Below are 72,089 nucleotides of genomic sequence, written 5' to 3'. Positions count from 1 at the left end.
CTGGTCTTGCACATTTTTTTTTCTTTCAAATAATGAAAAAAAAGCTTTCAAACTGACTTTCAGCAACAACTGCCTTATGTCCTGTAATTTTTTTTTTTTTTTTTTTTTTTTTTTATTTTAGCTCCTTGGTAAAAAACTGTTCCTCTCTGTCTTGCCTAGCAGATCTCCCAGTGTTTTGTGGGTTCCAGCTGTCCCCACTCAGCTTTCTGCTGACGGGCACACATGAGCAGGAATGTGCCTACATGATACGTCTTCATCCAATTCTTCCATTTTCCTGATTAAGGCACCCCAATGCAGGGATGAGAGCAATCCAGTTTCTTGTTTTTATTGTTATGGGCAAGCTCACAATCTAAAGTGTCATTCGGCAGATACTGTAAGTGTTCCTTTACATCATGTTAAATATAAATTTTGCTTGAAGTGTATATGCAGTATAATGTTTACAATAATTAATGCACATGTTATGACACTGTTTGTATATAAAAATCTGTGATATACTTACCACTAATTGATAAATATTTGATTGATCACTTACAGACCGCTATACAAAGGTAGCCCCTGAAGAAGGAATTCTGAGTTGTGTCTCTGAAACGCGTCGGGCATTTACCTTCAACACAGCGGTATCTGTTTTTTACCCCATGACACCATGATTTGTATACAGCTTGCTACTTGTTTTTAATATACAACTTTTGTATTTATGTCTTTCAATAAATTTATTTAATTGTATACAGTGTTTCAAGTTATATATATTCAGTGCCTTTAAAGTCCCACCCCCAGGGGAAAAATCTTCTTTCGAATTTCTGATTACGGGATGTGGCACACTCTGGGGTGATTTCACACGGGCATACTATATGTATGTCCTGTAATCACTCAAAACTAAAAGTTACAATCTCAAAAAGTATTATTGTGAAAAAAAAAAAAAAAACAAGTTCATAGAAAAAAAAGAAATAATTTGAGAGGTTTACTAAAACTGGTGTACACAGAATCTGGTGGAGCCGTGCATAGTAACCAATTGGATTCTAGGTTTAAGCTCCTGTTCACACTGAATTCAACTTTGAAATAGTGCGACCTCACTTGAAATTGCACAATTTCAAAGCTACATGTCAGTGTGACTTCAGGTGCGGCTTGGCTGACATCTGTGTGACTTTATGCACAGACGTCTATGCAAGTTACACCTGAAAATACTAAAAATAGTGCAGGAACTTCTTTTTCAAATGGGTGTGGCACCGCAATGTCGGCGTTGCACCGATTTTAACAGTTCCATTGGCAACGATAGGATGCATCTTGTCATGCGATTTGGGCTTGATTGGTTACTGTGCACAGCTGTACCATATTCTGTGTGCACCAGTTTTAGTAAACCTCCCTCAATCTTTTGGCAATGAAGGAACTAGCTATCAATCTGTTGTTGCAGACAGATATAGAACCTTAAAACGATTTTTGTGTGTACAGATTTGTGCATACAGGTAAGGAACATCCTGTACCACAGCACTGCTATTCAAAGAACTCATGCATAATGTAAGGGGTTAGCTCGGTAGCGGGTGTGGGTGACCCCTTGGGTGGGTTCGTTACACAGAGAGACAGCCGAGGAGTGGTTGAAAACAACGGTCTATGGTTTATTCTTCCAATTTGCTGGAAACAAGTGCAAGCATCCAAACAGCATAAATCAAACAAACATAAAATAAACCCTGGCCACTTGGGGCATCTGCCTTCACAACACAGGAACCTACCTATGGTGTCTGTCCAAACCTACTGCTGGGCAGACACTGCTGGTCATACAGCAGAAAACCAATAGTCTATTTGTTTTCTTTTCACACAGAAAAAGTCAACACCACCTCACCTTCAGAAGTCTCTCAGCTCACTGCTCTCCTTAACGGACAAAGCCTCAGGATGCAGCAATCAGTAGTCATCCTCTGTATAACTTATAGAGGCCTTAATTGCCTCATTCTGAATAGCTGAAGCTTTCCAACGTCCTTAAACCTTTCTGGCTATCTCTGCAGCCGACACCTGATAGTAATTGGTGAATTGACTAAACAAGGCAGAAATGTATCTCCCGTCTGTGACAACACCCACAGATTTACTTGACTTCCTGTCACAATACTTTGTTAAGTTAGATCTCTAATATCTCATATACTGTATGCATTAAAAGCTCACATGGCTTCTAATAAAAAAATAAATAAAAAATATGTGCTGATGCACATTACCCAGGAATATTACATAGGTTTTTTTTTTTTTTTTCTCTCAAAAGAGCTATTTTAAAAAAAAATGTTAGCAGCAATGATTAGAAAATACATCCCATGATAAAAAAAAAAAAACACATTACACCAGTTATCATTTAGTTGCATGTAGAAGGGAACAAGCTATAAAAAAAATCAACTGCCTCCTTTAAAAAATTAGGGAATATGTTCTGTGAAAAACACATACAGCCTACTATGTCTACAGTACATGTAGACAGTGAAAGGCTGTGCAAAACAATCAACTTCAATCAGCAAATCATTATAAATATGCCCTATGAAAAAAGGAAACACATGCAGCCTGTTGTGTTATGTAAAGTGTAGACAGTTCATGTGGAGAGGCTGCAGGACCTGTATTAGCAGTATTAAAATGTAAACATCCTAGAAAGCTCTATGAACACTTTTGGAAACCATGGGTGGACCACTAGCTCCCTTCTGACTTCGATAAAACATCACTGTCCCCTTGACCCCTATACATATGTTGCTAGAGACCATCCAAGGAAGATCCCTAATCCTCTCTCCTACTTCACCTCCTGGGACCTATCCTTGTTTTCTTTGTCCCCCCTCTTCTCTTTGTTTCCCCACTTCATATTTCCTCATATTTCCTCCTACCTCCCGACTCCTTTTCCCTAGCCCCCCTCTTGCTTCTCCCTCCCTCATTCTTTTCTCCCTGTTCATCTTCAGATTGCTCAGCTCTAGCCAATCATAGACTACCCCAAACAGGGGCAGCCCATCCATATGATAGCATGAAGAAGATGATACCAACACATGTCACGCAAACTTCACTTCATTCATTCTCTCTAAAGGTAGTCTATGTTGTTCCCCCAAACTATCCAGCCCAATATCCCTACCTACACACCCACCCTCTGCCTCCTTCTATATATGACCAAGCTGAACAGTTGAGGTTAACCTTACTCCCATATTCAGTGTTATACTACAGTTATCACATGTTTATGATCTGTTATGGATGCTTTCCTTATCAAACTAATATGGGCTGCGTCCACATGGAACTGGCGTGGTATTATGTCCTTTTTAACTCCACAAGAGTTACTGTGCTTGTTTGTTACCCCCTTTTTTCTGTACTAATAACATTTTTTGAACAAGAATTAAAAAAATATATACAACATCCTAAAATCTCCCACCCACAAATTCCCCAAGATACACAATAATCTTTTACCCTCCTATACTTTCCCAATCCCAGCCAAGCACATTGCAAATTTGCAAACCCAGCCTTTTATAGTGTGGGGCTGTTACATAATACCACATCAGTTACTGGCCATTTTAACTAGTCTGACCTACAGTAAATTAAAAGGCCAGGAAGAGCACCATTGGTAGTTGGTTGCTATGACAGCAATGGACACATTGGTTCACAGTTTCCACAAACCACAAATGGATACCCATGCTCTGTCCAAACCTGGACCACATCCCTAATAAAAAGAAACATTAGGCCACCATAACATTAAATTAACCTGTTCCCGACCCGCTGCTGCCTTTTTAATGCGGCAATGTGGCTCTGCTGCGCGAATCGAGGTAGACCTACGTCGGTTGTGTGCAGGCAGCAAGGGGGTGAGCTTGCGCCGCCGCCTGCGCACTCCCGTCCCCACCCACGGGGAAGCCGATGCACGGGTCAGGCAGCTCTGCCTGCCACCCGCGATCGGGTGTCTCTCACCACAGCAGTGTGAATCCAGGCTCACAAAGGTAAGAAGACAGGTAAGAAAGAAGACACTATGTTTCTTCTGTTCTAAGAAGATTGGTGCCTATATATGATTAATATATTCCACCAGTGCTAGGGACATGCCATGTCATTTAGCAGGCATATTGATATAGCTGCTATATGCCACATATGGCAAGTTTGATTCCTTGTTAGCTGAATATGCAAACTATAGAACAAAATATCGCTCAGGTGTGGCATCTAATGGATTACTCACAGGTGCTGACCTTGGCTCCCTACCAAAGTGACATACAAATGAGAAGAAAACTGATCGCACACCGCAGTTGTAACCCAATAAAACGTCCTTCATTCTTCATACATGAGACAATTGCGCAGGATGGGTTACAGTTGACATATTACACACGTAGGAGTGCTTATTCATAACCAGGGTTGGGATGAACTCACACTCAGCTTGAACGTCAGGCTCAACCCTATTCTGCATATCAAATAAAAAGGGTTCCAGGTCGGTCTCTATACCTATTAGTTTGCAAGTGCATTTGTATTTGTTAGCCATGATGAGCTTTGTTGGAGTGTACAGTAATAATCAGTACTAATCCAATATCTTCAATGAAATTAGGCTTTTTGTAACAGAGCTATTTGTAACACATTGTTTTCAAATGCCTTCACCAACTGATAGCTAGTAAGTTTAAAGTATCTTCTGAAATCATCGGAGACATTGTTTTTTTTGTAAAAGAGTTAAGGAGGCACATTGATTTTTAATGCCTTCACCAATTGATAACTAGTGAGCTTAAAGGAGAAGTACAGCCAAACCTAGCTTGGCTCTTCTTTTCATGTGGATCACAGAAGTGCACTCGTTCTGCACTCCTGTGACCCTTTTTTCAGTAGATAGGGGACTGAAGCCACTGTCAGCTGATGTCACAGGGCCAGTCCAGGCTGTGGAAAGATCACAACAATATGGTCAGGATCTGCCCACAACCCTGGACCAGCACCAGTCTCTCAGAGAGCCACTGAGAGCCTCAGCCAGTCGCTCCCCACTGATTAACAGCTCTGCGATCCAGTGAGCGTGGGGGCAGTGCAGACAGCGGTGACTGACAGTCGCCAGGTCTCTGCTCATGTAGCTCTGAGAACCGAGTGATCAGCGGTGTTTGATCGCTCAGTTCTCAGTCTTAGAGCTAGTGGGGGACAGATACAGCATCAGACCGATGCTGCATCCACCTAGGTAAGTATGATTTTAAAAAAATGTAAACCCCATGCTTCTGTTTTAAATTATATTCTGAAATATTACAGTTCATTGATTAGGTTTATCCCTAGATCTTAAAAAAAATCAAATACTGTTATCACAAACATACATCTGATCTCTCATAGATAATCATTTGCCACAATTCACTACTGGATATCAAGGGACTGGGATTAAAAATGGGGTGAAACATTATTTTAACAATGTATTTAACAGTATTTAAAAAAATCTTTTTGACCCTTAAGTATTTAAACTTTTAAACAAAAAAAAAACAATATCTAAACTTTCTTAGTAACCTCTTTTGCATTTGGAAATCTCAAATGTAATGCAAAGATAAGCTGACACTTAACACCATATTGTGAAGCACAGAAGTTTTAACATTTGGCATAGGAAAAAAAAATATCACAGTAAAGATGCTTCTAAATGTGACATTTCTAATAACCTAAAATTATAGTAGTTTATAGTAATAGAGCATTACTTAAATTGCACACATATACACATGCATGCATGTATGCATAATAAGTGTATTTTATTCCTTTTGCCGATTATCTAACATAATATTCCACATAACACTTTGCATTGTTGCTAAAGTAAACTTTTCTAAAGCATCTATTTCTGCATTCACATGACCATTATTTTGCTAGAGCCTAGATAACAATACAAAAGATTCTACGTGTATGATGCTAGGACACAAAAAGAGATTAAGGTCTAAGACTTTGGTGAGTGCTTGTAAAGCAGAACATGCTGGACTAGGCACTAATGTCCCGTACACACGTTCTGATAATCGTACGATAAAACTCGCTTTCGACCTGATCGCGCGATAATCTGATCGTTAGTACACAGCTTTCGACAGCCGATCATGACATTTGGTCCAACAAAATCCAAAGGGACAAACAGGAAAACTTCTGTCGTACGATAGCCCCGCTAACGACAATCGTTTCATCAGTACACTATGCGTCCGCTAAAAATCGATCGACAAAGACCGCGCATGATCAGAAACACTAAAATAGCACAGAAAATTCCTGGCTGCCATTGTTTTTGTTTTGCACCATCTGATACGTAGGTAAGCGACCAGGAAGCTTTTCCCAAATCGTATGACAAAAATAATACGGTTTGTACGCATTGTTGAATTTGATGTTAGTATCATGCAACAAAATGCGAACGATAAGTCGTCCGATTATCTGAACCTGTGTACGGGGCATTAGCCTGCCAGTGTATCTTCATTTGATTGACACAACATTCTTAATATCTGCAGTTACTGAGTGGTAACAAGTAAAATGGCAGTTGATGTAGCTAGCAAAGGAAATCCATGTTCAAAAGGTAAAAACTAAAAAGTATAAAAAAAATCTCCAACAAAAAAATAACAAATTAAAACATAGTTCCAAGGTTATACTAAAAACCTAAATTTCATACATAGGCAAATTTGTTCAAACAATAAAATATAAAGCATTTAAATAATTGGGAGAAGAACCGAGAAGTGGCATGTGGATTAACAGGTATTTGTAAATGGATACAATGGAGACCTCTGCTTTTAATAAAACCAGTGCAAGTGATCTCATTCCTGGCATTGAGAGATTGTGATCAGTAAAATTAAATATGAGGCCCAGCCTTACCAGTGACATGTAAACATTTGTAGTTGTTTCTGTCCTATCCTATATGCAATAAGCCAAATTAGACTCCTTTCACACATACGATCCATTTGTCCGTTTTTCATCCATCCGTTGACGGATGAAAATCGGACATCAATGCATCTCTATGTAAAAACAAATGACAAAGAATGATCATCCGTTAACATCCATTTTCACCCGCTGCCGTCAATGTCCATTTTTTGGAATGGATGAATGCCCTATTTTTCATTCGTCAAAAAAACGGATCGGATGTAAACGGACAAACGGCCGTTTTTCATCTGTTTTTTTCATTGGTAGTGTATGTAAAAAAAAACGATGAAAAAACGGATGAAAAAATGGATGAAAAACGGATACCTTTTCACGTGACTGAACTGATGAACTGAACGGACCGTATGTGTGAAAGGGGCCTAAAGGTGTATCCTGTAAGCTCTACACAATCTGCTAAAGAGGTTGTCAAATCACTCACAGGTGCGGTCTCTTTTCTAGGCTAGAAATGATCAGCATCATCCATTCTTCTTGCACTTGGCTGTCAGGTACACACTACTTGTAATCCACTGGACTACAACTCTGGCAGTCACAGCCCACCTTCCTGCATGGTCCTAATTTACACAACCCTGCCTAAGGTGGGACATGACTCATGTCATGTCTTTTGAGATGTTTGCTATGTCAGGGTCCTGTGGTATACACAGGAAGACATGTATAGTGCCCAACCGGCCCCTCCCACCAGATTAAATGATACCCAGAAATTCCATCACTGAGTTTGAAAGAGGGTGCATCTCCAAAAGTATACATCATAAGTGAAAAATTATTTTAGCAGGTTGCTTGAGGGGTTAACAGGAAGACAATTGGGCTTTACCAAATACATAGAATTGCAAGGCTTTGCATTTGGCTTACCTTGCTTTGAATTTGACATTGACAACTGTGGTTTCTTGAGCGAATACAAAATTACTAATTTAGCTTTAGTTCAGATAACTAAAACCTCTCTCTTAAATATCTGTACAATGTAAGAATTACTAAACTTTGCTGGATAATATGCCTCGCCCCTTTTGTTTTTTGTTTTTTTTTCTCTATTGAGCTATTATGACAGTCTGTATCACACCATGCTCTTTCCTATTACATGCCTTTGTATCTGGCTCTAGCCTGTGTCTTTGCCCTTTACAGATGTGTTTCATCTTCTCTTGCATGTAACTATTAACCCATTTGAAGGGGACAGGGTGTGTCGATTAGGAGCTGGTCCTACTGCCTGTTAATTGTTAGTGGGGACTAAGAGCTGTCTTTGACAGCTCTGTCTCTCTGCTAGGAGTATGAAAAATGTGCACTATTAGCACAGAAGCATTGGCAACCCAGTGACACATATGTGTGGTGTGTGAGTGTAAAAAGCCCACACTTTTGCAGCATACCTTTAGTACATACAGTATGTGTTATGTGGTTGTAAAGGCTGAAGGTTTTTTACCCTTATGCATTCTATGCATGAAGGTAAAAAAACCTTCTGTGTGCTGCTCCCACCACAGCCCCCCAATATTCAACCTGAGCTCCCTCCCAATCCAGCGATGTGCACAAGAGCCTCAGCTGTCCCGGGACTCCCTCCCCTTATTGAGGATCATGAGACACCCAAAAAGCCAATGAGGAGAGAGCGGGGGGCAGGGCTGAACCTCAGCTCTATGTGTCTTATTGATGTATAGAGCAGAGCTTGGGAGCAAGCAGGCACCAGTGCCCCAATAGCAAGTGGCTTGCTATTGGGGGCCCTGGTCAAGGGGGAGGAGCCAGGAGTGTCGACAGTGGTTTCGAGAAGAGGAGGATCGGCACTGCTCTGTGCAAAACCCCTGTACAGATCAGATTAGTATAACATGTTTTTTATTTTATTTTTTTGTTTTGTTTAAAAGCTGAACCTTTAATACCATTTTAACTAGTTTAAATTAAGATGCAGAAATAAGAAACAACTGCACTAGTCCAGAAAGAAAAAAGCAGCAACTTCAAGTGTGACCGACACCCCAAAAAACAGAAATATAAATAAGTTACGCTAGAAAAATGAAACATATAATTTGAATTATATGGTAATCAAAAAAAATGTCCGTGTAAATGTCCAATACTTGGGAACGTGATGTAAGGTAACTGTGCAGGTACCGCTTACCAGAAACAAATTAAGTAAATGCCAAAGGTAACAACAATTCCAGATGCACACGGGAAGTTGACCATGGTGGACCTCACGGTTCCCACTTGGCCCGCCTCAGTATGATGATTGCATGTGGAATACAAAAATGCAAAAAGCCATAGCGTAAAACCAAAATAACAAAATAAAAGAGTAACACCCAAAGTGATTGAAAACACCAAAAATCCAAATGCTGGAGTATGGATCTAATGAGTAGACGTGAAAATAAGCAGGAAACTCAACCACCAATTGAACTCAGTAGATACTCCTTACCAGAGTGTAAGAAAAAATGTCCGAAATAGAAAAGCCAGACACCTCCCCCGATAGGGCTGCAGCTTACCGAAGTGACAAATATGAAGAGCATGAAAAATAGACAGGGGGTCCCGACCATGCACAACCAAAGTGGGTAACACCGATTCTGAATACCCTTACCGACTCCAGGTAAAATTGGGCAGGGTAGGTATACTCATACGACCAATCCTCTGTGACCTCCGCTAGGGACTCCGCTGGGGACTCAGGATGTAGGAGAGGGGCGTCAACCAAAAAACACAGAAGAGGACGCCATAGCATAAAATCCCACGGGTAATTTATTAAATAAAGGATAAAACACTTACAAACACCAGATTGTAAAAGCCAAAGGAGAGAGGTAACAGCCGCCGGCCGGACGGCTCCGCTCGCCCGTCCTTCGTGGACACTACATGAAGGTGACGTCAGCACGCCGTGACCTGATGCGTTTCAACCGTGAGGTCCACCGTGGTCAACTTCCCGTGTGCATCTGGAATTGTTGTTACCTTTGGCATTTACTTAGTTTGTTTCCGGTAAGCGGTACCTGCACAGTTACCTTACATCACGTTCCCAAGTATTGGACATTTACATGGACATTTTTACATTACCATATAATTCAAATTATATGTTTCATTTTTCTAGCGCAACTTATTTATATTACTTAAATTAAGATGCACATGCAAATAATAATTAAAACAGTAAAATTCACACAGCTAATTACCGTGTCATATAATTGTCTCAATATGGTGCTCTGAAAAGTTAAATAAAACGTTACATTTTTCGGTGCTACACTGGCCTGGAAACTGGACTAGCTGCATACCCTTTTCATAGCACAGCATTTCACATACCACAGTGCACAGCCACAGAATTGTGATGCCAATGCACCTTCAAAGCACCTGTGCTGCAGTGCATTACAACCCATGGTAATCAATTGTTGTGGTGCACTGCACTGGGGAAAAAATTGTGCAGGTAGAATATTTGATTTATTGTTGCACATTGGCAACGAATTCAAAAGTGGCCCTGTGCGGTCCTGCGTGGAACTGTGCTTTTTGGTTTTGACAGCCCATTTAATTTAAGAGGCTGCCAAATGTACCAGTGCATGGTAAAAGTAGTGCAAAACACTACTTTTTTCGATTGGCCTGCAAATGCCCTGCAATTGCCAAATGCATTTGGGGTGGCATTAACAATGATTTGCAACCCCCATGCATCTCACAAAGGCAGTGCACTCATGGACATGCATGGATTGTGCCTTTCGTTCAGCTGAGAACAGTCCCTCAAAGAAGCACATACCTGTATAATGTGTTTTAAACTTTGGATTATACCAGATATTTAATGCAGCATATTTACCATATGCTTCACAAATAAATAATAAATATGTAAAGAACAGTATTATTCATTGAAACGTTTATCTGAAAGTTTTACAACCTAGGACACAAGATAAGATTATGTTTTTTAAATGTTTTTTTAAGTTCAGGTTTATATTGCATTGTACAACTAGATATAATAAAAATAGGTATTGCTAGCCAAATGATGAGGCAGCTGTAATTATGTCTTACATTTATTAAAGAATAATTATATTTGCATTGTACTACAAGGAATTCAATGAATTCTACATTATATACATACTTTAACAAATGTAATTGCAAGCTCCACTTTTGAGTTTTACATATGAACATCAATATCAAGCAAACTGCAGATTATAAAAAAGTGAAAACTTTATTCCAGCACTTATTTATGGCAGTGCACACTCTGAGCAGCAAATCCAGCAAGTTAACCAAAAAAATGAAAATCACTGTGATATTCTTCTATGTTATCCTGGAACCACTGCAAATGTGCTAAAGGAAACATATGTATCTTATTCTAGAAATATGGTAAGCAAGTCCCACACGGGTGTTCCTTTAACAGGCTGTGGGTATTTAAGCTGTTAGTTTGGGCACTAGGGGAGTCTTAACCCTTGATTCAGACTAACAAGGATCAAAAGACCTTGAAAATGCATAGTTGAAAAAGGGTGCTCCAGAAATAACACAGGGACACAGTTAAGGATGGCCAGAATGGAGTATGTGGAGGACTGGGAAGAGCATACAGAGAAGAGAATGATGCTACTGACTTGTTTATGTTTCATTGGCCCTTAGTGGTGATCAGAAAGTGCAGTAGACTAAAACACAATACTGTTCCTAGAACAACAGGATACTGGCAACACAGTGATTTTTATTACAACATACAGGCCAGTGGTGCAGCTCTCTCAAAATAAAAAATAGTTTATCTAGCTGACATGCCAGTGTGTGAAAAAATTTAAAAGTCAACCTTTCCCCAGAGGGGAAAAAGAAGGTGGAATTCAGTACAACATAGCACAGTCAGGGAGGCAAAATTGCACAATGAGAGGGGCTCTAAACTTGAGCCTATGCACAGAGTTCATAGATCAGAAGTATGTAATGTGCAGAGTTAAGGGTTCAGCAGCACCACGTAATGTGTAGAGTGCAGAAAGAGTGTGTAAAGTACATGGTGAAGGGGTGAAGTGTATATAATGCACATGGAACAGGAGTATGCAGTGTTTGTAGTGGAGAAGTTGGGAAATGCACAAGAGTGCAGCGATAAGATTTTAATAATGTACACAATGCAGGGGTTAGAAGTCTACACAGCCCAGCATACAGAACCCCCTATGATTCATTTCACTACAATCACCTTATACATGTCACAGCACTACCAGCAATGTACACAAATACTGTATACACACACAAACTCGTTGTACACATATGACAGCACACAAACACTTAAGTCAAAATTGTAAATCATGGGGCCGTGTGCATTCTAGTTTAAAGGGCCCCCAAGAAAGTATATCAGAGCAGAAGCCTACTTGAGACTTTACAGTATTCACATCGTGCCCCAATAACAACAACTGTGCACTGCTCATGCTTCTATGTACAAGGGAAATAGCTGTTGTGCAGAAGTGGAAAGGCATATGCACAATAACTAAAGTACATCCCTAACACTGGGTTTGGCATCTATTGGTTTACAGTATATAAACTGATGCACTGTACAGCAAAATTTCTGAATAGTCCTCAAGCTTTCCTTTATTACCTGAGACCTGACTTGCTTATCTTTGCTCATGACCCAGATTTCTCTTTGGACTTTGCTACTGCCTTTGCCTTTCGCCTTTTGCCTTTTTTGTCATCTACCCAACTGTTACTGACCATGGCATGCATTTGCCTCCTGATTCTGCTACCATGTTGCCCAGTTGTTACCAACCTCAGCTTGTTTCCTGGATTGTGTCTTGCCTCCCAATTCTGTCCAGGTGTTACTGACCTTGCCTCATTTCTTGGACTCCATTCTTCCAGTCGTCTGTACCAGTACCAAAATGTTCCAATTCCAGATTTCAGTTCTACTCATCTGGCCACAACCCATATCCAGTCCAGTTTGCAAACTCTGGCACTTCTGTCACTCTGTCTCCCTAAGCTCTTCATCAGCTTACCATTATGAGTGTTGGGCTTGAGTCCCCTCAGCTACTGAGTTTCCACCAGGTATGTGATAACTATTTTATTGCCCTGATTTCTCTCTGTAGTCTTCTAGCAGAGTAGGAAAATCCATCTAGTCTATCATGGGGAACAAGAAACTTGCTACTGCCACCAGCTGGTGTACAGAAAAGGCCGGCAGCATCTAAGCATAGTCTATCCTGGTAGCAGTTCTGGGCCACCCACCTGAGCACTGTGTATGTCTCTTAAAAACTGGGTTGACTTCACTTTTTGCTTTTTGTGCTAAAACATTGCTTTCAAATAAGGTGAACTAAACTGAGAAAGCTACTATTTACCATGTCCTGTGAATGCACAGAAGATAAGTCGGGTTTGAATTGGAAATAGAACGTTTTGGGCTACCTTGTGTTACTTTGCATGTAACTTAAGCTTACCATACACTGATTAAAATGCGGCAGGTGAGCAGCTGTTGATCAGTGTATTCTTATAATGCAGGGTCCCACTGTCCCAGGGGGTTAGATTCCACTACCATCTTCATTTGTGTGGATGGAGGAATCTGTTTTTCATTCAGCCTGGCCTGAGACATTATATTTTGCTACACGTTCATTTGAAGAAACTCTTATTCAAGTTCTACAAAATGACTAGCACTTAAATTATTTCAATAAACATCTTGAAAAAACCCTGAGATGGAGGTATCTGGGGAATTCACAAAGTAAATTGACTTGAGCATTTCAAATGTGACAGCACCTGCACTGTTTTGAGACATGCTAACAAGTTGATATGTAATAAGTGTAAGTATTTTCTGGATAACCTATATAATCTGCACAAAATGCTTAGCAAATATTCTGCAGTAATGAATTGAAGAAATGTACACTATGAATAATCTTTGCTCATAAAATTAATACATTCCTTTCTTATCAAACAGTAGAGTAATCAGACTCAGAGTTTGCAAAATACTTTCTCTAGAACAGAAAATGAAATATTTGATTGACAAATATTGCATGTTAAACATATATGCCCAAAGTTCATGCTGACTTGTTAGAATTTCTGATTTTATGCTGATCTAAACAGGTTAATTTATAATATCATGTTTTACAAGAGAACTCCTGGTGTGGGAGGTCTCCTCAGGTTTTAAGTATAAAGGGTGAGTTTCCACCAGGGTTCAATAGCATTGCCTATGATTTCAAAGATGTAAAGTGCCAAGAGATTTAATCATCAGTTTTTTTAAATCTGTGTACAGACCTGTCTGAACTGATTGTGATTGAAGTCAAACCAACTGCATCTCTACTTGCTATCATCATAGCAACTGCTATCATTATACAAGCTAAGTAAAATACTTTATACCATCTATCTATTTGTGCTGAGCAATTTATCTAGTCAATTATAGCAAACATGAAGGCCCAATATTAACCACTTTACCACCGGAGGATTTTGCTGTCTTACGTCCCGGCCACTTTTTGCGATTCGGCACTGTGCGACTTTAACTGACAATTGCGCGGTCATGCAATGCCATACCCAAACAAAATTTATGTCCCTTTTCCCCACAAATAGAGCTTTCTTTTGGTGGTATTTGATCACCTGTGCAATTTTTACTTTTTGCGCTATAAACAAAAAAAGAGCGTAAATTTTGAAAAAATAACAATATTTTAAAAAATGTTTTATATGAAATCCCCCCCCCCCAAAAAAAAATATAAAAATCAAATTTTTTTAAAATTTTTGGCCAATTTGATTTCTGCTACCTATGTTTGGTAAAAAAAATCACAATAAGCGTATTTTGATTGGTTTGCGCAAAAGTTATTGCGTTTACTAACTAAGGGAAAGATTTCTGTCATTTTTGGTGTGTTTTTTTTAACGAGTAATGGCGGCAATCTGCATTTTTTTTTGCGGGACTGCGACATTGCGGCGGACAGATCGGACCCTTGACTGACATTTTTGACACTTTTGGGGGTACCAGTGACATTTCTATAGTAATCAGTGCTATAAATATGCACTGTTACTGTAAAAATGACACTGGCAGGGAAGGGGTTAATTTTATTGGAGAGGGAGGGGTTAATGTATGCCTGGTGCTTACTGACATGTGTGGGGGGAGGTGACTGAGTGACACAGGCACAGATCGCATGTTCAGCTATGCTGAACCCTGCAATCTGTCACTGTTTGTCACTTAGGAGATCCGCCCGCTCTGTTTACACAAGCGGGCGGATCTCCAGACTCGATTCCCCGGCGATCGGGGAAGAGTGGCGGCGATCGCCGCTGCTCCTCCCCTGGCCCGACTCCCGCTGTGACTGAACACAGCGGGAGCGAGCCTCCGGCGGCGGGCGAGCGCCGCCCAGAAGGGGTGGAGTCCAGCGATGTAGGTCTACGTCGCTGGATGGAATCGAGCCACTTTGCCGCAGTACAGTCAACGTGACTGGTTGGCAAGTGGTTAAACAAAAACGCATAATTCATAGCAAAGATTACCCTTCACTATGGTTTACCAAAAAAAAAAAGCCATGGGCACGCAGGCTGTACATTTTATATATTTTAGTGATGAATTTGCATTTTTGTGGACTATACTTTCAAATTATCAATACACAAAAGGAAGAATGTAATAAATCATTATTGTGAATGTTATAAAACATAAAACAATGTGTTAAAGCTATTATTATTGTGAAAATGATGTGTGGTTCTGAGCTCTTTCTGTTACTTTGGATCATTTTGACTATACCCACTACTATCTTTCCAGTAAATTCTGGAGTGTCAGGATTCCCTAAACTTCATGAGTCTTATTTTTTTTTTACCAATCATTTGGGTCTATCTAGTCATTTGCTCCAGAGTTATGTTTATGCTAGGTTATAATTTTTTATCAGTTCAGGCAAGGCATGATCATTCTGAGATAGTGGATTGGGCTGTACAGCTGTTACATAATAATGTTTATAATCCTTGATTTCTATAGAATTTTTGCGTGAATATGATGCATGGCTGTCAGCAGCAGCCATGCATCATATACTGTAAAAAGTGGTATTTCTGGGCGCCAGCAGCACTAGGAACAAATGATGTCACAGACATATCCCCCCCTCTCCTTTTAAGAAAATATGGCCGTATTTGGGCAATGAAATTGCCCAAATATAGCCATGGCCAAAGAAACATAGAAGAGTGGTGGTGAAAAAAAGATCAAGTAATCCATCTAGTCTGCCCATTTTTTTAATTTATACAGTTTATGTTTATGTTTTGTTTGTTGGTTTTGTTTCTGGAATTCTTACGTCAGTGTTTAGATCTATGTTTTCCCCCAAACATGTTGGAATCTACTTCCGTTTGATTGACTCAATACCTTTGTTGGAAGTCTACTCCAAACATCAAATATTTTTTTAGTAAAAATACTTTCTAAGATTAGTTTTGAACTTTCCTTCTCTAGTTTGATGTTTAAATATCTATGTTCTTGATCTTGGCTTCGTGTTGAAAATACCGCCCTCCTGAACCTTATTCACCCCCTTGATATGCTTGAAGGTGTCAATCATGTCTCCCCTTTCCCTTATTTTTTTCCAGACTGTATACATTTGGTTTCTAAAGTCTCTCCTGATATGCTTTGTCCCTCAGACCTTTGTGATCCTATTTGATTTTCCTATTGCATGACCCCACTGTTTGCTCATTTTGCAATCATCTGAAACAAGTATCCCACTGTATTTTTCCTCAGTAGTGCTGGCCAACACTGTACCCCCAACATTGCACCCTAGCAAGTGATTATTTTTTCCTAGACACAGTAATTTGCATTTATAAACATTATACTGTAGTTTCCACTACTTTGAGGACATTTCCAGCAGTGGCAAATCATGCTCCATGTTACAGACAATCCTATTATACACCTTTGTGTCATCAGTAAAAATACATACCTTATCCACAAACTTTTAGTCATACCCCTTACAAATAGATTAAACAGAGCAGAACATAATATAGAGCCTTGTGGTACATCACTAGTGTCTGGTCTTTGTTCCGAATTAATCCCATTTGATATCACACTCATATTTGGTCAATTACATCACTACTATCCCTGCCCCTTCCCTTATATAGCTGATGACAGGAAGTCTTTGGGTGGCAGGCATTGTGATTGACAACAGATTTGCAAAAAGGGGCATTTTTTGGGGATTTATTTTTTTTTAAATAAAGAACTTCTCAGATCTTTGGATATCTTTATTTCTAGGTCACAGCTTTTTTTGTGAATAAGTAAGGGTTCTATGTACCCCACACTCAATCACATAGGGAAGTCTGATATATGGGGGACCCTTATTAATAAAGAGGGCTTTCAGATTCCAAAAAAAAAAACCCCACCAGCAGATCCCAACAACTACCGGCAAAGTCATCCAAACTCTTAATCAACTCTGCCCCTAGCTGCTTCACTAACCTCATCTCAAAATATCACCCTAACCATTCTCATCACTCCTCCTGCTCATTAGCGTCCTCATTAATTTCTCTCATGCACACATCCAGGACATTTTCAGAGCATCTCCCATCCTCTAGAACTCCTGATCCTTGAAAGCACATCTCTTTCTTGAACAACTAATCTGCACATATTTACTACCTTTTGAATAACTTGCGCTTTCCTTTTAAATTATAAAAAAAAAAAATAAAAAAAAAACTGAATGTAGAAATGATAAAAAAAAATGAATGCAGAAATGGTGGAAGTGGAGAGCCCAAATAGGGAGGTCCTTCCGTCCGAGTCAGCGATGGAAAACACGCCTCACTCTTGCACCGCACGGCGCACATTGACATCAGGGGGCGGTATGACATTTTGGAGCATGCACAGTAGAGTTCCTTTGTCAGACTGAATCGGTCTGACGAAGGAGCTCTACTGTGCACGCTCTAAAATGTGTTATCACCCCCTGACGTCACTAGGCCCCGTGTGGTCCATGAGTAAGGCTTGATTTCCAGCCTCAGATGGAAGGACCTCCCTGTTTAGGCTCTCCACTTCCACCATCCCTCCTGCTGCTGGACAGCTGAAGGAGATGGAGCCACAGGGACAGGAACAGAACCCCAGTGATCCCCTGATATGCCTGCTATACACTACTATCCTGTAAGTGTTATGTTTTTGTGTGCAAATAAACGTTGTCAATGCTGCACTCAGAGGCACCTTATCCCCGTCTTATCCTATCAAACTAATATTTGCACAGGAAACTGAACCTATCCAGGGTCTGAAGTCAATAGGTCGGAAGTCAATGTGCTGGCATTAGTAGGTAGCGCAGTAGAACAACAACTTCCATCAGAAGATTCTGAGACCAGTACTCTACTACATGAAAGACAAATTGTCTAAAACAATCATAGATACACATCTACTAAAACAATCATAGATACACTACTACAGTGTTTAAAATAAACAGCAACACTTTATATGGAAATGTGGTTAATAAGCTTACTGCTCTTAACCTGTTTTTCTCTGCTGTAAAAAATCAGTTTCTAGGAATCTGTTTAATATTCAGCCTTCTCTAACTTCATACAAGAAAACATTGCAGTTATCAACTCACAACTTACTTTTGAAAATGCAGGTGGTATAATACATCTCCCTTGAACAATCTTTCTTTTCTGGCTTTGGAGTTATTGCAATGTGATGAAAATCTCCAAACATATGCACACTTTGATAAATCTGGCCTCTAGTAACAATTATGACTATTGGCAGTGGAATATGAAATCAGATACTTATATGTTCAAAATAATAATGGTATAAAATGTTTACTGAAAAGCCTCGTCTCCAGTCTGCCTGGAGTATAAAAGAACAAATACTAAGCATTTTATGCCAAATGCAGACAAAAAAATGGAAGCGCGCTCTTAAAGGATTTTGAAGATATCAGTTTACAAAATACCCAAATTTGGTATGCAAATCTATTTTAGAAAGTGATGTGGGGAAGTATGAAACTACTGTTCAATACATTACTTGAATATAAACAGCTGTGTTGATGTTTTCAAGTGTTATATCAAGTGTGGAACCTGCTGCACACGGAATTATCAGTATCATTACATTAAAGTGGAAATAAAGTAAAAAAAAAAAATACTTTAGATCTGCTGCTCAAGTTTGCTGTTATTATGAAAAAACAACAGCTAAAAGCCCTGAAATACTTATCTACCAATAGGGATGGGCTCTTTTCTGCCCACCAACCCTCTGCCACTTCTGATTCTTTATTGCAGCCAATGAGCAATACCAGGGGCGTAACTACAGGGGTTGCAGGGGTTGCAATTGCAACCGGGCCCAATGCTTCAGGGGGCCCAGCATTGGATAGGAGGGGTGGCAGGGGCAGCCTGTAGAGAAATCACTGTACTCCTTTTTCCTCCTGTAGCTGCAGAAAGAAAATGGAGGAGATTGGTTCCTCTTTATGCTGCCCCCTCCACTCCTCCTATCCAGTTCACTTGTGTTCTGCTGTCTCTGGGCCCCTGTGTGCTCCCCTGGTCCCCCCCCCCCCACAGTGATCCCTCCCCTCTCCTGCCGGCTGCTGCAGGGGATGTGTCACAATAGAGAACCAGGAAGGGGTCGGTAAATATGTAATTTACCAGCTCCTTGCTTCTCTAAATGGACAGGGTCATAGTCAGTGACATTGTAAAAAAATAAAATAAAATGATACAAAATAATACAATTAAAATACCAAAAAATAAAAACTACTGACACCAGTGGATGAACTTCCAGGATCACAAAGGTCACACTTGCGCCAGCCCTGGCATTCCACCACCGTGGGAAGGCCCCAAGATGGCAGGAAGGGGGCCCACTGCAAAACTTGTGAAAGGAACCCGCTGTGGGACCGTAATAAAGGGCCCCGCAAGGGGAGTAAAGGGCCCCAGGATCAGTGGGAAGAGCCCCGGGCTTGAAGGGAAGGGCCCCGGCCAGGGGTCCAGGGGGGGGGCCCTTCATGGTTTCTTGCACCGGGGCCCTGAAGTTTCTAGTTACGCCTCTGAGCAATACTGTTCTATCAGTCAATGTGAAGATTATTTGATGTAAAAAAAAGCAATGATTGGACAAATTTGGAAAATATTTCATGTTTCTCACTGTTATTTTTTTTATTTTGCATTAAAAGAGCTAGTCAGCATGGTTAAACCATAATGCTAAGCCATTAATTTGACTCCAAAGACAGATGTAGGGCAAACAAAAGTGTATCTCTATTAGCATTCTTAGAGGGTCTTGCTCCAATAGTGGCTGTGGGGCAAACGGAAGCACATTCTGGTGCATTTTGTCACCAGGGTACCCTCCAGGGGACTTTCCTCCAATGGCAGCTGTGGGGCAAACAAAAGCATATCTGATGTGTTCCACCACAGAGAGGCTTACCTAATTGCAGAAGGTATCAGGAACATATGCTATCTCTAATTTAGTCTTTAATCCACGAATGGATACGTACATTACAGTAAGATGCAAGTGGCTGCTACTTTCGAAACATAGAAAAATGACGGTAAAAAAAAAAAAAAGACCAAGTGGTCCATCAAGTCTGTCTCATTTTTTTTCTGGTTTATTTGCATTGCTTTTTCATCGCTAGACTGCATAGCGCCCGCTTTTTTACTGAGGCCCGCTAGACTGCATAGACCCTACTTTTTCACTGAGGCCCGCTAGACTGCATAGAGCCCACTTTTTCACTGAGGCCCGCTAGACTGCATAGAGCCCACTTTTTCACTGAGGCCCGCTAGACTGCATAGAGCCCACTTTTTCACTGAGGCCCGCTAGACTGCATAGAGCCCACTTTTTCACTGAGGCCCGCTAGACTGCATAGAGCCCACTTTTTCACTGAGGCCCGCTAGACTGCATAGAGCCCACTTTTTCACTGAGGCCCGCTAGACTGTATAGAGCCCACTTCTTCACTGATGCCCGCTAGACTGCATAGAGCCCGCTTTTTCACTGAGGCCCGCTAGACTGCATAGAGCCCACTTTTTCACTGAGGCCCGCTAGACTGTATAGAGCCCACTTTTTCACTGAGGCCCGCTAGACTGCATAGAGCACGCTTTTTCACTGATGCCCGCTAGACTGCATAGAGCCCACCTTTTCACTGAGGCCCGCTAGACTGCATAGAGCCCGCTAGACTGCATTAATACCAGTTTAAATGCTTTTCTGTTTGTCGCAATCAATCTGCTGGGACTGAGCATAATGGTCTACTGACTGACGCATTCCATATATGGTTAAGTAATATATTTTTAGATAGATAGATAGATAGATAGATAGATAGATAGATAGATAGATAGATAGATAGATAGATAGATAGATAGATAGATAGATAGATAGATAGATAGATAGATAGATAGATAGATAGATAGATAGATAGATAGATATACAGTGTATATGTAAGCAAGGCAGACCGCCATTCTGTGAGAGAGAAATTGAGATCTTGTGTTCCTGCTAAGCATGGATCTCTGTCTTCCCCCCTTCAAAGCACCCCCCACACAGTTAGAACATTCTCCCTAGGAGCACGTTTAACACTTTGATTGCCCCTGATGTTAACCCCTTCCCGGACAGTTTAATTAGTACAGTGACAGTGCATTTTTTTTTTAGCACCAATCACTGTATTAGTGTTACTGGTCCCCAAAAAGTGTCACTCCCGTGTCAGATTTGTCCACCGCAATGTCAAAGTCCTGTTAAAAATCGCTGATCGCCACCATTACTAGTAAAAGAAATACAATTAAAATTCAATAAAAATATCCCATAGTTTGTAAACGCTATAACTTTTGCGCAAACCAAACAATATATACGCTTATTGGGATTTTTTTTACCAAAAATTTGTAGCAGAATACATATTGGCCTAAATTGATGAAGAAATTCGATTTTTTATTGGGTATGTTTCATAGCATAAAGTAAAAAAATATATATATATATATTTTTTTCAAAATTGTCGGTCTTTTTTTTGTTTCTAGCGCAAAATAAAGAACGCAGAGGTAATTCAAATACCACCAAAAGAAAGCTTTATTTATGGGAAAAAAGGACATCAGGTTTAATTGGATACAGTGTGGTAAGACCGCGCAATTGTCAGTTAAAGTACTGTATCAAAACAAATTGCCTGGTCATGAAGGGGGGTAAACCTTTCTGGGGCAGAAGAGGTTATTGGCCCTGTAAATACAGAAAAAATGATTTGTTGATCTAGGCAAAAATGTATTCCGCTCCTAATTTTCAGTTGTGGGCTGACAACGCGATTAATTTGTTTCACTAAAAATAGCAAGAAATTGTGTCCTTCCTGCATTATCTCTTGCTGACCTATGCAATACCTCCGCCATTTCCACAACATATGGAAAAGGCTGTTCTGTAGTCCAAGAAAACAAGTCGGAGAGTGGAATAGACTATGATGAGAGGGTAAATAAGTAGTGGATATATTTGGATTATTTATGGAGAATATGGAACCAAGGAAATATTTTCTCCTTCTAGCAGGAGACCAGTGACATCAATCTCAGTCATCATCAAATCTTTGATGGGATATTGTACTTGGCAGGGATTGAAGGAGAGATCTAAGCACTCCTGAGGTTTATTTTTTTTAATAATGTTCTCTATTTATGAGATGTCAGTTATTTATTTATTCATAAAAAAAAAAATCAAAAGTTCAGTACAAAGTAAACAATTGTAAAAGACAACAGATCCTTTTCTGTGTATTTGGTAAGTAAAAGAACAAATTGCTTGCATTTGATAAACTGCCTTTGCTTAAACAAATCTAACAAACTTTGTTTTTAATCTTTTTCAGGCATCAGTGGCCTAGTTTTGAAATACCTTGCAACAAAATGAAGTGGAAATAATAATAGACTGGATAACTGTTAACAGGTAATATGAAGGGAAAGAACCATATGGTAAAATTTATGTTCAAGATATCATTCATCATAAAAGTGACCTAAAAGAACCAAAACACTTCCTATTAAATACATTTTATATTAATTATTTTAGCACCATGTCCAGTGAGAATTATTTATGACTCTATATCCCCAAACTCATTTTCATATCATATGGAGGCCGTAATTCTGTACAAATGTGTGATTATATGTGAGATCTCCCTAGCTGTATTACCAATTCCCATTTTGTTTGCAGCAAAATTTGCCTCCTATAATTATTTCTCATCCTCCTAAGTTCCCTGTGTGACTTAACCATTGTGATATTATGAACTAACATGAAGTGAGGGATTTCAAGGAATGCAAATTAATGAACGTTATTATGCATATAGACACTTCAAATTGAACAAGAATGTTGTGTTAATTTTCTTAGAGTTCTCAGGACCCAGAAATCATTACAAGTAGCACTGGCTAGAGGTTGAGTCAAAAAATCAGTGCTTGGTTTTCATTGCCTTAAATACAGTAAATGTAAAAACAAACATTGCTAAAGGTCTCTAATGTTGGCTGTGGCAGCTAATGAGGAAAGCTGAATGTTAAAATAATCTTATTTATGTCTATTGTAAAATGTTAAAAATAGTGGTATGCCCTGAAAATTGTATTTTCATAAGGCTGGGTTCACACTTATGCATATTGGATGCGGGTTTACCCGCATCCAATTCGCATGACAGGAGACTGTGACCGGCACTCAATGGAGGCGGTTCACACTGCTCTAGGATGGCTGTACTGGAAAAGGGTCCTGTGTGTCTTTGGCTCCGTTACAGGTCCAAATTCCGGCAAAAAGTCAGAACTGATTCACACCTGAAACGGAGATCAGGGACGCATCGAACCCCCTGCTCCGAGTAACAGCCACAGCTAGTGTGAACCCGGCCTCAAACCTTTGTCGTAAATGCTGCAAAAAGGGTAATTGACAGGCATCTGAACAGACTGCAAGGATGATGCTAACACCATCTACAATTATTGTTTAAAAACGTTGCTAAGGTTAATTCCAGCATATACTGGACCATGCATTTAAAGAAAAAAGTTTACAAAGCACATCTACCGCAGTTTCCACCACAAAAATCATCTGTACAGGAACCCGCATGGTTTTGTGGTGGGCTTTCAGGCTGTGAAGGGACTAAACAATCTTGCACCTGAGTAGTCTTTCCTACAAGGTGAATGGCTGTGTACCATGTAAACACTGTGATGAGCAATTACGGTAATCACAAAAGCAAAAAGACTAGTGTTTATATTGAAAAGCCCTCCCCTTCCTCCTGCAATGGAAGGGGAGAAAGGAGAAAATAATGAATGAATAAAACATTCCTGAGGGATATATGAGACATTTAGTCTGTCATTGCTTGCCTCCTTATAGTTGCCTGGTCATCTCTGGTTCCAATACATAAGGGGTGCTGAACCTTTTGTAGAACAAGGGCCTCTTAAGTGGTTTGGTAACAGGCTATATGGGGTTTTATTGTCCCCCAAACCACAAATGTAAATGACCCCTTACTGTCCTGAGCCCAATACAGTATAAGCCTACTTTCAAGCCCCGTACACACGCACAGATTGTTGGCCGTAAATTGTTGGCCAACGTCCGATCTGCCGATTGTAGGCTTGTTAGTATGATGCTTCCGACAACCAAATGCGAATTTTCGGCCGGAAAAAATCTGGTGTGCATGCTATAAAATTTTTTGTTGGCCAACAAAAAACGGCCGATTGTTCCTCAGTCAGTACAGATTTCGGCAGACAAAAATCAGATGAGCAAGACTGGGCATGCTCAGAGAAGAAAAAACACACTGAAAGTCAACCATCACATGACATCACTTCTGAAGTTGGTTTTTGTTGGCCAACAAAAGTCCAGTGCAAGTCTAGAGCACATTTCAACCAAAAAACAACACTGGACAAAAGTTGGCCGATCAGTTGGCCAACAATCTGTGCGTGTGTACGGGGCTTTACACTAATGAGCTGTGGTTTAGCCCTACTGCTGATGCAGTGCAGTGCATCTGTGGCTTTCCCAGGGGTTAGCTGTGGTTTGCCAAAGACTTCTATTACATCTTGCTTGTGCGGTGCACTTTCTGAAAGCGTACCAAAATTCCTGGATGCAGGAGTATATAATATAAGTCAATGGCTCAGTGCAGCTAGCCTGCAGGAAAGCCAGAGGTGCACTGCCCTTCAATTGTGGTCAGTGTGAAAGCAGCCTAATAACCCCTTTTTATAAGTGATAATATGCCTATTGTAAAATTTCAGTGTATGTGATGTTTAATGCACTGAACATTTTTTCTTCCAGCTTCTGCTGTCATCGCTCTTCAGGCTACTAGAAATGTCCCAGGCGAAGTGCACTTGGTATCACTCAGCTTAGGGCACTACAGAGGAACCATTGGCTTATGTAGCTCCTGCTCTCTCCACAGCCACTTGCTTCCTCTACTGGCAACAATGGCTCCATGCACTCTGATGCTCTGGGCTGGCAGGTCAGCAACCCATTAATCATGATTTGGGCTTGGCAACCGGCCATCCCATAGCATAGGCATGCACTTCTCTGATTTGAGATCAACGGCCATATTGGAGGGCTCCATGGGCCACAGGTTGAGCACCCCTGTAATACATAAACCTATGATGAACAAAGAGAATGTTAACTTCAGAGAAAAAAATTAAAAATAAATATGTATTATGGGTCAGTAGGTGCTCATGCACATGGGTGGTTGAGGTGTAAACATGCTCTAGCATAAAAAACCCTTTGGTTTTCAACACCTCAGGAACTGTGGGTGGTGCATAGAACTGGCCATAAATGGGATTGGCTGTATGAGGCAGTACTTGGATAAACCCCTATGCTTTTTTGCATCAGTGTTTACTGATGTTCAGGGAACATGTCATATGTGCATGCACATGTATAGGCGGATTTGAGAAAGCATCAACTTTTACCCAAGTGAAAGACCATGTACAGCAATTCACTTAAATAGTCAGCTGTAGACACCATCTGTGGCTCCCCATGCATTGAAAAACCCTGGGATTTTTGTGGTACAGCATACTTTGCACACCAGAACATCCATGTGCATTATCCCTTACGCAAAATGTAGTGAAAATATTGGAAAAGGATAGAAGCCATATGATTAATATTTTGGATTCTGCATTCTGTGGTCCAGGGCATCCTACATGTTCCCTCATTATAGGTTTCCTTTAAACCGCTGTAGATATGTGATTAATTAGCTAATGCAGGCCATACATGGGTTGAATACCAAACACATTTCCTTTTCAAAATCAGAAATGTTGTTCATTTTGTGATCCAATGATGCAACCATTGATTTTGAAACTCGATCAACTAAACCTTCAATTTAACCTCATACAGAAAATACAATTTGTGCCCAGGGATATTCTTCTCTTTCCAGGAATTTTCATTTATTTATGCAAATTTTCTTTTCTTGTGCTCATGTGCATCTCTTTATTAATTATATTTCTCACACGATTCTCCCTTCATTCATTAGAAAATCATTTGTTTTTCAAAAAAATTTCCAACATGCCCGAACATTCAAATTCAACTACTGCACGAAAATCGGTCGTTGCTGCGGCCCACTAATGGTGTGAAATTTGAACAAAAATTCTTAGATAAGATTTTCGAAAGAAAATTATTTTGGAATTCGACTCATGTATGGCTGGTCTAAGTAAGGGGAAAGCAGGTTTTCCTGTCATTTGGATCCATTGTAATTGGTACATTTTTGTCTTTGCATGTTTCAAGTTTTTGCTCCTAACAAACAATACTGTTTTGGAATCTGTACATCTTTCAATATGCATTACACACAATATAAGACTCTTGCACAGGATTAGTCATCCATACAAAACATTTCTCATTATAATTATAAATCCCCTACCTTCCCCCCTCCCAAAATAATAAAAACATTTTTTTTATTCCTCCCCATATAGTCCCCCTCCTACTTACTACTCCCTTCCGCAGGTCCGCGTCTATCAACCACCTCAGACATCCAACATGCACACATACCCTGTAGATTTTTTTTTAACTCCAGCCACTTCCCCCAAATAGTATATGGTTATATATTTAATATCTCCGACTTAGCCATGTTGATTTTAAAGTTTGACATCTTTCCATAATGGCACAATTCTTCCATTACAATTGGTAATGTTATCCTGGGATTAGATATAAAAAATAGCACATCATCTGCATACGAGGTGCCCCTATACTCCTTATCCCTCATTTTCCCCCTCTGATAGCCGCGTTTTTATGGATCAAAGCCAACAGAGGTTCCAGAGCTATTATAAACAGCATTGGGGAGAGGGGGCATCCCTGCTTAGTTCCATTAAATAATTCAAAGGTGGTAGACAGACTACTGCTTACTCTACTGTTTGCCATTAGATGATAGTCGAATGCAGAGATCCATCTCATCATCCTGTTACCAATACCTAGATGTCTCAAGGTCTACCCTGTCAAATGCCTTTTCAGCATCTATTGACAGGAGTACAACCGGGACCTCTCTCTTTTTGCTTCATATATCAAAAAAGTGACTTAAAGCAATTATCCCTCCCTTCCCTTTCTGGCACAAAGCCTACCTGGTCATTATGAATCCATTCTGGCAAAAATCTTTATATCAGTATTTAACTGTGAAATAGGTCCATAACTTGTAGTAGACACTGGGTCCTTCCACTCCTTCAAAATGAGTGTTATGTAATGCCCCATACACACGTGCAGATTATCTGCAGACTTTTGTCTGCAGACTTACCAAAACCATATAATATGAGGTCAAACCTAAACACTTTCAATTTGTATGCAATCCGGCAGGCCCTTGCACTACATAGAAAAGGTAAGTCTGCAGACAAAAGTCTGCAGATAATCTGCACGTGTGTATGGGGCATAAGCCAACAATGACTCCTTCTGCAAGTTCTCCCCATCTCCCAATCCATTAAAGTAGTTACACAATTGAAGGACCAGATGTTTCTGGAACTTTTTAGTACAAAATTGAAAACCCGCCTGGTCCAGGGCTTTTTCACAAGGACATGTTCTTTATTGCTCTTACCACCTTCTCCTGTCTAATCAGGATCTCTAAATGTCCTAAGTCCTCTCCCGGCACTGTTGGGAGGTCTAGTCCCCGAAGGTACTCCTGTACTAAAAGGCTGCCCTGTCTTTTCCCCCTACCCTCCTCTTTCTGTCTCACATTATAAAGCTGATTGAAATATGAGTGCAATACGCTAACGATTTCTGGAGACTAATGCACTATTTCCCCTTTATCATTTTTGATTTTTAGGTATAAAGGATGTGTTGTTTTCCCCCTACTTGTATTGCCAGCCATTTACTAGGCTTGTACTCCACTGGTACCTCTCCTTGGTGACTAAATGGAAAGCATGGTTTGTCTCTTGCTCCATCTAGCTCCCATTTTTTTTTTTTTTTTGATTAATTCCCACCTCTCTGGGATCTCTTTGGGTCTTGTCTGTTGCTCCAGCTCATAAATCTCTCAAAAAAGCGAGTTTATCCATCTTCTTATGTATTCCTATATCTATTAGAATCATTCCTATATCTATTAGAAGTCTTATGTGACTCAGGGTGGGGCGTGAAACTTCTGGTGTATCGTTTATAAAAAAAAAAAAAACCTCCAATTCCTGTTCTATCTTCTTGTTTACCCTGGGATCCTGGATGAGAAAGTCGTTCAATTTCCAATTAATTTCTCCAGATTTCAGAGCTATTTCAGTTTTGGACAGCATCTTTGCTAGGATTTCTTTAATTAGAGGTGCAGTGATTTGGACCCCCTCATATCCCACTTCCTCCTCTGCTAGTGAGGCAGGCCTGCATGCCAGCTGGCTTGAGCAGGAGGAGGGACCATCAGGTCTGAGTCCTCAACCCCTAGGCTCGTTAGGGGGGTGGAGGAAGTGTCATCGGGATGGGGTGGGCAGCCTGTCAGCTTACTGGAGCCTCATACTCGGCTCAGGCTCCTTTCCGGCTTCAGGTGGAGGTGGGAGGTCGGCGGTCGCTCACAGGACCAACATGGGTATCATCACACGTCAGAGCTCTCCCCCTACATGACTGAAATCTGTGCATCTAGAAAGTATACAAAGCTACTTGGCAACTTAGCTAATTCTTCTTCTGAAGGATTCCAAACTCAAAACTCCTCTAAAGACAGCTGTAGATCAATTATTATTGCTGGTAAGTATAGTGATGGCTTATTGTATGACTGGGATATTATTAAGTAAATTATGTTCCAAAGGTATAAAAGATTAACTACATTCAAGTATACCTTTGTTAATGCTAAGTGCAGCCTTGAAGCTGTCTATCTCTATTTAAGCGCTCTAAAGCTATAAAATAATATTAGAGATACTTAGTGCTAAGACCACATAACATAAAAATAAGGCATTCTTGGAAAAACAACTTTTTCTGTGAGGAAAAATGCTGCTTATAAAATGCCTATGCCTTTAACAGTCAGTACAGTGTAGTTTTTCCTTTTGTAGATAACACACTGCCTAAGATGGATTTCTAGTGATTGATGAAACTCTTTGGGTTTGATTTTGTTTCACAAATATGGCCATATATCTGCAAAATGAAATGCAAACTCTGTCAAAGTTAAATATATGCAAATTCTGAAAAAAACATTTTCCCCATTTCCAAGGCTAATAAGCAAAGGATTTTCAAATAGGTGGAGAAGGGTATTGATAGATGAGATGCGTACCAATGCAACTCTTTTAATAAGCCTTTAAGGATGACACTAAGATATATGTGACATTTAAATACCATGTTTGGAGAATGCCTTAAACCTGCACATGAAGTGGCACACCTGTACAATGTACTTAGACAAAAGGGGCTTTTCTGAAAAAAACCTTTAAGGTCCGGTTCGCACTGGTGCAACATGTGGATCCGACTTTGCTCTGCGACTTTGGTATGACATTGACCCAAATCCCAATGCGACTTTAAAAAACGGGATCCAATTTTGATAATAATAAGCGGATATTATGGGGGGTGCTTTGTGGCCCCCCCACCCCAAAGCTTCTTCCTCACTACCCTGGGCTGTGGAGTTGGGGTGTGCCCCCATTACGAAAGGGAGCCCCCAGAGCAAATTGTTTTTGGAAAAAATACTGTACACTTTCATGAATTAAAAAGAACAGTAAATTTAGCTCAATTTGTTTGAACAATCTTAAAGATGATGATACGCCAAGTAAAACTATACCTAACATGCTAGAATTATTGCTTCCGCTCTAGTGAGGTGATACCTCACACGTGTGGTTTTAACATTGTTTACATATGCGGTCGCGACTTTCCCTTTATTATTATTTTTTTAATCCTTTTTATTGCTGTTACAAGGAATGTAAACATCCCTTATGACAGCATTAGTCATGTGTCAGGTATTTTGTGGAGAGATCTGGGGTCTATAAGACCCCAAATCCCTCCTTTGCACTTAAAAGTATTTCGAAACACCAAGTTTGGCTGTTTTAAATACTGAAGTTTTTTTAAAATCTGGTGCCTTTAAGGCCCCAGTTTACCGAAAGTGATGTCATGACATCGTTCTAGGTTACTAAATCCGAGACCCGATCAAAGTCGATTCCGGTGGACGTGTTGGATGTTTGCTCGAGCCTCCAAGTGGGACAGGAGAGCCTGGGAAAGCTTCTGAAGGTGGCGACAGGGGTGACATTCCATCCTGCTGCTTGTATTAACAGCCGAGCAGTTGATTAGCCGCATCACTTTTTATTACAAGAAAGCCAACTGTTGGCTCTAAAATCTAGGCAGGCATCATCCCAGTACAACCCCTTGAAGCAGATGGCCGTGCATTTGTGTCAAGTCAGCGTGAAGGGGCTAAAAATGATTAATTTCCCTGCGGTAGCTCCAATGTCAATCACAATAAAAATAACCGTCGATGACCCAATAAAAAAAAAAGCTCCTCCCTGACAAAGGCTTTTGCCATTCTGGCAGCTCCGGTGTCTGACAGTTCTTATATAACTATGGGATGTGGCTTTGTGGTGACATCACCCAGAGACCCCGCCCCCTGGTGACTTCACAGACCCATCATGCCTGGGGCAGTGACATCAAAAAGGGGGGGCTCTTCGGGTGACGTCACCACAGGGCCACACCCCATAGTTATATAAGAACTGTCAGACATCGGAGCTGACAGAACAAAGGGAGCCAGGGTTGGTGAAGGAGCGTTTTTTTTTTATTTTCATCGGGTCAGCAGCGGACATCGTGATTGACGTTGGAGCTACCACAGGAGACATTATTCATTTTTAATAAAGGACTTTTCAAAAACTGTCTCCTTTTTTCTTACACTAAACTGTTTTTTTTTTTGGCTGAATGGATAGAAGTTACTTGTTCACAAGGGGGGGTCAGGATCTGGGGATCCCCTTTCTTAAGGGGGCTTACAGATTCCGATAAGCCCCTGCCTGCACACCCCCACAGTCCAGGGTTGTGGGGAAGAGGCCCTTGTACCCATCAACATGGGGCCAAGGTGCTTTGGGGTGACACCCGCCCCATACCCCCCCTCTATGTTGAGGGCATGTGGCCTAATATAGTTCAGGAGTTGGGGCGCTCGTTGGTCCCTCACCTTTCCTGGCCTGCCAGGCTCCCAGCTGTCAATCAAACTCAGTTAGCCAATCAGGAGGGAGAGATATCGGGATCAAAAGGCAGCTCGATGTCTGAATAGATACACAAGGCTGCAGCTTGGCTCGGTGGCCCCCATAGTGAGCTGCTTGCTGTGGGGGCACTCAACAGGCAGGAGCTCCAGCCAGGGACCCGAGACGAGGTGGATCTGGGCTGCTCTGCACAAAATTAACTGCGCAGAGCAGGTAAGTATAACACGTTTGTTATTTTAATAGGAAAAAAAAAATGTTATAATCACTTTAAAGCTTAATAGATAAAGTCACTTTCTTTGTTTAAATTGCAGCTCCCCTATGTACCGATATACCATTAGTGCACTTCCTTTGTGGAAATAAAACATCTTTCGATTTATCTTCCCACCCCTTACTTTACTGTCCAGCTGGATCTTTGAAAAAACTTCTCCATGTCCAGGACATGACACAGGAAGGAGTTTACCAGTTGACCTAACTAGCACACACCCTGCATCATCTGCCCTCCTATTCCAGCACATCAATACCACCCCTTTATCAGCTGCCCATTTTGTCTATGCAGTCAGTGAATTGTGTCCGCCTCGTGTTTAGGGCATGTAGCCTGGTATGGTTCAGGAGGAGTTTTGTATGCTCTCACCCCCATTTAGGTGACCAAGATGCTGCATGCTCAGTTCAGGGCCTGTTATTGAATTCTGGACAATTTTTGGAGTGATGGGGGATGAAAGTACCCTCTTAATTAAAATCCATACTAGACCTGTGGGATCATTTCTTTCTTGAGTGGAGTCCCTTGTAAAAAAAATCCATACCATATATCTATATGTGAAAAGTTTGGGGTATAGATTTTAGAGAGACCTCATCATTTTTCTTTTTTTTCAGGACAGCTGCGTTGGTTGGTATGGTGCACCATAGCAACTAATAACCGAAAGTCCACCACTTGTTCCAAATAGAAAAAAATATTTATTCATAAAATCGGTTATGGTTATATTTGGTAATATATGTATTCAGATTCCCTATTTTACCATTACAACATCATTGCTGCACACGTCAGTGTGATGATGACCTGCTCACTTGTTATGAAACCTACTTAGTAATTACACAATCATCTGATCTGTTAACTACTATGCGCAATTGACCTAGAAGTGGTAATTGGAATAAAACGTTTAATGATTGTTTTTCTTGTGCCCTGCTGGCTTAATCTGTCAAACTAGAGCCATGACATCATCCATAAAATGTAATACACAAACGTAGATGGAAATTCCAAGAAACAGTATTGCTCAGACAACAGGGAACAGAGTGTTAAAGTGCTGCCCACATACAATACACACATACAAAAGGTAGTATTTATTATACCTTACACTCAATACAAGTTCTTTGGTATTGGCAAAGGCCACTTGTGTAATATTAAGTCAAGTGATGCATGCTGTTTTTATGGGAAAAATATCCCAACTGGCTGCAAGCTCATTTTGTATGTGATTTTCACTCAATTTAAACTCTGGTCTCCAGATGTAAAAGTCTAGAAGGTAAATCACTATATCACACTGTCTCTCAGTTTGTATTCTTGTTGGATAAAATGTATGATTCTGCTCTGCCGCTTCTATCCTGACAGATTGAAAAGCAAACCTCACAGCTGTTCTTCATTAGGTGAAACATCCCTCTATGTTAACATCTTCTTTTTTTTCTAACACTTTCCAACATCTTCCTGTCTAGAATATATAACGGACTATAAATAATATCAATGTGTGCCAAGTATTAGCTTTTTTAATTGAGCCTAATATAGATCAGTGTGTAAGGAAATGTTTTTTTTTTTCTCTTGCTGCTTTTAGAGTGATATTCATGAGATGAAAGTGTCATGAAAGTTCTTCTGTAAACTACTATTATTGATAGTTTATCTTTTAAAACGTCATCCACCTATGGTCCAATGCAGTGCTACAATATAGCTGTATATTAAATCCACAAACCTGGTGCCCAATGATAGAAGACGACATGGCCATTCATTCCTCTGCTTTTCTCATAACCTGCCAAATCATTGCACTGATATATAATGTGTTTTAAACATTTTAAATAAACATTTTAAACAAAGTACCTCTGCAAATGTTCTGAGTATTCCTCCTGCCTGGGCACCGTTTCCCCCTATATTATATAATACAATGACTTCCTATTATTGTCAGCTCCATCTAGTGGTCAAATGCAGTATATTGTTTCTGAAATACCACAATCAGAAAATTTACCACATTTTTGGCCACTAGATGGAACTGATGGTCATAGAAAATCATAGTATTAGAGAAAATACAGGAAAAATTCATGTGAATTTTTGTGACATTAATCCAACAAATGTTTTTATTAAATAGACCCTCGAGTCAAAGTAGTTGGATAAAGTGCAAAGTCATCTCCACTACCTTTGGACCCCTTATTACATAATTGCCCCGGAATGTAAAAAGGGTGCATCATACCTTTAAAAATAGCACCTGTTTAATATGTTGGAAAATGTCCTTACCTTACACTCAACATCCACAGAACGTAGTTGGGGTGACATCACAATCCTTCTAGTGAGATCTTGGGAACACTAAGGAACTCTCACAAGAAGAGGACCCTGCACTGTTCTGCAGTGTCTTCTCCATGAAATTTGGGATACTCTATGTTCCTTTTATCTAGGTGAAAGGATCACAGTGTCACTTTCTCCAGCGTTAAAGCCAGATATAAGGTAAGTGTGTTCTTCAACTTTTCTCAGCTACTAAGTGATAAGCAGGATCACCATTTTATTGCATAGGCCATATTAAAAAAATGCAATGGAACCTATAAAAAGGACCTAGTCGTGAATACCTATGCTCTGCAATAAGCAATGTGCATGTTTCCTGCTAATTGGAGAGATAGGGGTCTGGCCCAGAAGAGGGTGTGTTGGTTCTCTGCAGAGAGATCGCTGCTGCCACACAGAGAACAAGGACCCTTCTCTGCAGCATGTTGGCAGAGAACCCTTTTCTTTCTTTCTACTTTGCCTGTGGCTTCTTTCTATAGAAAACCAACTGTAACCAAACAATGTATTTGGCTGTAGAATATGGTTTGGGACCCGGAATCTGGAGATTAATAGTGAACTGGGTGTGATGAAATCTCCAATCCTGGGACCAGGTGTTGGGAACAGCTAGCACACTAATTATGCAGGTGTGTGTGTGGGGGGGTCTTTTGGTAGTGACAGGACCAAGGTTCTGGGCTCCACCCTTGCAAGGAGTCCATGTGGGAACAAATGTGCAGCCACAAGTGTACATGTCTGGATAGTGCTAGTTTCAACGGAACAGCAGGAAGCTGAAAAAAAGTGCTAACTACAGTGTTTGTACCTGAAAACAGGGACACTGTTGTATGGTCAAGAGTACTGAGGCATAAGGTCTAAGCGGTGCCGCTAAAAAGAGCCCAGAGGTTGAATCTTTTTTTGTTTTGCATTGATGGTGGATATCCCTGCATGGGTAACTGATTGTTTTGCTGGACTTTTGTTTTCTCTTTAATAAAAGTTGCCCAACAAGCCTTTAAGTGGCACAGTTGGCATGGACTCTACTCACTGGTGAGCTCTGCACTTAAGCTAAACAACACCTGACATTGCAATACACATATCTGGTATTGCTGCCATTGTCAGAAGCAGGAGAATTTATTTTGTGTGGTTCCTTGGTGGAAGGTTTTTGTAATAACAAGAAATTTTCAGCTAAATTTAAAATATATATATATATATCTTTTTCACAATTTTGTGTCAGTTTTCCTTTGATAATTTACCATGTACCACCAAATGACAGCCCAATTTGTTCAGAAAAATAAAAAAGTGGAAGTCTCCTGTTGCAATGGTTTGTATACTTTTACTCACACATGTCATACTTGCAAAACTGTGTTAGGGCACTAAGTTTTTTTTTTTTTTTTCTGTCATAAAGAGGTTAAACTCTTCAAAATATATAGTGTATTTTTTGAATGAGTGGGGATAATATGTACCCCTTACTCGTTTACATAGGGGTAACAGTATCTGGGGACCCTTATTTAAAGGGGACTTTCAAGTTTTGAAAAGTAATCTACCTGTAGACCCCCCCTTCCCAATCACAGGCCCATGTCTTCATCGACATGGGGATAACAAGGTGCTTGACCGGGGGCTCTCCCCATGGAGAACTCATGTAGCCTGGTATTTCTCAGGAGATGGGAGGCACATGCTGGGACCCCAGCATTTGTTGTCATTCTTTCTGTTGGATGTACATAAGCAAAAGAAAAGAAGACGCTGGTAATTTGCATTTTTCTGACCATGCCTTTTTTGTGATAAACGGCATGTAACCTTCCTCCCTAGCTCCCAAAAATGTAAATGACAAATGACAATTATTTTATGTATTTTGAGAGGCCCCTAGGCTTGGTATGTAAATAAAATGGACATTTTTAATGTGTCATCATTATTAAAATTGTTGTTCTCCACCAAACGATTATTGAACAAATATTATTATTTTTTTTACATTAGTACCCGGCCCCCCCCCCTCCTCCCCCATACCATTTGTTTGACAATATTTTGTGTAATAGCCTTGAAAATGGCCAGAATTGATTTTAAAGATTTAGCTCCCATTGACATCAGTGGGGTTTAGTTTAATGTTCAAACTTGTGACCTGTTTGGTAAATTTCCCTTAAACTGAACTTGAGCAAACTGAACTTGAGTAAATAAACTGGACATTTTTAATGTTTCATCATTATTAAAATTGTTCTCTACTAAACTAATTTTTTTTTTTTATTTTACATTAGTACCCAGTCCCCCCATACCATTTGTTTGACAATCCTTTGCATAATAGCCTTAAAATGGTCAGAATTAATTTTAAAGGTTTGGCTCCCATTGACTTCAGTGGGGTTTAGTTTAATGTTAAAACTTGTGACCTGTTTGGTGAATGTCCCATAAACTTAACTTGAGTAAATTTGCTCAACCCTACTCTATAGCTATAAAAAGTAGATCCCCAGCCAAAATACTGGTATATTGCTGATTTACAGTGAGTTATAGGCTTAATTTGGTATATAATAAACCTGCAGGCAAAGAGGAAGGCCATCTTAAAACTTGGTAATATATTTTAATGCAGAAATATCACTCTACATTTTACAATTAGAAAAGCAAACCTTGAGTTCCAGGCTGGGAAAACTATGTCAATAGTCAGCTGCAAGTGGATAGTTTTACCTTTCCAGTCATCACTGTTACTATGACATTGTATCAGGTCACAAGCAAGGTGACCAAATTGAAAAGCTTAGTACGGGGCTAATATATGAGATGTGTACATATAAAGCCTGGCACACACTATGATATTTTTTCCGTTCAACCTATTTTTTCTGCTCACCCTGGTTGAACGAAAAAAAACCTGTCAGCTCTGGTTGGAGCCGCTGTACTAACAATCCGACGTTAGTACAACAATATCCACCACTGAGCTGTTGTGTTCTGACAGGGGATGCCCCCCATCCAGAACACTTCTGTCAGGCTGCTGGTTTTCCACCATGCACAGTCGGACCAGCTGGCATACACACAAATGTAGGCCAGTTTTTATTGAACCGTCTGATGTCACAGGCATTAGGTCCGCGTGTACAGGGCTTAACCCAGAGCATAAACATGACTGCACAGGCACTTGGATCTACATGATTGTATTATCACGGGGAGGAACTTTTTAATTCCAGAAGCAGATGCTTTGTCTGGATGATGCCTGACCAAATCAGGTGCTGGCCTTCTGAGAATGAAAAAAGATAAAGACTTTGTTAGGGGAAGTACTGTTATTCATGAATAGGTAATAAAAACCTGTGCCATCCTTACACATTACTTAGCATGCATGTACCTTAATATATATCAAATTCTAGGCTCCAATTAAGGCAAAACAATCAACTTTTCAATTATTATATTTTGATTACAGATGAGGCTCCAAATATATTCTTACACATTGCATAATTTTCCCTTTTATATCACTTCCTGTGAATCAATACGACCTGAACCCTCACAAACCAGGCAAAATTAATGAGAAAAAGAAAACAAAAAAAAACAGACCAATACTCTGAGCATTGCAATAATCAATTGTATATATTTTTATCATATGCAAATAGGGATTGAATGTTTTACCAAACTACAGGAAAGGAAGCAGACTATTTATTTACTGGTTCTGCTGTTATTTCTTAGTAAGTGAACTGGTTTCAATATTAAAAGAAAGGTTGTAATGTTTTAGGCGTAAGGGTATCATTACTATGGAGTTTTTGCAGACACTTAAAGTACTAGGTGAGTATCCTATAAAAAATCGTATTTTATTGGAGCAGCTCATTCTTAGTGGATAAATAAAATGTTGTCAGTCTTCAACATTCACCATAAATAGTATACAGTCATTTGCACTATAGCCTAAAGTGATTCTAAGGGGAAAAAAAAATAACAATATGTTATACTTATCTTCTTTGTGCAATGGTTTTGCACAGAGCAGCCCCAACCCTCTTCTTTTTGGTGCTCTGGCTCCCCCCTGCCAAGTGTTCCTATAGTCTTGCCATGGGGGCACTCGAACAGGCTAGCCCCTGAGCCACATTCTGTGTGTCTATTCAGACACAGAATGTGGCTCAACCCCATCCCCTCTTCTCCTCATTGGCTCACCGGCTGTGTGAGCCACTGAAGAGAGAGAAACCTGTTAGAGCCGTTGCTCTCATGCACTTCGCTAGATTGAGATGGGGCCCAGGTAAGTATAAGGTGGGGCTAGGGGGGCTGCACCCAGCAGTATTTACTACCTTAAAGCGGTAGTAAAAAAAAAGTTTACACCTACAAGGCAATATCATAATGTGCTAGTATTCACTACATACTAGCACATTATGAAAGACTTTCCTTAAATGAAAGTGGAGTGCTGTCACTGGTGTAAGGACTTTCATCTTCACCTGGTCTTCCCTCTGGATTTGGGGACTCAGGGCATCTGATTGGCCGAGCTGTGATGACTTCCCTCCAGGGCATGCGTGCGGGAGTCTTGGCCATGGCACACAGCTCTAAACTAACAGCACATGTAAGACGATCCTTCAGAGCGCATGTGCTGGTGATGTCACCAGCTGCTGCTCACAAGAATATCTCCTGAACTGTGCACGTTTAGGAGAATTTAATTTTACCTACAGGTAGGCTTTATTATAAGCTTAACAGTAGGTAAAAATAAAATCCCAGGGTTTACTACCACTTTAATGCATTAACCATTTGCCGACTGCCTAACGACGATTTACTTCTGCAGTCAGCCCCTCACAGGCAAAGCGACGTCGCTAGCCTGTGAGGGTCTAGGGAGCGAGTGCGCGCCACGCCCACTCGCTCACAGACCCCCCCCGCGCGAGTGACCGGCGGACCCGATGTCCACTGGTCACTCGCGATCGTCGGTTACAGAGGGAGAAAGGCAGGCGGCTAATGTAAACAAAGCCGCCTGTCACTCTCCCCTGTGTAACAGCAGAGATCATACAGTCCTGCTGTGTAGGACTGTTGATCTGTGATGTTACACACACAGTCACATCCAATCACAGTAAGAAACACGGCCCTAGGGACACACATAACCCCTCCCTCTCAAATAAAGTTAACCCCTTCACTGCCAGTGTAATTTTTACAGTAACAGTGCATATGTATAGCACTGATTACTGTAGTAATGTCACTGATAACCCCAAAAGTGTCAAAAATGTCAGTCAAGGGTCCGATCTGTCCATCGCAATGTCGCAGTCCCGCAAAAAAAAATCCCAGATCGCCGCCATTACTCGTTAAAAAAAACAATAAAAATGACAAAAATCTTTCCCTTAGTTAGTAAACGCAATACCTTTATGCGCAAACCAATCAAAATACGCTTTTTGCAATTTTTTTTACCAAACATATGTAGCAGAGAAAAAAAATTGGCCTAAAATGTTAAAAAATTTAGATTTTTACATTTTTTTGGGAGGAATTTCATTGTTTATAGCTCATGATCAAAAAATTGCACAGGTGATCAAATACCACCAAAAAAAAGTTCTGTTTGTGGGGAAAAAAAGGACGTCAATTTCATTTGGGTACAGCGTCGCACGACCACGCAATTCTCTTTTAAATTCACGCAGTGCCGAATCGCAAAATAGGCCCTGGTCAGGAAGGGGGTAAAATCTTCCGGGGCTTAAGTGGTTAAGATAAAAACCTTGAGCTTTTAGAACCATTTTTGGGAAACAGAATGAAATGGCTAGGATTTTCCTATCCTTATATTAAGTTTGAAAGGAAGGTAAGTTACTCTTCAATAGTTAAATCCACAAAAAGCTATGGAAAGCAGGAAGCACTGTATGTTTTACATTAAATTTCACTATATGATAAAACCTACACATGTTAAGTAGTAATGTGATAATTAAACTCACTCCATGTAAGCCTATTCTTCTAATCAAAGACATACTTAAGTAACAGCACGCTATTGAGCCTGGCCTGATTAAAATCATTATGCCTGTCCTTCATTCTATGAAACAGGAAGCTATCAGTAATGTGGCTTCGTAGCACCTTTTCTTTAATGTTGGAAGATTATTAAATATTCATTCTGCAGGGTTGCAATGAATCCAAGGAAAGCTGGGTATATACATTTTTCATAAGTTTTTAAGATTAAAGAAGAGAACTAGTCACCTTAGCTGAAGCGCTGTTTCTCAGTCCCTGCTCCATGATGCAAGTGTCTTCCTGCTATATTGCTGTAGGGAAAAGATGGACAAGCCGCAGATACACTGGTGTTCTACACCTCAGCTTACACTGATTCTTCTATGTCATCTCTGGCCTGTCTAGTATATTTTCCATGGAAATCTAAAACACAAACCATGCTAATTGGATTTATTTGTTTAATTGCCTCATCTGTGACATTTTGCAGTGAAATCTGGGTTGCATTCAAGATAAGTTTAATAGTATTATACTCCCTCACCTCACCATCTGTTGCTATATATTTATAGAGGAAACGCAGGCCTTGATAGTAAAATGGCAAAATGACTCAAATAGAAATGTGAAGAAAACCAGTCAGAATTGAGCCTTAGTAGGAACTTACATTTTTTGTCTTTAATTATTTTAATGATGCACTTATTTGGCTTTGAATATGTTTCTGAGCCTGGTAGTTTAGTTAGAATGTCAAGAGATTTAGATGCCATCTGAGATCTGACAGTTCACTGTATTACAATCTCTATTTTCTATAAAATTTATTGCATTTACTTTACTTTGACTTTCTTTTTTATCATGTTGTGTGTATCCTTACCCTAGCATAGTATTAGTGTTACTAAACACAACAGTAAAATCAGTATGTATATGCAGTAAAGCATGCTTGGTATACTCACTGTGGAATCTAAGGGGTTAATCCTCCGCATTGTGTAAAAAGGCTGTTCGATCCTGTCTACTCTGATCCTCCTCTTCTTTTACTGTCCCCAATCTATCTGCTGATAGAATAGAGCCCTAGGAGGCATTCTGTGCATGCTCAGTTTGTTGTGTATTGCCAGAGAGTTTTTTTTTTCTTGGGAGAGTGCATGTGACCAGCACAGGGCCAATCAGCACTGTCCAGACAGAGTGTCGGGGGTCTTGCATTCTCATAGGACGATCATGGGAGAATGAAAACTCCTCCTACAAGCTTTACCCAGATACTCATAGAAGTCACAAGACTGCTCTAACTGCTGATGAAAAACGATATTTATCTAATTATATTTACTGCTCCTTGTACTGTTTCCCTACCTCCCATTCTGAGCTCTGCTGTAAGGGGGTTTGCAAAAGACCGATACCTCAGTAAACTTATCATTTAGTTTTTTTTTTTTTTTTAGAAAAGGAGAGCAACAGAGTTTAGATTTAAAACAAAGTAAAAAAATAAATAAAAAATAAAGCCTCCAGTCCAGACCTAAACATTATGCAATGCTGTCCTATTCTGAACTATATTCCTCCAGACTAGTGACCTCCTATTGACAATCCCACTTTACAACACTTAATGGGACTCTGTATTCAGGAAGGTTGATTTCTTCCCATCTCCCACTTCCAAGTATTCTATATAACCTTTTCTTCCTATCAGCATTTGATAATCCTCTGGCCTTCACTGAGCAAATACAATATGTGCATGAGCTCTGAGCACTAGAAGACATCAAATTGTTTTCATATCGCCAAGAACATTGGCACCTCTATTAATCCAAATTGTTTTGAATACTCCAGATCTCCCACTTTGTTATCACTCTTCTTAAACATACAATGAACTACCTGGTGCATACAGTATGTCCCCTTTTGAGAATAGCTGCAAGAATAACCCCCATTTGAAAGGTAAGCTAATATCTCTTATGTACACATCCCTGGTTTCCTCTAGCAATGATTCCAAGTTGCAATATATCATTACTTGGAAAAGTGACACGAGGAAATCACTGGAAATCTCAAAATGGAATTAAATCTGGTTATCAGTGACTAAATGCTCAATCAATATTCTAGCCCAGGAAAAAGCCCATAAAGCACTGTTCTGATGGTATATGACCCCAGAACAGATAGCAAAATTTAGGCCCTCCATCTCCCATCTGTATTTCCAAGAATGTGTTGACTTAGGCAGGTTATTTCGTGCTTGGTGGCAATGCCCTAAATTTCTAAGGTTATGGATATGGGTTGTGACATGGGGTAGTTAGCTCTCATGGTAGATGTGCTTATATAGAGAATCCAGAACAAACAGGAACTGTGTTTAAGGGCCTGGTAGCCCACTTTTATTAAAACGGCAGAAAGCAAAACAACAGTCCACATAAAGTTTCCCATGCAGGTCATCTTTAACCATAGTACCATGCTACACCTCTTACTAGTCTCTCTGACTGTGTTGTCCAGCTCTCCTGGAATACTTGTCTCTGTAGCCTTTAGTCACAGCACCCTGCTGCAAAGCCCACCTCTGGCCTATGGATTGGGGGTTCTCCTGACATCCGATAGGAGCCGACCTGACTCCTGGAACTGAGACCCTTTGTCTCTTGGCTTCTGGCTGGGCACTCTGACCCCTCAATGAGACCTTCTGTCTCCCCCACTGGGCACAGTCTCCAAACTTGGAGCTCTGAGCTATTCTCAGACCTGAGTATTTAACGACACAGCACACCAGTGTACTCAGCCAGGTTGCAGGTATCTAGCAAAACCTGGATACAGGATTGATTGTTCAGATCCAGGACTACAGAATCCAGAGAAAGCCAAATACAAAGCTTTCTCTGCCTAGAAACACTAGTCTGGAATGTTGCATCCCTATATTCTTACAGTGACAGAGCCTTATACTGCCATAGAGTATACAACCTGATCTATTCTTTAGACAACTTTCACATGCAACCAATGGAAAACTTTGCTTCACAGGCTCATTTCAGGCCTTGCTGTTTCTGAACGGAAATTGGTAGATTTAATTTTTTAGCAATACATCCGATCATTGTGAAAGTTTGAAGACAGCCATCCTTAAACTTTATGGAAGTGAAACAGTGGATTATGAGTACCATTGTTCACAAACAAAAATACTTCCATTCTAAATGATACACACCAAAGCTTTTGAAAACATGGCCCCCATTATTGGAATCTAAATTGTGATCATTTGTTGCTCTCTCTCTGACAAAACAACGAGCACACCCCCCATTACCCCTTTTCTCTTTTGTAAGCCTCTTCACAATTGCCTTTTCTTGATTCTTTCATTCATCTTTTCTCCCGGTCTCCCCTTTTCTTACCCTTTTTCCTCACTGCTATTAAGTCTTCAGCCTTGCTGCCTCACAACTCACATACTACATTTGGTTGTTAACCCGATCCCTGATCACATTCACTTTATTGTATTTACTTTACAGTACTGCAGTCTGGGTCTCTTCCACAACTAGCCTACACTGTGATGACCTGAATTATTGTGGCGTTCAACTATTTGGTCAGCCCCAGGAGCCACAATGCACTGCGCTGCCACACAGTGCATTAGAAGCCCTGATTGGCTGAAGCAATGAAAGCTTTTCAGGGCACAGAACACTGTCAGAGGCATGATTGGAGAAAGTAATGATGTAGTGTGACCATTAATTTTTACTTTAGTGTCACTTTAGTTTGAATCTAGTGATAGTTCTGTCAGTGTGAGTGTAGTAAACATTCATTTTTTCTTTAGTGTCAATTTAGTGTGAATCTAGTGATAGTTCAGCTAGTGTGAGTGTAGTGACCATTCATTTTTACTTTAGTGTCGCTTTAGTGTGAATCTAGTGATAGTACAGTCAGTATGGGTGAAGTAAACGTTCATTTTTACTTTAGAGTCACTTTAGTGTGAATCTAGTGACAGTTTAGTCAGTGTGAGTGTAGTGACCTGACCATTTATTTTTTCTTTAGTGTCAGTGTATTTTTTCAGGGCAGGTTTACTGCATTATATTTCAGTGCATTACATGCTGTTTAATGCAGTATATTACTGTGGGTTAGTGCATGTTTAACGCAGTATATTTCAGTGCGTTACTGCACATTTAACGCAGTATAATTATGTGCGTTAGTGCACGTTTAATGTAGTACATTTCAGTGTGTGTTTAACGCAGTATATTTCAGTGCGTTATGTGATGTTTAACACAGTATAATTCAGTGTGTTACTGCATGTTTAACGCAGTATATTTCTGTGTGTTAGTGCACGTTTAACACAGTATATTTCAATGCATTATGTGTCGTTTAACGCAGTATATTTCTGTACGTTAGTGCACGTTTAAGGCAGTATATTTCTGTGCATTACTGGACATTCAACCCAGTATATTTAGGTGGGTTAGGTGCCATTTAATGCAGTATATTGCTGAGTGTTAGTGCACACTTACCTCAGTATATTTCAGTAATGCATGTTTAATGCAGTATATTTCTGTTCCTTAGTAGGGATGATCGAACGGTTCGGGTCCACCAACGGTTCGACCCGAACATTGACTGTTCGAAATTCGGCCGAATTTCGAACTTTTTGCTGAAAAAGTTTGGAATTCAGCAACCAGAACCGACCAAAATGCAATGGGACAGAAACTGGGCTTTAAATCCCGTGATTGGACCAGAACCATCAGTAAAAGCCAATTGAGGGAGCAGGAGGATGCTAGGAATGTGATTGGAGTGACTAGGGGGTCCAGAGGCCAATCAGTAGTGAATACGCTGCCCAGTATATAAGATAGCCCCGCCAAATCTCTAGTATTGTAATACAGGGATGTGGAAGAGAGTGGAAGCAGTTCTGTTACTCCTGCTTCAAAGTGTCATTTAGCAATTAGCGTGAGGAAAGGGATATCTAGTGTAGTTAGGGTACTATTTTCCACTATAGTTAGATTTAATAATCTAGTATCTGTAGGGAAAGTGTTAAGTGTCAGGGGACCATAGTGTAGTGTAGGGTTAACTGACTCTGACTGCTATGGCTGGATGACCAAACCCTTCCATGTCAGGGTGACCGCCATAGAAAAAAGATAGTTTCTATTAGAATTGCAGTAGAGCAGGATAGTGGCTTCGCTACTTTCACACCTGTCCGTTTTTGTTGCAGGCGTTTATTGGGCTTTTTTGTGGACGTCTTTGGAGGCAGGCATGACATCTGAACTTCTGTGTAGGGGTATATATACACACACATATGTATGTATATATATACACATACACATATATAGGTGTGAAAGTAGCAGAACCCTATGCCTGCGCTAATGAAATAATTTGCAGGCATAGGACTTCGCTCCTATCACACCTATATATGTGTATGTGTATAAATACATATAAGTTTGTGTGTATATATACCCCTATACAGAAGTTCAGATGTCATGCCTGCCTCCAAAGATGCCCAAAAAATGCCCAAGAAAACGCCTGCAACAACACACCTGGGCGTAGGACTTCACTCCTATCACACCTATATATGTGTGTAAATACATATAAGTGTGTGTGTATATATACCCCTATACAGAAGTTTAGATGTTATGCCTGCCTCCAAAGACACCCAAAAAATGCCCAAAATAAACGCCTGCAACAACACGTCCACAAAAAAAGCCCTATAAACACCTGCAACAAAAACGGCCGGGTGCGAAAATAGCGAAGCCACTATCCTGCTCTAATGCAATTCTAATACAAACTAACTTTTTTTTTCTGGTTCTGGACATGCTACAGAGCTGAAACTTCACAGGTACACTTTTTAGACCCCCCAGACCCTAAATCCAAAGAAATCTCATGTTATTTTTTTCATAAATGTTTTCAATAATTGGCTCTCTATCAAAAATGACAATTTTTAAGAACTTTTTTTATGTGATTAATAGTCCCTGGGGCATGACCCAGAACCCTAGGCACTTTTTAAGGGCATTTTTTGGGTTTTAGGGCTTCAAAATGGTGTTTTTTGATTACCGAAGTTCGGGTCCCATTGATTTCAATGGGGTTCTGAAATCCGGGCTGAACTTTCAGGAAGTTCAGGTGTTCTGGTCGAACCAAACTTTTCAAAATTTCGATCATCCCTATTCGTTAGTTTATTTCTGTGCGTTATGTGCCGTTTAATGCAGTATTTTTCAGTGCATTATATGTCATTTAATGCAGTATATTTCAGTGTGTTACTGCACGTTTAACGCAGTATATTTTTGTGCGTTAGTGCACGTTTAATGCAGTATATTTCAGATCATTAGTGCATGTTTAACGCAGTATATTTCAGTGCATTACTACATGTTTAATACAGTATATTTCTATGCTTTAGTGCACCTTTAAAACAGTATAATTCAGTGTGTTACGAGCTGTTTAACGCAGTACATTTCAGTGCGTTAGTGCACGTTTAAAACAGTATATTTCAGTGCATTATGAGCTGTTTAACACAGTATATTTCAGTGCATTAGTGCACCTTTAAAGCAGTATGTTTCTGTACGTTAGTGCAAGTTTAACACATATTACTGTGTGTTACTGCACATTTAACGCATTATATTTCTGTGCCTTATGCACCGTTTAACACAGTATATTTCAGTGCATTAGTGCATGTTTAAAGCCATATATTCCACTGCGTTGCTGCATGTTTAATGCAGTATATTACTGTGCATTAGTGCACGTTTAATGCAATACATTTCAGTGCATTAGTGCACGTTTAATGCAGTATAATTCAGTGCGTTACATGGTGCTTAATGCAGTATATTTCAGCACGTTAGTGCACGTTTAACGCAGTATATTTCTGTGCATTAGTACATGTTTTTAACGCAGTGCATTTCAGTGTGTTAGTGCACGTTTATTGCAGTATATTTCTGTGCCATAGTGCATGTTTAACACAGTATATTTCTGTGCGTTTGCGCACTTTTACCACAGTACTCTTATGTTAGTGCAGTTTTACTGCAGTATATTGTAGTGTGTCAGTGTAGTGAGTTAAATTGCATCAAATACCACTTTCCATTGATTAAAGTGCATCCACATTTACATTTCCACATCTTTATTACATTTTGTTAATAAGCACTCCCCCCATACTGTTTGGGAGGCCAACAAGGAGAGGCAGACATTCCTATGGCACTGTGAAGGGGCCAGCAGGGTAAAGGTGGATGTGGTTAGTCCCAAGGCAGGGCATTATTTCCTCTGTTTAGTGATGTTGCCTGTGCTATCCAGCTACATCATGCTGAGGAGGTCGTGGACTGGCTTACTAAATCATCCTCATCCTCCTCCCCCTCTGCCACCAAAGCAGAGACTAGTGCAAGTTCACTGCAGCTGCCAGAGTGGCTAAATCTGCCTCCTTGTCTACAGCTATTCCTGCCATTGCCCCAGCATCAGGCATGGAGGAGTCAGATGAGTTATTTGAACACAGCGTCAGCCACTTGCTCCTTGATGATGCACAGGCATTACTTGATTCAAAAGTTGGTTCTGAGGTTGAGGAAGGTAGGAACATGAGCCTACAGAGAGGGGAGAAGACTGGTACACAAATTGGCAGTCATGTTCCTCCAGCTGCAGGGTATTGCCAAATTGTCTACAGTGGTAATGAGGATGGAGAAGATGATGATGAGGTCACTGATGTGACTTGGGTGCCCAATAGAGCAGAGGATGAAAGTGAGGGTGAGGCACAACCCCAACGAGGTAGCCATCATGGAAACGTATAGAGTAGCCACCCTCCTTACTCAGTGTAACGCTCCTGCGTTTTTATTATAGGCTGGATTTGCAGCTGCAAAATCTCCACTCAGTAGTCATGTAGAGATGTGTTGAATACCAGATCCAACTCTCCAGGACTCATCACCGTGGGCCTGTCAGCTTCAACATACAGATATATACACACTCAATGAGATGTTCCTGGAGTGATAGGATGTATATGATAGTATGAAGGTGATGTGCTGAAGGGACAGGTGTGAACAGTGACAAGGATGGTAATCACTTGATAGGTTTTGTATAGGAGAGTTCAAGATGGTATTTAGGAATGCAGATAGGTTAGTATCGAGTATGCTAACAGGTGGTGAGGACAGCAGATGACAAATACAGGATAGACTAACCCAGTGCAAGGATAGATAGTAGTAGACAGGAGAGCTAGCAATCTATGCAGCAGTGCAGATGATAGATGGTAGTAGGCTGAAGAGCTAGCAATCTATGTAACAGTGCAGATGATAGGATAGTATAGATAGGTAGTAATAGTCCTTAATGTGCATAGGTAGATAGTGCAATAAGGTTATGGAGGGTTCCCCTGCGGGGTACTTATCACTTGTAATGTTAGTAGTTTAGAGAGGTCCAGTAGATAAGGAATGGTCCGGTAGCGAGATACAGGGATCAGTAGCGAGGTTCCGGTCTTCTCCAGGTAAAGGAATAGCTGGAGGTTCCGATCGAGAGACAGGCTTGAAAGCATGTGAATAACAAGGCAGGTTGAACGAACAATGTGAGTGAGACGGCCGGCGGTTGAAATAGCCGCTCTGCGGCGCTCAGCGGCGCTCAGCAGTGACATCATCGTTCTTAAAGGTATATGCGTACCACCTGAAGAGAAAGGTGGGACGCATTACAGAGGAAAGTGGTGATTAAGGGTACCGGAGGTACCGGAATCTTACACTCAGAAAATCTGTTCCCCTTCCTTACTCACCTCAGTCTACCCCCGCTATACCTCATGACCTCTAAGCATCTTCCAATGACAGGGATGAGGATATAGTGCAGGGTTTCCCAGGTCCTTGCAGCACATCTGCCAGTAGCACACCACCAGCTGTAGACTATAGCCGGCAAATTTCTTTGCCCCCATTTGCTGCAGCAGAAAAAAAATGCAGTCACTGCCACCCAAATGCCCAGTTTCTAAATGCAAGCTTGTCAGATGTGCTGTACCACAATGGCAGGTTCCCAGTTAGTGTTTCTTTTCATGTAAGGCCATTCCAGCTCTGTACCATCACGTGTAAGGCAATGTTGTGGCATTGTTGGGTAGGACAGCCAGTCACAAAGTCCACGTTACTGCTGACATGTGGTCCAGCAAACATGGTCAGGGATAAAATATTTCCTTCACAGAACACTGGGTTACAATTCAGGAAGGATGCAGGACAGGGCTCAGTGCTGCAGCTTGTTGTGCCGCCACATCTCCATATAGCTATTGGTGATGATTGGAGATTTGTCAGCTCTTCCCCTCTTTATCCTCCATGCCCTGCTCTGCTGAATTGTCCTACAAACCACAAGTACCACCCTAAGCATTCAAGGGGCTATTTAATGAGTCAGGCTAAAAGGTGTCATGCATGCAGTGCTTTATTTAGTGTGTCTAGGGAACAGGAACCACACAGAGCAGAGATTCTAGTAGCTCTGCAGGGGCAGGCCCAGAAGTGGTTCACGCCATGCCAGCTGGAACCAGGAATGGTGGTATGCAATAATGGCACAAACCTCCTGTCCCTTAGACAGGGAAAGTTGATGCATGTGCCATGCCTGGCACATGTCCTCAATTTGGTGGTGCAGCATTTCCTAAATAGGTACCCAAGGTTGGAAGATCTGCTAAAGCAGGCAAGAAGAGTCTGTAGCCATTTCAGGTGGTCATAAACAGCCAGTGCTCAGTTGGCTGAAATTCAGCGGGAGTTTCAACTGCCCATAAACTGCCTGATTTTTGACATGCCCACGAGGTGGAGCCCGACTTTTGCAATGCTGTACATGCAACACAGGACCGTTAATGAGTACCTGTGTGAATATGTCACAATGACAACCTCGGGCTGGCTCAGCTTTTTTTCCCTATGCCAATGGCTGATGATAAAGGATGCATGCACTCTACTGTCCCCATTTGAGGAGGCCACAAGGATGGTGAGCCATGACAATGCATGCATCAGTAACACAATTCCTGTTGTGTTCCTGCTGAACATTATGGACAGGGCACTGGGGGCAGAGCAGCAGAAGGAAGAGGAGGACTTTCCTCTCAAGGCTCACTTTATGCAGAAACCATTCTTCCTACACCATAGAATCCACAAGAGGAAAGAGAGGAGGAGGATTCTGGCAGTTTTGGAGGCATTGAAGCAGAAGAAGACATACGTCAACCCTCAACAGATGGTTTTCCATCCCCAGAACCCTTGGGAGTAGTCAGTTCCAGATACTATAATCCTCACTGACACAGAGGAGTCTGCTTCTCATGCCTCTGCAAACGTGTGGTGCATGGGCTTCCTCATCCTTAAATCCTGAAAAAGGACTCAAGAATACGTGGCATCAAGGAAAAGGTTCGCTATTAATTGACAACCCTCCTCAACCACTGTTACAAGGGGAAAGTATCAGAACTCATCCTGTTCCCACAGAAGGTGCAGAAAATGAAATCTCTTGAGGACACTTTACAAAAGGAGTTTATCTAATGGTGGGACGGGAGCCCCGAGCAAAGCCGCGGAAGGCGCCGGGAGGGGGGGGGACGTCCCCTCCTGCCCCCCCGGGTAACGATCGAGCGGCTCCCGAGCCGCATCGATCATTACCGACTGAAAGCCGGCCGCCGGCTTCAAACAACGGTACCGGGATGATGCCTCTAGCTAGAGGCATCATCCCGGTATAACCACTCAAAGTCAGCCGACGTAGATCTACGTGGCTGGTCATTAAGTGGTTAAAATCAAATTTCACATAAGCAGCTTGATGAGTGAGTTTCTGCTTCACTAAATTCAAATCACTCATCCCTACTGCAGGCTGAACTAGAAATGTTTTTTTTATTAACACTTAATTGCAATAGGATGTTTGTAGCTATTATACATAAAGTATATCAATTTTACCAGAAAAAGGAATACATCTACAAATTGACTGTCATGACAACAACAATGCAAATCTCTGCAAAATAAGTCAAGGAATTCTTTTCATTAGTGTGTTCACAACTAATGGAAAATTCGGCAGTGAATGCAATTGCGGCTTTCAGAATCAGACTCCTAATTAAAAGGGCACCTGTCTGTTTTCTACAGAATAAATGATAACCTCTACAAATGAAAGAAAAAAAAAATAAATGTCGCATTCCAAGAATCGCTGGTGAACAAGACATTATGAAGGATCAGTAGTGTTCATCACAATAATTGTATTTTTCTTCTTTTTTTGCAGATCTAGGCATATTTAAAATTTTGACAACTTCAGCTGTTATTGCTAAATGCATTCAATCTGGTAGATTAGTTGAAAAAAATCTAACACAATATTTTCCAGCTAATGTCACATATAACTGGCCACAGTGGCCAATAGTGTTGTGCTCAGCTGTCAATATTCAGGGAAAGATTTTACAATTCAGGCATCTGGAAAAGATATGGCAAAATAAACAGATATTTGGTAAGAACTAAAAAAAGTATGAATCCACACCAAGTTTGATACAAAAAATCCTTGCAATCTATATAGATCACCTAGAGGGGATTGTGTTTTCCTCAAAAAATCTGCAGGTAAGCTTTAATTATAATAATAAATGGTGTATTCTCCATTTTAAACAATCAAATGTTCTAGGAATTTCTACAGTAATTTATACATCTGAACATATTCAATACATTGAAAAAAAAAGCCTCACAAATATGAGCAAGATGGCTCTGTATGACTACACAGAAAAAAGATTGAAAGCTAAACACTAGTGGAGGAACAATGGTTAGAATGTTTCCTACTGAATAAAAAGACCTACTAACTGCAGCAAGCATGAATAACAGAAACAAAATCTTCTGAAAGGTTGCTAAAGTGTGAACAGTTTATTAATAATGTTAATATTTAGAAATCTCTTGTTGAATAAGGCTGTTTCTTAATCATTATACCTGCAAGGATTTAGTCTGGGTTGGTTTGATGGTCATCATCACTGTTATGCATGAATGTGCATGCCCCATTCCAGCCACTGTCATCTTTCTATATAAGGTGACATATCACAATTTATTGTATGTCAATGCAAAGCATGTAGGTGTATTACGGCCAGCTGAGCACATTAGCCTATTTTAAAAGCATATTTTTCTTTATTTTGAAAGCTAAAAAAATGAGAGCTGAAAATACTTTTACATTTCTTTTCAATTAGGTACACTGAAATATTGCATGCAGCTATTTCATCTTTACTACATGTAGATAGCAGGTGCAGCCATATGCAAGGGTCCCATACTTTGTGAAGCCTCGGATAGCAGCTGTTGTGTAATGTACTGTAGATATCAGTGCCCTACACTGCTCAACACTCAAGGGATATCACAGAAGAGGTGCTCTTTGACAAATATATCAATAGGGATGAGCAGAGTTGCAGAAGAAGGAAGCTCTGACCTTTCCCACTAAGACCTGTCCACGAATACTATGACATGGACATACTGTAGCAAGCGTACAACACTATATGGCACAAACATAGAAACATTTATTTCTACCTAATGGCACAGACAAAGGAGTATTACATATACATATATATTACATAGAATTTAATTTTGGTAGAAGGAGTAAAACTGCTGCTGGTGAAGAAAAGTGTGGGTAAAAGTTGGATGGTTGTGGAATGATTTAAGCTGGCCTAATGTGGAGGGGAAAGGAGGTGAATAGAGAACCACAGGCCTAGGACACAGGCCTTACTTTTGTGTTATAAATCAACATTAAGTTTTTAAAATCATATCATGTCCATCTGTGGTTTTTACTTATATGGAAAAAAAAATTCCTATAGGTTATTTGATTATTTACAGATTGTGCAGTACAACTATTGTGAGGCAAAATTTGTTAGTTAGAGTTGGGTGAACTTCCCCCACGGGTTCTGGAGCTCTTGGCAGGTTGTAAGCCATAACTGACTCTGTGTTAAAGAATGAAGAAAGGAAGTGATTCCTTTGCTTGTTCTCAGCACCCCTGGGTATGATTATTTTCTACTGTTTCTTTCCTGTAGAAAAAACATTTTGTATGTGCACTGCTGACTACTTAAATATGCACCTACCTACTAACAGCCACACACACAAAATATAATACAAAGAGAAAACTGGTGCCTCTGAGTAAGGACTGTAACATTTATTGGGCAAAGTACATTAAAAACGTACATATTAGTAAGTGAATGCAGATGTGTGGATCGTCCGATATCCGGGGTCGGCATGGGGCCACTGCTACAGATCGACTGCACTCGCTTGTCTCCAGTTCCTGTCAGGCAGGAAATGAGATGATGTGGATAAGCTTTACAGAGGCCTGAGGAAAGAGCGCATGCTCCGACAACTCATCGCCTATTACGTCATCACGCCCCATGCCGCTATCCGGAAGCCGGAAGTACGCCGAAGGAAACCCCGACATCTCCTGCAGTGTCCCCAGGGTTCGGAGAAAGCCGCTCCTCCATCGGCTTGAGCGGACCGCACGGCGGATCGGTCGGACCCTATTCATACAGGCACCCGGACTACTGATCTTCCGGATCAACCCCAAGGCTATCATATACTGCTGGTCTTATTCTTTGTCCTGTGAGTATATAGTGTGCTGTGTTCCTAATAAACTTGAAGTCATATTACACTTAGAGTGGCGCCTGTCTTCTCTTCCAGTCTGTTACAAGGTTCTCTTCTTACTTGGACAGAGCAGCCTTCAAGTGATCATAAAGGACTTTTGGTTGTTATGGACTCAGCTGGACTTTGACATTGCGTCACTATTCACTCATTCCCACAATATTGTAATCTGTTGGAAATTGATGGTGTCCCTCCAACTTCTTTTTGCGCCAGTATACATCCCCTATTGAGAGTACATGGCATGCATATTTTTTTTTTCCCTGAATAGCGTACCTATGAGAACAGAGAAAATCTGAAATAAAGTGTACTCTCTGCATCTTACAAATGCTAAGAGATTACACTGCACATGTACTCTATCCATCTTTAGGCAATCCCTAAAAACTCATCTCTTTAGAAAAGCCTATACCACCTCTACCAAACAGCTGAACTTTTACCTTCTCCATCAACTCATCCCCTCACAGTTATTACCTGTTGTACCACTGTCTCTGTTTGTCTGTACTGTCTCCTTGTATATTGTAAAGTGTTGTCCAGACTGTTGTTACTATATAAATCTTGTATAATACTATTACACAATTATTATTATTAACCACTTTACCACTGGAGGATTTTGCTGTCTTACGTCCAGGCCACTTTTTGCGATTCGGCACTGTGTGATTTTAACTGACAATTGCGCAGTCGTGCGATGCTATACCCAAACAAAATTTCTGACCTTTTTTTCCCACAAACAGAGCTTTCTTTTGGTAGTATTTGATCACCTGTGCGATTTTTACTTTTTGCGCTATAAACAAAAGAATAACGTAAATTTTGAAAAAATAACAATATTTTTCACATTTTTTATATGAAATTCCCCCCAAAAAAATGTAAAAATCAAAATTTTTTAAAATTTTTGTCCAATTTGTTTTCTGCTACCTATGTTTGGTAAAAAAAATCACAATAAGCGTATTTTGATTGGTTTGCGCAAAAGTTTACTAAGGGAAAGATTTCTGTCATTTTTGGTGTTTTTTTTTTAACGAGTAATGGCGGCGATCTGCGATTTTTTTTGCGGGACTGCGACTTTGCAGCGGACAGATCGGACCCTTGACTGACATTTTTGACACTTTTGGGGGTACCAGTGACATTACTACAGTAATCAGTGCTATAAATATGCACTGTTACTGCAAAAATGACACTGGCAGGGAAAGGGTTAATTTTATTGGAGAGGGAGGGGTTATTGTATGCCTGGTGCTTACTAACGTGTGGGGGGAGGTGACTGAGTGACACAGGAACAGATCGCAGGTTCAGCTATGCTGAACCCTGCAATCTGTCACTGTCTGTCACTTAGGAGTAAACAAAGCGGGCGGATCTCCAAACTCGATTCTCCGACGATCGGGGAAGAGCGGCGGTAATCACCGCCCCTCCTCCCCTGGCCCGACTCCCGCTGTGACTGAATACAGCGGGAGCGAGCCTGCGGCGGCGCGCGTGTGCCGCCCGCAAGAGGAGGAGTCCATCGACGTAGGTCTACGTCGCTGGACGGGAATGAGCCACTTTGCCGCAGTAGAGCTCCAGTGAGCGGTTGGCAAGTGGTTAAAGCAAAACTAAAGTTCAAAAAAAGATAAATGATTACGTATGGCTCTTCTGCCCAAAAGATTACTGTCCTGCTATCCATTGTTTTCCTTTTTTCTTTTTTTTACATTGAGTGCAGGATGTTTTTGGTATTTTTTTAAGGGTGCAATGAGTTTTAAATGTCTCCTAAAGGATAAGGAAACTCCTTTTCAATTTGTTCCAACAAACAGCCTCCTTATTTTGTATATGTTTTTACAACTCATACACTTGTAAATCTCCCACTTGAATCCTGGTAAAATAATGTTGTGTTAAGCATATGGGTCTTAACATATCTTGCAACCTTAAAGCGGAGTTCCACCCATTTTTAATAGGTTGGAAAACATAGATCTATGAAATCCCCTTTAAAACGGCTTTTACCAATGGAAACTTTTTTTTTTTTGCTAGTAAATACCTTAATTTCGGCTTTATTCCTCCTCTCCTCGCTTCCTGGTCCGATCGGCGATGACGTCATTCGGCGATCCGCAGTGTCTGCTGGGATGTATTCTATTCCAGAAATCTCACAGTAGCTGTATCTGTACTGAGCCGTGCCTGCCCCGCCTCCGCCCCGCCTCCTCTCCTTGAGTTGCATTGTATGAATGTATTAAGGCCGTTCTCTGCCCCGCCTCCGCCCCGCCTCCTCTCATTGAGTTGTATTGCAATACAACTCAATGAGAGGAGGGGAGGAGGCGGGGCAGAGAACAGCCTTAATACATTCATACAATGCAACTCAATGAGAGGAGGCGGGGCGGAGGCGGGGCAGAGAACAGCCTTAATACATTCTAAAATGCAACTCAATGAGAGGAGGCGGGGCGGAGGCGGGGCGGAGGCTGGGCAGGCACGGCTCAGTACAGATACAGCTACTGCGAGATTTCTGGAATAGAATACATCCCAGCAGACACTGCGGATCGCCGAATGACGTCATCGCCGATCGGACCAGGAAGTGAGGAGAGGAGGAATAAAGCCAAAATTAAGGTATTTACTAGCAAAAAAAAAGTTTCCATTGGTAAAAGCCATTTTAAAGGGGATTACATAGATCTAAAGTTTCAAAAATGGGTGGAACTCCACTTTAATAGTAGTTTTAGAACTCATACAAGTAACATGCAATCTACATATTGTTTTTAGGGAATTATATCTTGACATGATGTAAATGCTAAATAAAACATATGTAATTTTGTTGATGCTTTGAAGAGCTGTTTCTAAAGAAAGGTAAAGTTGAATCCTGTGAAAGGATGATTGTCTTCTGACTTAAAATGCATTCATTTTTGGTAAATAGGCTCATTAAGAAACATATCATGCCATAAATGTGCATTAAAAATAGCATTAACAGCTTCAGTGTTTTATGCTCATACAAATTCTGCTAATAAATAATGCAAGAGTTACTGACGAAATAACAAATGCTATCAATTAACGATAATGTATTTGCATATATCACTATAAAGCAAGTACTTTATAAAAAATAAAAATAAAACAAAAAAAAAAAAAACAGTCTCCTCTCCCTAGTATCACTCTAAAACTGAGCTGCTCTAATGTCAATGTATCAGGAACATTCCCTGGAATTCATAAAGACTGGCACAGACAGATTTTGTGAAAATATCTTGAATGCATTTGGGAAATGGCCCAGTGTGAGCCAAATTCACGTACCTGTCTAGAAATTGCACTTTAAATTGGCACATGTTGCTCTACACACTGTTGCAAAATATGTCTGTGCCAGGGTCTCTCTCTGTATGCCAAAGGGGAGTTGGTCTTAATTAGCTGCGCTTTCATAAGATACAAAATGTCAGAATTTTGTTTTAAATTTGGAGCAGTCATTGCACATTTTACAATGTAAAAGTAGAGTATTTTAGAACTACTTGAAGTTGGTGCACAAGTCAATGCCAGCATCAAAAGTGTCCAAGATGCTTCATGAATTTGGCACAACACATTAACAAGAGGGATTAAGGCCAGAAATGTAGTTCACTCTACTGTAATATTACCAGTTTTAATAAATTCCTCCAATTTCGTTACTATAGCTTTATGCAGGTTGCATCTCACATGTATAGAGGGATGCAAGTATTGCTGGGTTTGTGGGCCTTCTGTAAACCAGAGAGTATTAGTCTTGATATATGAATCAGAAGTAGATAGCTTAAAGTAGATAATGGATTTGCACGTGATGGGTTATGGTCAAAATAGGTTTTTAAGGGAAATTTTTAAATAAAAAAAATCAATGCTTTTAATAAATCAACCCTTGCAAGGACTTATTAAAAAGGCAGTGGCAATTTCTTTTGCTTATTCTTCTGTTTGACTGTTTCTTCTCCCAGTGTATGGATCTGCTGACCCACTAAAATAAAATGCACGTCTTAAGGCCATTATCTTATCTCAACAGTTGTTAGGAAATCTGTGTGTCTGCAGTGAAATCCCTGGTGGTTATGGCTATTCTACAAACCTCTGTATTTAAAGCAGAATTAAAAAAAAAAAAAACACTTATCGTTAGGAATTTTATTGCAGAGGAGACCTTATTGGTCTCTTCTGTCATACACTCTTTTTGCTGCCTGTCAGCATTTATGAGCCTCACATGCACAGCTTCGGTGTACATTTACAGCACTGTGGGATTGAGATTATCCTGGTCTAGCCAATCAAGTGGCTAAAGAGTACGAGCCCGGAAGGAAAACTGGGAGAAGATGGCAGAACCCGTGACTAACGGGAGCACAGACACCACAGCATTGGAGAGGATTCTTGACATACTGGCCCATTGTGGCTTAAAGCTCCTGGGGCCCAATCATATAAAAAAAGGCAGAAGTTTTAATTCAACATCAACATAATATATTAGAAAATATGAAAGATAAGCATATAAAAGTATAATTGTAAAACTAAAAATGACTTATGTAAATACTGCAGTAATATTTCAAAATATATATTACTGACACCTACTTTCCTTTTAAACTTTTAATTCCCCTAATTGGATTATTTCTATTGCTTTGAATTTGCAGAATATGTGCATATATAATATTTTTTGATACTTCTCAGCTGTTATAAACATTTAGAATACCCACCACAGTTTGGTAAAAATGTTTAAAGAACAACTAAATTACAATTATTATTATTAATGCAAATACTTTGAAATTGCAAGGTACAATAGTGTATGCATGCATACTTGCACACCCATGTTACACTTTGCATGATCTACACGTGCATCTCTTAAAATTAGAATATCATTACAAAGTTAATTTATTTCAGTAATTCAGTTCAAAAAGTGAAATTGATATATTATATATAGATGTGTTACACACAGAGTGATACACCTCAATTTATTTTTTCTTTTAATTTTAATGGTTATGTCTAGTGAAAACCCAAAATTCAGTATCTCAGAAAAATAGAATAGTACATAAGACCAATAAAAAAAAAGGATTTTTAACCCCTTACAACCACCCGCCACAGATGTACTGCGGCAGGCAGCAGCTCCCAGACGAATCATCATACATGTACGGTGCTCACTCTTGGGAGGCTAGGGGGCAGGCGTCAGCGGGGAAGCCGATGCAGCGGGCAGGCGGCTCCGATTGCCACCTGACACCCGCGATCATTCCCCGCTGAGAGAGAACGGTCAGCTGTTGTAAACACAGCTGACCCTTCTTCTCCCTGAAATGATCATAGAGCCCATGTGATCCTTCTATATAGGATCACATGTCTCTATGGTAATTTCAGAAGCCACGCCCCCCACAGTTAGAATCACTCCCCTAGATTCCTATTTAACCCCTTGATCACCCATAATGTTAACCCCTTCCCTGCTAATGGCATTATTACAGTAACAGTGCATATTTTTAGCACTGATTACTGTAGTAATGTCACTGGTCCCCCCAAAAGTCTCAAAAATGTCAGTCAGGGGTCTGATCTGTCCGAAAAAATGTCGCAGTCCCACAAAAAATCACAGATTGACGGAATTACTAGTAAAAAAAAAAAAAATATATAAATGACATAAATCTTTCCCGTAGTTAGTAGACGCAATAACTTTTGCGCAAACCAATCAAAATACGTTTATTGCGATTTTTTTTTACCAAAAATATGTAGCAGAAAACAAATTGGCCTAAAATGTTGAAAAATTTCGATTTTTAGATTTTTTTTGAGAATGTCATATAGCAGAATGTGAAAAATATTGTTTTTTTTTCAAAATTGTCGCCCTTTTTTTGTTTATAGCGCAAAAAATAAAAATCGCACAGGTGATCAAATACCACCAAAAGAAAAATCTATTTGTGGGAAAAAAGGACATCAATTGTATTTGGGTACAGCGCCCCCCACCGTGCAATTGTCCGTTAAAGCAACGCAGTGCCGAATCGCAAAATAGGGCCTGGTCAGGAAGGGGCAAATCCTTCCAGTCTTAAAGTGGTTAAAACAGAAATGTTGGCTTACTGAAAAGGATGTCCATCTACAGTATAGTAAGCACTCAATACTTGGTTGGGGTTTCCTTTTGCATGAATTACTGCATCAATGCAGAGTGGCATGGAGGTGATCAGGCTGTGGCACTACTGAGGTGTTATGGAAGCCCAGGATGCTTTTAAAGAAGCCTTCAGCTCATCTGCATTGTTGGGTCCGATGTCTCTTGACAATATCCTACAGATTTTCTATGGGATTTAGGTCAGACAAGTTTGCCGGTTAATCAAGCGGGCAGGTGCCAAGACCAAAACACCATAGAGCCTGCGGCCTGCATACTTTCTACTTTTACTTACTCTTTCACTTTTTCTTCACTCTCTCCCTTCCTCTCCTTGACCCACTTTGCTTCCTTCTTTCTCATTTTCTTCTCTTGCCCTTTCTGCTCCTGCTCTTCTTTCTACACTCTTACGATTTCTACATGAGGAATGCTTTGTTGATCTATATTGGTATTGTTTAAATGCAGTCTTTTGATTAATTTCACTTTTCCAATATCTTTTTCATGCTGAATGCTGTTGCAACAGTGATATCTTTGTAAGACTGGTTGTTCCTCAGTATGTCTTACGCCTGGTTTATTGTTTGTGTTCTGTATTGCACTTTCTCTTTCAATAAACCTATATTAAACAAAAAAAAACACCATCGAGAATCTGTGGGGTATTGGCAAGAGGAAGATGAGAAACACCAGGCCCAACAACGCAGATGAGCTGAGGACCACTGTCAAAGCAACCTGGGCTTCCATAACACCTCAGCAGTGCCACAGGCTGATCGCCTTCCATGCCATGCCACACTGATGCAATAATTCATGAAAAAGGAGTCCCGACCAAATATTGAGTCCATACTATACTGTACATTGACACACTTTTCCGTACGCCAACATTTCTGTATTAAAAATCCTTTTTTTTTTATTGGTCTTATGTAAAATTTTAGTTTTCTGAGATACTGAATTTCAGGTTTTCACTAGCTGTAAGCCATAATAATCAAAATAAAAAGAAATAAATGCTTGAAATATATCACTCTTTGTGTAACGAATCTATGTATAATATATGAATTTCACTTTTTGAATTGAATTACTGAAATAAATTAACTTTTTGATGATATTCTTATTTTATGAGATGCACCTGTATTTTTCATATTATTCATATATCATATGGGAGGTGATACTACTATGTGAGAGAAATGGCAGGAAGTATCTTCAGAAAGTTCTCTATAGGTACTATTTTCATTGTGTGCTAGGAATGGAACATAATAGAGTAATAGAGTGGCTCTATCCTCACCCTAATACTTCCTCTCTTCTGTTATTTTGTTAGACACTTGCTACCCATTTTACTAAATGCTTTTGTCAAGAAAATAAAAAGGCAGAGCACAGGGTGGGACAGGGAGAGGCAAATTTCCATTGTTCAGTGATGTGCTCTGCCTGTTACGCAAATTTTGCACATTTTGACAAAATAAGAGGAAGGTGTGAAAAGTTTGACCTATAAGAGCTCAAACCAAGAGCTCATGGAAAACCCCAAGTCCCACACTGGAAAAGCCAAAAGAAACAGATTTTGCAAGTAAAGACATTTTTACAATTTCAGAGTCTTTGCCTTTAAAATAAACTTTAGTTTTATTTAAATATATTTATTACTTCAAAAATAAAATGTGTTCTCCATTGAAATTCGTATCTAAGAATGGTAGCATGTTACAAAACACTAACTTGCATTTTCTGGTTTACTGGCCCTTTAGGAACTTCTGCATGTTTGTTTGTTTTTTTTTTGTTCTAGTGGTTCTTTTCCTCAGATTTTTGATAGAGTGTGTAAATTTACACTGCTGTTGTGCAATAACCGACACATGAACAGAGTGCTAATGCTGCTTATGTCCTTGTATAACTCAGGCTATGATAATAGATTTTCTGCTTTTCCCAGAAGTCCATTTCTAGCAGACTGCTAAACTGCAAGTGAACTAAAGAGATACCAGATAGTCTGCCAATGTATTATGGTTTTAATTTGATTTTGGCAGCATGTTTAAAAAACATGGGGAAATATTTCCCAAAATTGTTAGTGTTGTAGGCTGTATTGTATAAGCAATAAATTACTTTGAATGATCCTGATTTAATATTGGGCATAGTCTTGGCCTGCTTATTTAGTATTTGTTGTTTTTTTCGACAGAATTATTTTTTTTATCAATGCTTAGAAAAAATGAAGGTGCAAATAACTTCTTCTTCTTATACCTTTCTCAATATGTGTAGATAAATATAGTAACACATACAAATAAAAATGCATGCACATATTAACCACTTGCCGACCGCCGCACGACTATTTACTGCGGCGGTCAAAAAATCGCAGATTGCCGCAATTACTCGTTAAAAAAAAAACAACAAAAATGACAAAAATCGCTCCCTTTGTTAGTAAACGCGATAACTTTTGCGCAAACCAATCAAAATATTCTTTTTGCGATTTTTTTTACCAAACATAGGTAGCATAAAACAAATTGGCCGAAAATGTTAAAACATTTTGATTTTTACATTTTTTGGGGGGGAATTTCATATAAAAAAATGTGAAAAATATTGTTATTTTTGCAAAATTTACGCTCTTTTTTTGTTTATAGCGCATGATCAAAAAATTGCACAGGTGATCAAATACCACCAAAAGAAAGCTCTGTTTGTGAGAAAAAAAGGACGTCAAATTCGTTTAGGTATAGCGTCGCACGACTGCGCAATTGTCCGTTAAAGTCTCGCAGTGCCGAATCGCAAAATAGGCCCTGGTCAGGAAGGGGGTAAAATCTTCTGGGGCTTAAGTGGCTAATATCAGCTCATAAGTTATGGGGTTGGAAACTTCAAGTGATTTTAGAGGCAGAAGGTTTTTTTTTTCACCCTAATGCATTCTCTGCAGGAAGATTTAAAAAAAAAAAAAAACTTTCTGTGATCAGCTCCCCCAGCCCATCCTAAATGCTTTCCTGAGCCAGGTCTCGATCCAGCACTGTGCCTGAGAGCAGCAGCACTGCCCTTTCCCTCTCTCATCACTGGACATGGAGGCAGCAGTGGGAGCTAATGGCTCCTGATGCTGTTAATCAAATCCTATGAAGAGGGAATAGGGGTGGGGCCCAGTCAAGCTGTATGTGTCAATAGAAGCACACATCCTGGTTTGGAATCAAGCCCACATCAGTTCTGCCATAGCAAGTGGCTTGCTATGGGGACACTCAGAAGGGAGGAGGAGCCAGGAGTGCTGGCAGGGGACCCAAGACAAGGAGATTTTGGGGCTGGTCTATGCAAAACCATTTACCTTTTTGTGTATGTAAGTTGGAACAGGTACATTTTTTTAAGTGTAACTCCACAAAAATGTTTTTTGGATAGCATAGGGAAGGGTTAACACCCCTGTAATTTTGGTTTTACTGTCTGTGCCCCTTTTCAGAGGATTTTACCTCTTTCTATCCCTGTGACAATTGGATTTTGAAAATTCTGAGATGTGGTAGCAAGGTTTGATGAGAATGCTTCAGTGGGGATGCCTTTTTCCCATTGTAATGCTTAAAGGAGCGAATTTCCCTTCCTAGGGGTAGATTTCCTCTCACATCTTGTTGTCTCCCTCCATTTGTAAGTATGAGTCATATGTAAGTCACATGTATGTAACTAGGGAACTGCCTGCATAGGAAATCCAAAAGCAAGAGCAGCAATAAATAAATACAATAACACAATAGATTATCTTATATAATGTTATTTGAAAGGAATTGTTGATTTTTTTGCTTTGGTTGGCATGCATAATATTATTTTCACAATAATCGACTTAAAGCTATTATATTGTAGTCTGCCCCCACATAAACGCACACCATCTCTCCACCAACCCTAGCCAATCGCTGTCATGGAAAACAAAAGGCCTACTTAAATGCTCCTTTTACTCACCTAAACCTATGACCACCTAAGGTCCAGGTTTCTATTCTTCCTTCTTCTTCTGTGTACAGCAGGCAGAATATGTTGGATCCATAACAAGATTCTACAGCAATGACATAGGAAAAGGGCGCTGGCAAGTACAGACACATCTGCAACGCTGGATTACCAGTCCCCTGCACCTGAAAACATTGCTGGCGAGGACAACACAGACGGCTGACCTAAGATATTACAGTAAACCCCCGCTCCATTGCTGTTCAGTTTTTTCGGTCCCGGTATATTGCGTTTTTTTATGTAATGTTATTTTACTATATAAATCATTAAATATTAAATATTTTTGTGTTTTTCATCGCTCTTGCTATGTCTCTCAGTATCTTTTATTTGTTTAAATGAGTTTCTATTGTTTTAAAAGTGTGTTTAAAGACCTTAAAATGCTTTTACCCGTACAGTGACAGTAAAAAAAACATGGCTACAATGCATTTTAATAGGGTTTTTCTATTTTGCGGATTTTAATTTTTCGTGGGTGGGTCCGGAACGTAACCCCCGCAATGGAAGGTGGTTTACTGTATATCCCTGCTCCAAAAGGTAAGCGAAAATAATACAAGTCTAAATAGGGAAGGGAAGGGGTTTGAATGGGAAAGAGGGGAATAGGAGGGGAGGGGCTTTAAGTAACTAACAGATAATGTGTTTCTATATTTACTTATAGATCATTTAAAAAATGTACTTTTTTGTTTGCCTTCCCATCCTGAAGTCTACCTAAGTTCTCCTAGCTCCTTTTCAATACATGCTTTTTGATGGAATTTTATTTGCAAGGTTTTCTCAATATTTCAGAGGTGGTGCAACTTAACCTGTACTGCATACATTTTTAAGAGTGCTAGCTGGTCATATATGAATCTAAATCTGTCTGGTTCAGCAGGGACCAACTAAATATTAATCCATGTATGGGGGCAAGAGGGCGGTGGCCGGAAGATGACGCCGTGAGGAGGAGCTCTGTGGTAATCCGCGCTCTCCGTTTGGGCGTCCGCATGATGCAGTGAGTGAGAAGCAGCCACATACCCCGAAGTCTCGCGAGAGCAGTAGTACGTAGCCGGCGTGCTCACACGCTCACCCCACGAGGCTCCCGAAGCGATTGATCAGAGACGGACGGAAGGACGGTAGCGGCTGCCTCCGGTGGCAGAGGAGGTAGCCGGCGACTGAGGCCGTACAGTTGTGGCATACGGCCCATGAAAACCGTAGAGCGGTACGCTCGAGAGAGCCAAGGACGTCCGGGCCGGAGAGCAGATATATCCCCTTACTTCCTCCGGGGACAGCGGAGGGAAGGAGTGGAGGAACGCTCCAGGATGGCGCCGATGAGAGCGGGCACAAATACCGCAGCTGTGGCCAAAAAAGATACTAAAGCGATGAGAAACAGTAACGAACCCCTAGAGCAATCTACCGTAAGAGAGATGGAGGAGTTATCTTCACCAGGGGCTGAACAGCAGGAGGCAGCTCTCTCATCACCTCAAGCTCCATATACAGTCAGAGGAATGGAAGGAGCTTCTATCTGTGATGCCCACCAAGCAGGACTTGACTGAGATTGCTGCAAGCATAGTAAGTTCTTTAACCTTGGAAATAAATTCATTGAAGGGGCAGATTAACCAGATGGATAATAGAGGTGATGGAGAAGGGGCAAAACCAGCAAGTGGAAAGAATGGAGTATATTGAGGACTCGCATAAATTGATTTCTAAACAGTTAATTATGCTCCAATTGCTGCAAGATGACTGTGAAAACAGGCAACGACGTAATAATGTACGCCTCAGGGGTCTGTCTGAAGACGTAGCTGGTCCTGATTTAAAAGGCAAGATAACTGAAATTTTCAATGATTTACTGGACCGATCTCACACAGAGACCATGGAAATAGATCGGGCACATAGAGTCAGGGCCCCTCGTAGTATGGGGGTGGACTCGCCACGGGACGTTCTGGCTAGGATACATTTTTTTTCCCAGAGGGAATTAATTATGCAGAAAGCATGGGAGAGAGGCCCCTTTGAATATGAAGGATCAAAGATCAAGATTTTGCCAGACTTATCCAAGAACACATTAAGAATGCGGGCTATGGTTAAGCCATTACTTAAAGGAATTCAGCAAGCGGGAGCAACCTACCATTGGGGACATCCATTTCATATAAAGATAAAGAAGGGGGCCTCTTTGTTCATCTTACGTTGGCCTGAGCAGTTAAAAGGCCTCTTCTCTTTCTTAAAAATACAGCCAATCGAAGTCCCAGATTGGTTGGGTACTTTTTCAATACCTAATCAGTCGGGGGAGATTATTAAGGAATAGAGGCATAAGATGCAAGTAAATAGGGACTAATGGAAGTGAACTAAGCATAGAAGGTTGATATGTAAAGTTGGCTATGTTTATTGACATGCTTAAATTGCTCTGTTTTTGGGTCAGGTATGGGGTCGGTGTGTGAGCGGGCCAAAACGAGGGGGGCGGCTATGTCAGGGATGGTGAGGTGGTAAGGGGGAGGGGGGTGGTGTAAAACGGGAACAGATTCAACAGAATCAAGAATGGGCTTTGTGATAATAATGTGAATTAATTCTTAAATGCATAAAAAGCCAGGTTAGCACCCCCCGACCCCTATCCGCCCATCTCAGTTGGGTGATAAGGGCGGACGCCCAGGGGAGCGCGGACCCACAGTGGTTTTTCGCAATATACACTAAATTTTTCTCCTTTTTTTTTTTTTTCTCTCCTTCTCCCCTACCCCTGTTTTCATTCGTTGGATTTAACAGGACGGGGAGAAGAAGGAATTTTTTTTTTTTTTCTCTCCTTCTCCCCTACCCCTGCTTTCATCCGTTGGATTTAACAGGACGGGGAGAAGAAGGAATTTTTTTTTTTTCTTTTTGTGTGTGTTGTTACATTCTTCCTCACGGTGAGCGTCTTCAGAGTGCCAGCCCAATTAGGCCGCGTCTTGTTATGCACGGTCAAGTTTTGACCAAATTCCCAGAGGGAATTCCCAGAGGGAATTAATTATGCAGAAAGCATGGGAGAGAGGCCCCTTTGAATATGAAGGATCAAAGATCAAGATTTTGCCAGACTTATCCAAGAACACATTAAGAATGCGGGCTATGGTTAAGCCATTACTTAAAGGAATTCAGCAAGCGGGAGCAACCTACCATTGGGGACATCCATTTCATATAAAGATAAAGAAGGGGGCCTCTTTGTTCATCTTACGTTGGCCTGAGCAGTTAAAAGGCCTCTTCTCTTTCTTAAAAATACAGCCAATCGAAGTCCCAGATTGGTTGGGTACTTTTTCAATACCTAATCAGTCGGGGGAGATTATTAAGGAATAGAGGCATAAGATGCAAGTAAATAGGGACTAATGGAAGTGAACTAAGCATAGAAGGTTGATATGTAAAGTGGGCTATGTTTATTGACATGCTTAAATTGCTCTGTTTTTGGGTCAGGTATGGGGTCGGTGTGTGAGCGGGCCAAAACGAGGGGGGCGGCTATGTCAGGGATGGTGAGGTGGTAAGGGGGAGGGGGGTGGTGTAAAACGGGAACAGATTCAACAGAATCAAGAATGGGCTTTGTGATAATAATGTGAATTAATTCTTAAATGCATAAAAAGCCAGGTTAGCACCCCCCGACCCCTATCCGCCCATCTCAGTTGGGTGATAAGGGCGGACGCCCAGGGGAGCGCGGACCCACAGTGGTTTGTCGCAATATACACTAAATTTTTCTCCTTTTTTTTTTCTTTTTCTCTCCTTCTCCCCTACCCCTGTTTTCATTCGTTGGATTTAACAGGACGGGGAGAAGAAGGAAATTTTTTTTTTCTCTCCTTCTCCCCTACCCCTGCTTTCATCCGTTGGATTTAACAGGACGGGGAGAAGAAGGAATTTTTTTTTTTTCTTTTTGTGTGTGTTGTTACATTCTTCCTCACGGTGAGCGTCTTCAGAGTGCCAGCCCAATTAGGCCGCGTCTTGTTATGCACGGTCCAGTTTTTACCAAATTGGTTGATACACACTGTCACACCGGTGATAGAAAGAGCGAGGGGCCCCCCTTCTCCTCCTTTTTTTTTTATTTTTTATTTTATCTCCTTATTTCCCTACCCTCTAGTCTCTCCTCCTTTCCTCCTCCCCCCTCCCGGCTTTCCTCCTCCGGTTTCCCTGGAAGATAGTATAAATATTATTGGGGGTTAACCTAGGGGGGAGGAGAATGCAAGGTACAAAAATTTAGTCTTTAAATGTGAGGGGGTTATCTACCCCCCAAAAGAGAACGAGGGTATTGCGGGACATGCGTCGTAGCCGAACTCAAATTGCATTTTTTCAAGAAACGTATTTCAAAAGTGAAAAAATTCAGAGATTACATAATAGGGACTTCCCTTGGGCATATCATGCTCCATCGCCAGTTGCAAAATCCAAGGGAGTCAGTATGATTGTAGCGAGAGAGGTAGCCTGGACTTATATAGACTCACGAGCAGATCCAGAGGGAAGATACCTAATGGTAAAAGGAAAGATAGGGAAAAAGACGGTTACGATGATAAACATTTACTTCCCTAACAACAATCAGGTGGCGTTCTTAATGAAGTTGACACCAATGGTATTGGAGTTTCAGGAGGGCTCGATAATTATGGGGGGAGACTTTAACTACGCTCCAGAGCCCTTATTGGACACCTCAATGGGTACATCCCATTTGCCATATGCTCGTTTGAAAAAATTAAGCCGGGAACTCTCTCTCCTTAATCTAATTGACCCTTGGAGACTCTTGAACCCCCAGGAGAGGGATTACACATATTACTCAGCAATACACAACAGGTACTTTAGGATAGATCGGATTATGATTTTGCAGGCGGATCTTTCCAGAGTGATGTCTTCTCAGATTGACTCTTTCTCCGTGTCGGATCACTCTCCGATACATGTTACAATAAATTTTGATGAAGGTCCAATAAGACCACCGACATGGAGACTGAATGAATCTTTATTGCAGACTATAGATACAAAGATGGAGATAGAGACAGAACTGGTAAACTATTTTCAGGAAAACACGAGTACACAAATATCTCCATCGAATATCTGGGAGGCCCATAAGTGCGTTATTAGGGGAGTATTGATCAGGCTGGGCTCAAAACGTAAACGTGAAAAAGAAAGAGAGATCTCAGATCTGATGTCCCAGATAGAGGCTCTGAGTTCAGTTCATAAAAAGTCAGTGGCGAAAATTCACTTAGTACCCCTCACTAAGGCAAGGGAAAAATTAAATGGTCTGTTATATGAGAAAGTGATGAGATCCCTAGTGGCAAAAAGGAGGCATTTTTATGAATATGCAGATAAGCCAGGTGCGATGCTTGCGCGGGCCCTAAGGGGCTCTCAGAAGCGTACGGTAATCTCGCAGATACAAGGAAGAGGTGGACAAAGAAAATATGATACGGCAGAAATAACAGAAGAATTCTATAGATTTTACCAGGATCTATATGATATTGCCTCCTCTGGACCAACAAAGGGGGGGGGGGTGCTGACATCGATGAGGCGATTGAATACATTAAAAAGTCAGAAATGCCCTCTTTGGATGCAGAACAGGCGAGAGCTTTAGAGGAGAGGATTTCAGAGGAAGAATTAAAACTGGCATTAGATCAAACAAAACCACATTAAGCCCCAGGCCCGGGTGGCTTTTCATTAACATATTATCAACAGTTTTTCAAAGTCCTAAAAATGCCGCTACTGGCACATTTAAATCATATTGGGGACGGGGGGAACATGCCAGTAGATTCTTTAAGGGCCTATATTACCCTGATCCATAAAGAAGGGAAAGATTCCACGATATGTGGAAGTTACCGCCCAATTTCATTGCTAAACCTCGACACTAAATTATTCGCAAGGGTGATAGCGAATTGGATTTTGCCTTATGTCCCGAATTTAATCCATCTTGATCAAGTTGGATTTGTCCCCACAAGAGAGGCGAGGGATAATACTACCCGGGCAATCGACCTGGTCTTTAATATGCGACGACAAAAAATACCAATGATGCTTCTGTCCATTGATGCCGAAAAGGCTTTTGACAGGGTGGCCTGGAATTTCATCAGGGCCACCCTGTCACATATTGGCCTAGGAGGAAGAATGATGACGTATATTATGTCATTATACTCTAGCCCCACAGCGGCGGTAAGGGTCAATGGATGGAATTCCAAATTCTTTCAGATTAAAAACGGTACTCGCCAGGGATGCCCATTTTCGCCACTGATTTTTATTCTGGCTCTGGAGCCTCTACTTTGTAAGATTCGCCAAAACCCCGAAATAGCAGGACCTGAGATGTTGAAAGGACAGAAGGTAGCAGCCTATGCAGATGACCTGTTATTCTTTGTGACAGAACCTGACAAATCACTACCACAAATTTTGAATGCTATCAAAGAGTATGGGAAGGTGTCTTTTTTCAGAATGAATATTTCAAAGTCGATAGCATTAAATGTGTCCATACCTATGGGAAAATGGAGAGATCTACGGACATTACTCCCCCTGCAGTGGAATAATCAATCAATAGTATATTTAGGGATACATATCACTCCAAATCTGGTGGATTTATACGAGGAAAATTTCTCCCCACTTCTGAGGACACTTAGGGGCGATGTACGAAAATGGCAGACATTGGCCCTGTCATGGTTTGGCCGTTGCAGTGCTTTGAAAATGAATGTACTGCCTCGTTTGCTGTATATTATACAGGCTGTGCCAATAGCATTACCGATGGTATTCTTTGAACAGGCGAAGGCATTGTTTCGATCCTTCATCTGGGCGAAGAAATCTCCGCGTATAGGCATTCAGACTCTGACCCTTCCAAAGGCAAAAGGAGGGATGGGCTTACCTGATTTGCTTCGGTACTACAGGGCAGCCCACCTCATGAGAATTTATGATTGGCACTGCAAGTATTCTTATAAACAGTGGGTGCAGATGGAAAGGGAAATTATGAACTCCCCCTTACCAGTGGCCCCATGGACTCCTATTGCGAAATCAGAGATGATTTGGGGGCATCCGACAATTGGGGCAACGTTACATGTAGCATCAAAAATACAAAATTATAAAACAGTGGCTCCGTCGATCTCTCCATTGACGCCCTTGGTGGGGAATTCACTCTTTACCCCTGGGAATACTAATGTGAGAATTATAGATTTGGCCAAAGAGGGTAGAGCAAGATTATGTGACGTGTGGACTCAAAAAGATCCTCCCACTGTGGAGGAGATGGTATCATGGGCCGAAGGAAAGCTAGATTTGTTCAGTGCGTTCCAACTTAGACACTACTGTAAGCAGTTACAGAATCAGGGCTATTTACCACGCCCGTTATCAGTATTTGAGGCCCTTTGCAAGGGAGAAGAGAGAATCTCGCATGTACTTTCTTATCTGTACTCGATCTTAGGGGGAATACACGTGCCAGACCCCCCGAGCTTTGTGCGGAGGTGGGAACAGGACCTAGCGGTCTCATTTAACCAACAGCAAGTAAATAAAATTCTAAAACTAGCGCACAAGGCCTCATTAGCCAGTAGATACCAAGAGGTTGGTTACAAAATATTAACCAGATGGTATAGGGTGCCATGGACCCTTCACAAAATGGATCAAAAACATCCGGATAAATGCTGGAGGTGTGGGGAAGTAGGAGGAACATTGGTCCATATATTCTGGTCATGCCCCGCTATTGGGGACTTTTGGAATGAGGTGGCCCGGATAGTTGAAAAGTTGACATTGAATAAGGTGAGAGAAGACCCGGCTTTATGTTTATTACATTGCACGAGCAATTCAATTAAGCGATATAGAAATTCAATTTTGATACATCTATTGAACGCGGCTAAAGCATGTATACCCGCTATGTGGAGACTAAGACAACCACCAACACTAAGACTATGGTATGCTAAGATTAGGGAAATCCATAGGATGGAGGCATTGACAGCAGCACGATTAAATATGGAAGAAAGACATAGGTTGAGATGGCAAACATGGACGAATTTCACATGTTCTGAAGAATATTTACAGGAGGTGAGTTAGGTGGCGATGGGGGATGGTGGGGGGGGGATCGAGGGGGGGGAGGACTGGAGGGAGGGGGGGTGGAGGGGGGGAATTTTTCTTCCTGTCTTTTTCCTTTCTCCCCCCACTCTTTTCTTCCCTTTCCCCCCCTCCCCTTAATTTTTTCTTCTTTTTTTTTTTTTTGGAAAGCCCTCGGACCCTCTCTCCAGCGGTGTGGCAGTGGAGGAAACAATGGAGGGTAGGCTCTGAAGAATAGGAGAGCGCTCGTGCAATATCTCGTCTGTCTGTGAGTGTGTATTGTGAGGTAATGGGGTATTTGTTGTAATGGGTGGGCATATTGCCCCACCCCCCCTTTTTTTTTTTTTTTTTTTCTCTGGTGGGTGGTGCTGAATTTAGCAAGTTAATCCTTCCTCCCATATTGGGAGGAAGGTCAGAGTACACTATATATAATGTTGGTTGTATGAATTAATAGGATGCATAAATAAGGGGTGTGAAGGGGTTGCAATAGGTGGGGATGGGAACTATGATAAACACTGAGATTGTGGGGGGTTTTCCCCACCCCCTTCCTTTTTTTTTTTTTTCTTTTGGGATGTGGTGTTGAATTTAGCAAGGGAATCCTCCTTCCCATATTGGGAAAAAGGTCAGAGTACACTATATAAAAGTTTGCTGTATGATGCAATATGTTGAGTAAGTAAAGGGATATCAAGGGTACACAATTGTGTGGTTATTGGATTTAGAATAAGCACAGTGTTGGTTTGGTGTTCTTTTTTTTTTTAGGTTTTTGAAGTGATGCATGGTTTAAGGATCACAATAATGAGGAGGGGGGTTGTGAGGGGTGTGATTGTAATTGATGTATATAAATGTATAATATGTAATGTATTGAAATCAATAAAATGGTTGAATTAAAAAAAAAAAAATCCATGTATGGGCACTGTGGACGTACAGAAGTTGATCTACTCGTTGACTTTTGTAAAACAACCCTGTCGGATTTTCCCTGCTTGATCTGCGCTGCAAGGTATAGCCTGCAGTGCTAATCAGTGTATTACAATGATACAGAGGAAGGATAATAACCATTACACTGTTTTGAGTGGCCTGTAAAGGAATCCTCATTGAACAGAAAGATAGCAGCTTAGAAATTAAGATGGAGAATGTCAGCCCAAAGTAATAAAGTGAAACCTAATACAAGATAGACACAGGAGATACTTTCTTGCTAATACAGGTAAAAGAAGGCACCCTAAGGTGTATTATTTTTTAAAGAGGGAGAGTTTCTTTTGCACATACCATCTCAGCTTTATTTATTTTTTCCTGATGCTTAATTTATAGTTTATTAAATGCCTCTCCAGTGATGGTGCTTTCTCTTAACCAAAGTAATGTTGGATGCTCAGATTTATTCGTTTCAGCAATTGTATTATTTTCATTTTCTTTCAAGAGCTCATTGTTCATGCCTATCTACCTTTTGAAAGCCCCACTTCAGGGTAAAACCCTCCACCTCCCCCACCTCTCCAACCCATCCCCCTCTAACTGATCCCCAAATGAAAAAAATAATAATAATAATAACCCTATCTAAATG

Source organism: Pelophylax lessonae (genome assembly GCF_965119305.1).
Source record: "Pelophylax lessonae genome assembly, chromosome: 2".
Lineage (NCBI taxonomy): Eukaryota > Metazoa > Chordata > Amphibia > Anura > Ranidae > Pelophylax > Pelophylax lessonae.
Note: the sequence above shows the minus strand (reverse complement) of the source record.